Source organism: Triticum aestivum, chromosome 6D (assembly GCF_018294505.1).
Source record: "Triticum aestivum cultivar Chinese Spring chromosome 6D, IWGSC CS RefSeq v2.1, whole genome shotgun sequence".
NCBI classification, from domain to species: Eukaryota; Viridiplantae; Streptophyta; class Magnoliopsida; order Poales; family Poaceae; genus Triticum; species Triticum aestivum.
Genome location: NC_057811.1, coordinates 484073776 through 484145864, shown reverse-complemented (window position 1 = coordinate 484145864; position 72089 = coordinate 484073776). Strand labels below are relative to the sequence as shown.

Here is a 72089-nt window from a genome sequence, read left to right as displayed (position 1 = left end):
TTGCGAGCACGGTCACAAAACCTCCCAGGTTGGTCGCTGTGGTCTCATTGTGAACAATGGGACCAGGCATCGTGGCTTGGTTTTGGGGGGAAGAGGTTGTGATGTGCTGTGGCTGGCGTGCCCTTTTTATAGGAAAAGGGGACGGAGTCTTCCTCCACACGCTTGCGATAGAGACGGGTTGGGTGTCGGTCACTGGCGCGTGATCGACGGGCTAGGCTGATAGGTTGGGCACCGTCCGCCGAAAGGCGTCGGGTCACTGTGGGGCTATCTTACGCGGGATGCTAGACCGGGGTTAGGCTAAGGTCTGGTGGTTGGGTTAACCTAGGTTTATTGACCTGGCTAAGATAGGATTAGCCAATGGTCAGCCTGGCTCTGATACCAAGTCTGTCACGACCGGATTTTTGGGATAATAATTTCCCAGAAAAACGGCCTTTGTGCTCACCAGCCCCAGGATTACTGTTAGCTGATGAGGCACCAACTTGATACAAGAATTCCAAGCAAGGTACAAAAATATGTAGTACAAGACCATTGAGGCCTAGGAGTAAACCACTTGGTTTCTAATGGTTGAGTGCGGAAGCGGTTGGGTACAACTGCGTCTATGGGACTCCATTTCCCACAAGAACAGCTGACCAGCATAACTCCTATCTTCGCGAGGCTGCTATCGTCAACACATAGGCTCCGAGGTTGTCACCGCGATGCTTATCTCCATGCGCAAAAATCTGGCCAAGACAATAGCCAGGGACAAGCCAGTGAGTATGTTTGAATGTACTCGCAAACATTAAGAACACGGGTATAATATAATGAGGGACAATCCTGCTCCGAAATAATTATGATCACAACGTCTGCCACGAAAGTCTGCGTTGCTCGCATGCAGAGATAATATGAACATGCAGTACGTGGGTGAGTACTATGAAAGTACTCGCAAGATAGTTCGAACATAAGATATAACAAATGTAAACACGATGCATGAGAACAGATTAACAAGTGCAATCAGACATAAAGATAATGATGCATGGGAAACAAAAGAGAAGTCGGGCGGTAGTCCTCCCGAAATCCCAAAGTAAAATACTGAGGGCCAAGCGAGTGTCTGAATGACTCCTCAAGAGGAAAATGCAAGAGTAACCATGCCGCAGTCGGGCGTCTGAGCGACACCACATAAAGGGCTTATAAAAGATAAATAAACAACAAGCATGCCGCAGTCGGGCGTCTGAGCGACACCACATAAAGGGCTTATAAAAGAATAATCACAGTGAGTATCCAGGAGGTAGAACCATCCCAAGGATACTCAATAAAATACATAATGTAAATGGTTAGTCCACAATAATAACAAAATTAAAACACGATCCCCAGATGTCACAGGTCATAAACAAAAATCTCGTCCAGCCGTTTCTCCATCCGAAGACCGTCACTGAGTTCTAGCTGATTCGTTCTCCATCCGAATACCGTTACTATGATCCAGTTAGCCGTGTCTCCATCCGAAAACCGTAACTAAGTTCTAGTTAAATCGTTCTCCATCCGAATACCGTTACTAGATTCAACTCAGACTGTGGTCCTTACTCAAGGACATGGCTATCCAGCAGGATATATCCTCTGCAGAGGGAGCACTATTTTCCCACGAGTAACGGATTTACTTAGTCCATCAGGACTAATTCCGCCTACGGCCTTTTAATTGAAAACACGCCTGACCTGCACACACCAGCTTAACTCACCGATGTCTGGAATCACCCACGACACCTGCCAAGCAAAACTCTAAGTGGGGAGGCTACAACCTCGACGTAGCATGGGATCAAATTTCTATATGCGCGCTCTAAGGGGTGCCCCCCTCTCGGTCCCAACCGGAAACACCCATGCCCCCGGACCAAGTGGCATGCCTACCGGAGGCCTCCGGTATCTTCCACTATGGCCTCTCTGTACGGTGTGTGCTTTGGTAAGGGGTTGACAACTTACTGAACCATACCCCGTCTGCGACAGGGACAAGTGGTGGTACCAACAAATAGGGAAGCTACTGACCAAGACTCGACCTACGACCGACTCAGGTGGTCCAAGTATCCTCCAACAATATTACCATTAGTGGAATAAATCACCACTCATCAAGCCTCACCATGCCATACCGGACATACTCGTCTCGACGGGGGACTAGGGACAAGCTCGTGTCTACCCAAGACCACGACTTTCCCGGCTTCCTTCCAGTATGCATGAGGAGCTCACGGGGATGATCCAAATCCCTAGCGTATCCATTGCTGACCACAAAATATCTCCAAAAAGTACTCATGCATGAGACTTTATCGTTACATAAAGATAACGCATACTCCAAGTCAAATGGTGTTGTAATCGTATCAAAACACCACAACAAAATATTATGCCAGAGTTCAGAAATGCTTGCCTTCAAGAGTATGCAAGGGATGCACTTTTTTAAAAGCTTTCCCTTCTCTCCAAAATTCCTATTTGAGAAATATCCAAATAACAAATATTACAAACACAGTACAAAAAGTTGTCTCAAATATTTTTGAAGTAAATCTTAAAATAAACTATATGGAATTTGAGAGAGGTAGGAAAAAGAATCAACTCATTTGGAGTTTTATTTTAAAAGTTATAGCTGGTCAAAGTCTGGTCAAAACTCTGTTTTTAAATAAAACCAGAAAAGAAAACGTTTCGAGGGGAATACGCTTTCGGGGTAGGGGAGACGTACTCTGTGGTTATACGCTTTCACTTAAACAGAGGGGACGGCGCGCGGGTCACTGGCAGTGGGTCCAGAGGGCCCACTGGTCAGGTTTGACCGTTCTTCCCTCCCTCCTCTCTCTCTCTGTCCGAACGGTGGCGGCCTCCGGCGATCGCCGTCGACGAACGGCGGCTCCTCGAGGGCATCTGGGGGCGGGGATGGACCGGCCAGACCGAGGCGGTCCTCTTGGTGGTCGCTGGGTCGTCGGGGGTGGAGGAAATCACCGGCGGCGAGCTCCACGGCGGAGGGGGCTACGGTGGTGAAGTGGTTTTTGGGCTCCGGTGGTCTCCGATCGAGGTTGGGTAGTCGGGCAGCTCCGCAAGGACAAGGGGAAGCTACTGGTGGCGTCGGTTGGGCGAGAGAGTGGCTGGCTGCGATGTATCGCACCGGAACTTGGCGGCGGCCGAGCTGGCCGGAGTTGGGGAAGAGAGCCTCTCCGGGCCAATCCACTGCTAGGGGAGGACTAGGGGAACAGTCTGAGGTTGCCTGAGGTCTTGCACGAGCTCGGGGGTCCCTTAAATAGGCGCTCAGGGCTGGGCCGCGGCGGCTGAGGATAAGATCGCCGGCGACAGCCGTGCTGTAGCTGCAGGGCGACGTGGCGGCGACGAGCGCGTGCCGACGAGCTTCGGGATAAGACCGGGCTGTTCACGGGGGCAGCTGGCGCGCTGGGGTGGCTTGGGCGGCGCCGTCCATGTCAGAGGTTCGCTGCCGACGCCGGCGTGCCGCCAAACGCTCTGCCAGCGGCGCTGTAGGGCGCCAGGGGTGGCGTGGGGAGTGGGCGAGGCTAGTGCGCTGCTCAGCAGGTGAGCAGGGGCCAGGGATGGGTCGCGTCGAGTGCGGCAGTGCGGCGCGGCGGCTCAGTGCGCGCGCGTGCAAAACGTGCGCTCTGGGCGCGCCCAGAGCACGCACGGAACCTGCTCGACGAAATGCCAGGGCGGTCTAGAGCGCGAGGGTGGGGCTGGCAATTAACAGGACTAGGATAGAGGCAACTAGGAGTTCAGTGGATAAGGTTGCTGGGTCATTGGAGCAAGTTCACAGTGCAAACTAGAAAACATGCCCCAAGCTAACTGTGCACACCAAGTGCTCGACAGAATGCCAAATGCACTTAGGCAACTCTTGGAGTGGCCAAAGTCTCCAGATCAGGGTCTCTTTAGGTGCAGAAGATGGTGGCAAGATTACTTGGGCAAAACCAGAAACTTATTAGTGCAAGTTTTGCAAAACTTTAGTTTTGGATAGAAAGAAAAAGGGTTTATTGCATGCACTTCAAAACCTCCAATGAGTCCACTCTCCTGGACTTAAGGGTTTTGAAGGGAGGGCTACAAGTAGGAAAAAGGGTCATGGGCACCAGAGCAAAATAAAATAGGGTTGCAGTTCAAATCACCAAACTGGACCAGAATGAAAAAGAGGTTGATTCACTCAAATTTTTCAAAGAACATCACTTGGTTTTTGCATAGAGTTGAATTGTATGCATCCACTGACATCTCCAAACACTTGGAAGAATTTTTAAAGAAATAATTAAATGGGTTGTAGTGCAAAAGTGCCTACTGGACCAGATTGGAAAAGTTGGTGTAGAGCTCAAAATCTCCAATGGCCAAAAGGTATTTTTGCATAAAAGTGATGTGGAAACATCACATGACATCCCCAAATTTTTTGTGGAAATTTTAAATGCATTTGTCAAATGGTTGTAGTGCAAAACAGGCTCCAAATTCAAAAGAAATCATTTTTAAAAGAATAAGGCTCTGAGAAAACAAATCTAGCAAATTTAAATCCACTGATAAAGAATTGTTTTATCATAGAGAGTATTCAAGTCCAACAATACCTTGTGAAAGTTTTCCACTTGAAGTAAAAATCCATAATAGCAAAAGGGTAAATCTTGACAAATGGAAAAGTTTTATTTCCTGGAAAAAATTTAAATCAATAAAACAAGGCCAAAATTTTGGGGTGTCACAAACTGTAATAACAAAAGTGAGCAGCCCAAAGGATAACATGAAGTCATCAAGACACGTTCAGAGAAGGTTAAAGTCTGTCAGAAAAATGAGAAACTCCGGAGTTATTGCATTGGATTATATCCAAACGTCTAAAAATCTGGCAAATCCTTTCACTAAGGGTTTATCACGTAATGTGATAGATAATGCATCGAGGGAGATGGGTATGAGACCCACAATATGAGTTGTTCACAATGGTAACCTAGTCTATGTGATCGGAGATCCCGTGAATTAGATGTGGAAGACAAGCTGTTGGTCAACTGAGAGGAGAATATCCTTACTATTAATACCACTCCATGAAGATGCAATATTCTCCTAATCTGCATGGCAGGTTGATGTATATCTTAATGTGTTCTAAGTGGCTCATTGAAGCAGAGATGTTGTCCTGCAGAACATCTTTTGAAGAACGCACCTATATGAGTCTGATTGTTAAACGTCGCAATCTATGAGAGTAGGGTTCTCTCTAGTAAACTCATGAAAGTTCTCGGAGTATGACGCATAAGCTCCACCCGCGGGGAAGACCCACGGTATCCACGTATCGGTCAAGGCTTTATGTGAAGCTAGATTCGCAGAAAACTTGCAGTTCAAGGCCCAGTCCACTGTCCGAGTTGCTTACTAGTGTAGCATAGAGTTCTAGGTGGAAGTTCAACTTAACAGTCTCCACTGTAGTACCGGTATATAAAACAATGTTTTGGAACCAAAGGCAAATTTTGTGTGCCTCTGGGATCTGGTGGGGGGTTGCTGGAATTTTGTCTATTTTGGGCCTAGCCCAATAGCAGTTTCAGAAATTCCTAATAAATCCTAGAGGCCCACGCAGTCCATTCGTGCAAGGAAAGAGGTGGAACTAAAGTTTAGTCCCACATTGCTAGTTTAGAGCGCGCCGCGCCGCGGGTTGCGGGAATGAGCCAAGCCGATGTCTAAATTTTTGCCACGCACGACGGGTATACGAAAGGTCACGCGGAAGCTGAAACGTTTTTGTTGTAGTGGAGATTGAATACGGACGACACACCTCATTGCCTGCTGCCTGTTCGTTTCGTCTCCCTCGTTCTCTTCAGCTCCCGGCGCAGCCTCTCGCCTCCTTCTCTTGCGCCTATAAAAGGGAGGTCGCTTCTCTCATAGAGACGCACCAGAACCTCTTCTTCCTCTCGCCACAAGTTCCTGAGCATTGCGCTGCTGCTATGTTCTTCCCCATCCCGGCTTGCGGCGTGCACCGCAGGTCGGGACAGTAGGCCTCCGAAACCGCACCTCTTTGAGTCCTGTACGGGAGAAGGGTGATAAGGTTTTTGGGGAGCGCTTCGCGTGACTACTGACTTCTTCGTCACGGACGCCCCGGACTCCGATGACTACTTCCCCGACGACAACTTCTTCCCCAACGTCGACAACCTCCTCGACGACATGGCTGGCGAGGACACCGACCCCAAGTCCAGCGCTTCTGCTGCTGCTGTCCCGTATCTGTTCTTCCTCTTTCTATTAGAGGCCCTGCTACAGTTCCTTGTTCTAGTGTTTACCCTAGATATGTTAGAGTCTGTTTCATATATGCAACTTGCTATACTGTCTGCTCTAGATGTGTTTAGTTACAGTTCATATATGAACATGTTGTTTACCTTCTCTTTGTCAAATCGCATGACTTGTTTTATCACTGCTATACTAGTCGTGCTATAACTAGTATTTCTATTAATAAAATCATTCGGTAAATTGCTCATATTTCCAACAGGTACCTCCTCATGCATGGGGCCAAGCAATACTGGAAACAGGGAACATATGATGGTCAAGATCATTGGCAAATGGCAAGTGAAGTTCATCTGCGTCAACGAAAATGTGTAGATAGAGGTCTCACCATCCGTTGGCCGGGTGCGGTGAAAGTCTTGGTCATTTCACATATGCAGTACCTGATGGCGGGCTTTGCTGTACCAAAAAATTGCTCGAGTCGATCAAGCTCGCATGGTGATATTTTTAACTTCTTTGCATAGAAGCACATGCGTCCAAGGGCCATACCATACTGGACACACGGTCCTGTGTATCGAGTACAAGAGTTTAACCACAGAGAAACAAGAAACATGTGTTTGATGGGAAGAGATAAATTATAGGATAAATCGCTACACCTTATGAACTACCATTGTTCTCTTATTTATAATAAATTACCCTGCCACCCATGCTGTTGGACAAAATTCGAGCTATTATATCTTCAGATTATATGACCTTCTTTCATTTATTTTCTATGCATAGATTGTTCACTTCCTTATCTACATTTTTATATTGCCAACAACTGATCCAAATGGCAGAAACACGAAAATTAGACATGATATATACATACGTTTTTCTGATGGATACTGATAATAAGGGCTGATCACAACTACATGTTGCTATGATCCAAATGATGGTGCGTATTACTACTCCAGGACAGTGTGTTACCTCTTGTCTTGGTCCGCTCACAAAGGCTCGGTTCACTGCACAATGCACATAGTTTCAATCCTTGGCTTTTTGACATGGTGGCGCTTATGACAGCGCCTACCTAAATAACCGAACCGACCAGCACGTCAAACACAACATCATCGATGGAATTCAAAGATAATGACTCCTGCTACATTCGCCCCTTTCATAATGTACCTAGTACACGAGCCCTAGTAAAAGTGAAATTTAAACACAATATGATTGTTATTAGCATGGGCCTAGAAAGATTAATTTTAATTTTAATATCAAATAAACATATTGACAATCCAAACTGGAGTTAATAGAGTACACCAGAACTGAATCTATGCATGTTTACCAAATCTGATTCATCCATGTGATTGGTACAGTTTCTGTAAACATGTGTATATCAGTTAGCAGGAAAATAATATTGGCAAGCTGATTTCCTTCTATACCTAGCGCATCAGCATATAAAAATTCGTATTTGGATTGGTATCTATTTACTGCTTCTACAGTTCAGAAACTTCTGTTCATGGTCAATTAGACAGAGAATTCATGAGGGGGAGCTCTTGTACTATGTGTTTATAATGAATCTGTTTTCACTCTCAAGGCATGTGTTTTCCACTCATATAAAACACATCATGATAACATATTCACTACAGTATTTACTGTTTCATAAATAAGTACATGTGTTCTCGCTGATTCCGTTTTCGCTCAGTATATGTGTTCTCACTGAATCCGTTTTCGCTAAATACATGTGTTCTATATCAAGTAATAAAGGAAGGCAAGGGAAGGTCATAGACATGCCAAGCAAATGCCAATAATAATATATGAAATATCCATCTATCTATACCTTCAAATGGTGTACGGTCATTTACGGGCTTATGAAATCAGCAAACTTCAAATAATCTGCATAGAAAGAAGATAGATAAATTAAATCTGAACTTGAACATGGGTTTAATTCATAGAAGCAAGAAATGATAGTTCAATATATGACACATGATTATCATGGATCAATAGAGAGTAGTTAGTACTATATAGTATTCTACTTTGGAATGTATGAGTGAACAGACTGCAAAAAGAAAATCGCATATTAAGGGAGAGAAGCCTAAGACCAAATATAAGGAAAGAGATTGAAGGAATCACATTCATGGAGGCTTCTCTATAGGGAACACTGAAAAATGCAATGGCACAGGCATACATATACAAAAGTTTTGCCAGTGAAAATTTTCTGGCATGATACTAACTAAATACATGACATCTCAACTCAAAAAGCAAGCGATTCATCGGGCATGTAGCAAAACTAACCTACAACTTTAAATGTTAAACCTCTAAATAAAAAAGAACCACATACTGCCAACATGATAAATTCATAGTTTTCTCCAAAGTAGATTTGTTCTACATCAAGACATTAGGAAAATAAACACTCATCAGGACCACCAATAAACAAGGTGAAATGATTTTGTCGAATCATACTTTCCATAGGGTTCAAATTTGACAAAGAATCTCCTCATACCATCTTTCAGAATTGTAGTCACTCTTACAGACAATAGTAAATCACAAGACCTCACAGCCTCATGAGTTCAAAACCATGGGGTGGGTTAGACATAATTATTAGTACCAGAACCGCATTCTCAAACAATGGGCTTATTAAGTCAATGGCCAGGTTAGGCACATAGGATGAGTCCAAAACAAACACACCTGTGGTATTAGAATAGTAACCAGAAAAGGACCAATCAAAACCAACATGGGACAAGTGAAGGCACATATACCTATGAATCAAACTTAATAGTTCATCCAATGACCAGTAACAATGTAATTAAAACAACACAGGTTTGTATCAGATGGTAAAACACCTGTTACAATGCCAGACATAGCTTAAATGTTAAACCCATTGTTGTACTGCATACACAATATATCTCTACTCTGCCATAGTGTATAGCAAAACAACATGAAGATTAGCTCTACATGATAAGTGAACTCATGGATACAGGGGATTGATCTTACCTTGAATGTCTTGCAGCAAGACATCTTGCTATGAAGGCAAAATCTCAAACACACGTCATCTATCTTAGAACACCAATGTTGCCCATTGTCCACCCTTCCTGCAATATCCAGGGAAACAAAAGAAATCTCCAGTTAGTTTATACAGTATGCAATTTGCTCTCAAACTGAAACCAGAAAAACATTTGTCAGTTTTGTCAGTAATATTTGGTTAATATGATTTGATCTTGGAGGCGGGCTGGGGCTCTTTGCTGCCAGCTTTTCCAGTTTAAGATAAAGTTAGTTGTTCTTCTCTAGGTTTCCTGCCAAAAACGTAGATGGCCTTTCTAGAAAACAATTATACAGAGGGATTAAGCATACAGAAATAGCTGCATCAGCAGCATACAAATCTACAAATAACCAAACCTACAACAACAGCAGCGTGTAAAGCAGCAGCACACTCTTTGTGGAGGGAGGAATAGCAACATCAAGCAACGCAGGGAGCAATTGGTAGGGAGGAGTGAAGGAAATATGCCCTAGAGGCAATAATAAAGTTATTATTTATTTTCTTATATCATGATAAATGTTTATTATTCATGCTAGAATTGTATTAACCGGAAACATAATACTTGTGTGAATACATAGACAAACAGAGTGTCACTAGTATGCCTCTAATTGACTAGCTCGTTGATCAAAGATGGTTATGTTTCCTAGCCATTGACATGAGTTGTCATTTGATTAACGGGATCACATCATTAGGAGAATGATGTGATTGACTTGACCCATTCCGTTAGCTTAGCACTCGATCGTTTAGTATGTTGCTATTGCTTTCTTCATGACTTATACATGTTCCTATGACTATGAGATTATGCAACTCCCGTTTACCGGAGGAACACTTTGTATGCTACCAAACGTCACAATGTAACTGGGTGATTATAAAGGTGCTCTACAGGTGTCTCCGAAGGTACTTGTTGGGTTGGCGTATTTCGAGATTAGGATTTGTCACTCCGATTGTCGGAGAGGTATCTCTGGGCCCACTCGGTAATGCACATTACTTAAGCCTTGCAAGCATTGCAACTAATGAGTTAGTTGCGGAATGATGTATTACGGAACGAGTAAAGAGACTTGCCGGTAACGAGATTGAACTAGGTATTGAGATAACGACGACCGAATCTCGGGCAAGTAACATACCGATGACAAAGGGAACAACGTATGTTGTTATGCGGTCTGACCGATAAAGATCTTCGTAGAATATGTGGGAGCCAATATGAGCATCCAGGTTCCGCTATTGGTTATTGACCGGAGACGTGTCTCGGTCATGTCTACATAGTTCTCGAACCCGTAGGGTCCGCACGCTTAAAGTTTCGATGACAGTTATATTATGAGTTTATATGTTTTGATGTACCGAAGGTTGTTCGGAGTCCCGGATGTGATCACGGACATGACGAGGACTCTCGAAATGGTCGAGACATGAAGATTGATATATTGGAAGCCTATATTTGGATATCGGAAGTGTTCCGGGTGAAATCGGGATTTTACCGGAGTACCGGAGGGGTTACCGGAACCCCCCGGGGGTTAATGGGCCATAGTGGGCCTTAGTGGAGAAGAGGAGAGGCGGCCAGGGCAGGGCCGCGCGCCCCTCCCCCCTAGTCCGAATAGGACAAGGAGAGGGGGGCAGCGCCCCCCCTTTCGTTCTTCTCCTCCACCTCTTTCCCCTCTTCTCCTAATCCAACAAGGAAAAGGGAGGGAGTCCTACTCCCGATGGGAGTAGGACTCCTCCTGGCGCGCCCCCTCCTGGCCGGCCGCACCTCCCCCCTTGCTCCTTTATATACGGAGGCAGGGGCACCATAGAGACACAACAATTGATTGTTTGATCTTTTAGCCGTATGCGGTGCCCCCCTCCACCATAGTCCACCTCGATAATACTGTAGCGGTGCTTAGGCGAAGCCCTGCGTCGGTAGAGCATCATCATCGTCACCACGCCATCGTGCTGATGAAACTCTCCCTCAACACTCGGCTGGATCGGAGTTCGAGGGACGTCATCGGGCTGAACGTGTGCTGAACTCGGAGGTGCCGTGCGTTCGGTACTTGATCGGTCGGATCGTGAAGACGTCGACTACATCAACCGCGTTGTGCTAACGCTTCCGCTTTCGGTCTACGAGGATACGTCGACAACACTCTCCCCTCTCGTTGCTATGCATCACCATGATCTTGCGTGTGCGTAGGAATTTTTTTAAAATTACTACGTTCCCCAACAGTGGCATCCGAGCCTGGTTTTATGCGCAGATGTCATATGCACAAGTAGAACACAAGTGAGTTGTGGGCGATATAAGTCATACTGCTTACCAGCATGTCATACTTTGGTTCGGCGGTATTGTTGGATGAAGCGGCCCGGACCGACATTACGCGTACGCTTACGCGAGACTGGTTCTACCGACGTGCTTTGCACATAGGTGGCCGACGGGTGTCAGTTTCTCCAACTTTAGTTGAACCGAGTGTGGCTACGCCCGGTCCTTGCGAAGGTTAAAACAGCACCAACTTGACAATCTATCGTTGTGGTTTTGATGCGTAGGTAAGAACGGTTCTTGCTAAGCCCGTAGCAGCCACGTAAAACTTGCAACAACAAAGTAGAGGACGTCTAACTGGCAGGAGCCATATGGTTGTCGCTTTATTGTATGCAATGCAATTGCCCTGTAATGCTTTACTTTATCACTAAGCGGTAGCGATAGTCGTAGAAGCATAAGATTGGCGAGATGACAACGATGCTACGATGAAGATCAAGGTGTCGCGCCGGTGACGATGGTGATCATGACGGTGCTTCGGAGATGGAGATCACAAGCACAAGATGATGATGGCCATATCATATCACTTATATTGATTGCATGTGATGTTTATCTTTTATGCATCTTATCTTGCTTTGATTAACGGTAGCATTATAAGATGATCTCTCACTAAATTTCAAGATAAAAGTGTTCTCCCTGAGTATGCACCGTTGCCAAAGTTCGTCGTGCCCAAACACCACGTGATGATCGGGTGTGATAAGCTCTATGTCCATCTACAACGGGTGCAAGCCAGTTTTGCACACGCGGAATACTCATGTTAAACTTGACGAGCCTAGCATATACAGATATGGCCTCGGAACACTGAGACCGAAAGGTCGAGCGTGAATCATATAGTAGATATGATCAACATAGTGATGTTCACCATTGAAAGCTACTCCATTTCACGTGATGATCGGTTATGGTTTAGTTGATTTGGATCACGTGATCACTTAGAGGATTAGAGAGATGTCTATCTAAGTGGGAGTTCTTAAGTAATATTATTAATTGAACTTAAATTTATCATGAACTTAGTACATGATAGTATCTTGCTTGTCTATGTTGATTGTAGATAGATGGCCCGTGCTGTTGTTCCGTTGAATTTTAATGTGTTCCTTGAGAAAGCAAAGTTGAAAGATGATGGTAGCAATTACACGGACTGGGTCCGTAACTTGAGGATTATCCTCATTGCTGCACAGAAGAATTACGTCCTCGAAGCACCGCTAGGTGCCAAACCTGCTGCAGGAGCAACACCAGATGTTATGAACGTCTGGCAGAGCAAAGGTGATGACTACTCGATAGTTCAGTGTGCCATGCTTTACGGCCTAGAACCGGGACTTCAACGACGTTTTGAACGTCATGGAGCATATGAGATGTTCCAGGAGTTGAAGTTAATATTTCAAGCAAATGCCCGGATTGAGAGATATGAAGTCTCCAATAAGTTCTACAGCTGTAAGATGGAGGAGAATAGTTCTGTCAGTGAGCATATACTCAAAATGTCTGGGTATAACAATCACTTGATTCAACTGGGAGTTAATCTTCCGGATGATAGCGTCATTGACAGAATTCTTCAATCACTGCCACCAAGCTACAAGAGCTTCGTGATGAACTATAACATGCAAGGGATGGATAAGACAATTCCCGAGCTCTTCGCAATGCTAAAGGTTGCGGAGGTAGAAATCAAGAAGGAGCATCAAGTGTTGATGGTCAATAAGACCACCAGTTTTAAGAAAAAGGGCAAAGGGAAGAAGAAGGGGAACTTCAAGAAGAACAGCAAGCAAGTTGCTGCTCAAGAGAAGAAACCCAAGTCTGGACCTAAGCCCGAGACTGAGTGCTTCTACTGCAAGCAGACTAGTCACTGGAAGCGGAACTGCCCCAAGTATTTGGCGGATAAGAAGGATGGCAAGGTGAACAAAGGTATATGTGATATACATGTTATTGATGTGTACCTTACCAGAGCTCGCAGTAGCACCTGGGTATTTGATACTGGTTCTGTTGCTAATATTTGCAACTCAAAACAGGGACTACGGATTAAGCGAACACTGGCCAAGGACGAGGTGACGATGCACGTGGGAAACGGTTTCAAAGTCGATGTGATCGCCATCGGCACGCTACCTCTACATCTACCTTCGGGATTAGTATTAGACCTAAATAATTGTTATTTGGTGCCAGCGTTGAGCATGAACATTATATCTGGATCTTGTTTGATGCGAGACGGTTATTCATTTAAATCCGAGAATAATGGTTGTTCTATTTATATGAGTAATATCTTTTATGGTCATGCACCCTTAAAGAGTGGTCTATTTTAGATGAATCTCGATAGTAGTGATACACATATTCATAATGTTGAAGCCAAAAGATGTAGAGTTGATAATGATAGTGCAACTTATTTGTGGCACTGCCGTTTAGGTCATATCAGTGTAAAGCGCATGAAGAAATTCCATACTGATGGACTTTTGGAACCACTTGATTATGAATCACTTGGTACTTGCGAACCGTGCCTCATGGGCAAGATGACTAAAACGCCGTTCTCCGGAACTATGGAGCGAACAACTGATTTGTTGGAAATCATACATACAGATGTATGTGGTCCGATGAATGTTGAGGCTCGCGGCGGGTATCGTTATTTTCTCACCTTCACAGATGATTTAAGTAGATATGGGTATATCTACTTAATGAAACATAAGTCTGAAACATTTGAAAAGTTCAAAGAATTTCAGAGTGAAGTTGAAAATCATCGTAACAAGGAAATAAAGTTTCTATGATCTGATCGTGGAGGAGAATATTTGAGTTACGAGTTTGGTCTACATTTGAAACAATGCGGAATAGTTTCGCAACTCACGCCACCCGGAACACCACTGCGTAATGGTGTGTCCGAACGTCGTAATCGTACTTTACTAGATATGGTGCGATCTATGATGTCTCTTACTGATTTACTACTATCGTTTTGGGGTTATTCTTTAGAGACGGCTGCATTCACGTTAAATAGGGCACCATCGAAATCCGTTGAGACGACGCCTTATGAACTGTGGTTTGGCAAGAAACCAAAGTTGTCGTTTCTTAAAGTTTGGGGCTGCGATGCTTATGTGAAAAAGTTTCAACCTGATAAGCTCGAACCCAAATCGAAGAAATGTGTCTTCATAGGATACCCAAAGGAGACTGTTGGGTACACCTTCTATCACAGATCCGAAGGCAAGACTTCGTTGCTAAGAATGGATCCTTTCTAGAGAAGGAGTTTCTCTCGAAAGAAGTGAGTGGGAGGAAAGTAGAACTTGATGAGGTAACTGTATCTGCTCCCTTATTGGAAACTAGTTCATCACAGAAACCGGTTCCTGTGACGCCTACACCAATTAGTGAGGAAGTTAATGATGATGATCATGGAACTTCAGATCAAGTTGTTACTGAACCTCGTAGGTCAACCAGAGTAAGATCCGCACCAGAGTGGTACGGTAATCCTGTTCTAGAGGTTATGTTACTAGACCATGACGAACCTACGAACTATGAAGAAGCGATGGTGAGCCCAGATTCCGCAAAATGGCTTGAGGCCATAAAATCCGAGATGGGATCCATGTATGAGAAGAAAGTGTGGACTTTGGTTGACTTGCCCGATGATCGGCAAGCCATTGAAAATAAATGGATCTTCAAGAAGAAGACTGACGCTGACGGTAATGTTACTGTCTATAAAGCTCGACTTGTTGCAAAAGGTTTTCGACAAGTTCAAGGGATTGACTACGATGAGACCTTCTCACCCGTAGCAATGCTTAAGTCTGTCCGAATCATGTTAGCAATTGCCGCATTTTATGATTATGAAATTTGGCAAATGGATGTCAAAACTGCATTCCTGAATGGATTTCTGGAAGAAGAGTTGTATATGATGCAACCGGAAGGTTTTGTCGATCCAAAGGGAGCTAACAAAGTGTGCAAGCTCCAGCGATCCATTTATGGACTGGTGCAAGCCTCTCGGAGTTGGAATAAACGCTTTGATAGTGTGATCAAAGCATTTGGTTTTGTACAGACTTTTGGAGAAGCCTGTATTTACAAGAAAGTGAGTGGGAGCTTTGTAGCATTTCTGATATTATATGTGGATGACATATTGCTGATTGGAAATGATATAGAATTTCTGGATAGCATAAAGGGATACTTGAATAAGAGTTTTTCAATGAAAGACCTCGGTGAAGCTGCTTATATATTGGGCATCAAGATCTATAGAGATAGATCAAGACGCTTAATTGGACTTTCACAAAGCACATACCTTGACAAAGTTTTGAAGAAGTTCAAAATGGATCAAGCAAAGAAAGGGTTCTTGCCTATACTACAAGGTGTGAGATTGAGTAAGACTCAATGCCCGACCACTGCAGAAGATAGAGAGAAGATGAAAGATGTTCCCTATGCTTCAGCCATAGGCTCTATCATGTATGCAATGCTGTGTACCAGACCTGATGTGTGCCTTGCTATAAGTCTAGCAGGGAGGTGCTGTCGTGGAATTGTCACGGCAGATGTCCTCGTGAAAGGACTTAGTCGTGGAGCCATCGCAACTAGGAAGCTTAAAGGGGTTAAAGCGGGACAAAGCACACGAGGGTTATACTGGTTCGGCCCCTTACGGTGAAGGTAAAAACCTAATCCAGTTGAGGTGGAATTGCTAGGGTTTCGATGACCAGGGAGCGAGTCCGCTATGTCCGGCTATCGATTTGATGTTTCTTGCCTTAAACCGCCGGCGGGTCGTCCCCTTATATACACGGGTTGACGCTCCGCGGCCTACAGAGTCCCGGCCGGCTCATAAACAGTGTCCGGCTCGGTGACTAGTTAATCTTGCCTTATAACACAAGTCATGCCATTACGGCGGTTTATCACTATAGGCCTTAAGTCGCCTACGGGCTTTAGGCCCTTTATTGAACCGCCATCTTCAAGCTTGATATTGGGCTTCATATGATGAATCGCCATAACGTAACCCGGCCCCTCCTGGGCAGGTTACACTACTAGTTATATCCCCAACATTAGGCCCCAGATTGATTTGAACAGGTTCATGTCAATCTTCAATACCTTAAGAAAAAGCCTTCTGGCTTCTGTCTGTGCAAAAGTTATAACCCGCATGACGTCATCTTCTGGATTCATGATAACACACCATGACATCATCCTCCATTAAATTCATTTTCGATTCTGTCATATCCCAACAGATCCTTATCTTAATGACCATCCCGAAAATCGAGGCATCGGAGTAGCTGGGTAACCACGTCTGGCCTCCACGTTTCTCGCGCCCTCTCTGTCAGACTTTTCCTTATTAATAAGCACGACCCTTAGGTCTTTCATCGTCTTCTTCCTCTCGCTACTCCACTGCCGCTCGAGCTCCGCTGCCGCCGCCACCGCAGAGCATCTCATCTCCGTCGATCTTGACCGCTGCATCAACCTCAATCGATCAGAGAACGGCGGCGACCCTCCGCAGTAGATCTGCAGCTGTAAGTCCCTGCCGTCCCGCACTCCAGATCCGCATTTAGGGTTTGCAAGATCCTCTTGTTTTTTCTGTTCATCATAGTTTCTTCAGAGTTTCTCCACCGCGGCCTCTTTTGATTTAAAAGGCAACATATACTCCTGCGGTAATCGTTTTATGCCCATTTTTGACACTAGCAGATCCCTTTTCTTCGTACAAAGGCCTCATTAGAACTCACTAACTCATCTGTACCAGGTTTTAGGTCTAGAATATTTTCTTTTCTGAACGACCATTTGATCCAAAATAACAGCTGCAACCTATGAAACTTGTTTGTGCGACACTTAGGCAAAAACCTGTATCTGTTAGCCATGGCGACTCTTATCGTCGGCTTAAAAAGGCAATGCTCAATCAATAATCCTGATCACTCATAGTGGCTTTAAATAACTTAACTGCTTATGATGCCCATGGCGGCTTAAATAATCTGACACAATTAGCCATATGTCATTAGGCCCCTTCATAAGCCGCCATCTTGAATATGAATTGAAATGTTTTCTCTGGCTTAAATTTGAGCCGGAAATTTTTACTTTGTCATAGGCTTCCATCTTCATAATGCCGCCCAAGGCTCCCAAAGTACCCGTCACATGCAACTGGGTTAGATCCATTGTCACCGATAGCACCTTAAACGATTTTGTGAAGACTGGTTATCTGCCGAAGAAGGAGGTCATGTCCTATCGTGCTCCTGATCCGACAGAGGAAAAACCTCAACCCAAGGACGGGGAAGTTGTCATTTTTACTGATCACATGAACTGGGGCTTTGCTCCACCCGGCTCAAAAAATTTCAGAGACGTCTTGCACTTTTTTGACCTGCGACCTCAAGACATCAGACCCAATTCCGTGTCAAATATCTGCAATTTTCAAGTGTTCTGTGAGGTGTACCTTGGAGAAGAACCCAGCTTACTACTCTTTAGAGAGTTGTTTTATCTGAACCGTCAAAACGAACGTGCCAATGGGCCTAGCTTGGAGCTTGGCGGAATCTCAATCCAGCGACGGAGAGACTGTCTCTTCCCGTATGCCGAACCGCCAAGTCACCCTAAAGATTGGAACCAGACATGGTTCTATTGTCAAGACACTTCTCCGGCTAATGAGAACCCTCCGCCCGGCTTTCGCGCCCTGCGCCTGGAGTCAACTCACCCCTTACCAGATAAACTGTCTCCGGTTGAACGTCAAACACTTGCCCCCACCATAAACAAGGTCAAAGCTCTTCTAGGGAACGGCCTAAACGGCATTGACCTGGTCCGGGTTTGGATTGCCTGGCGGGTTATTCCTTTGAGCCGCCGCCCCGGCTTGATGTGTGATTACACAGACCAGAAAAATGATCCTCTACGACACAGTCCTGACGACTTACCTGAAGATGTTGTTGATGATATCACCAAGTCTCTTCTGAACGAGAGCCTGGCAGATTGCGGGAAAGTGGGCTTAAGTCCTTTCTGCAAGGCTAACCCGGCTCCAGCGGTAAACCATTTACTTGAGCATTTTACCTTCCACTTTGACAATTTCATCTTTACTCAAAAACCTTTGTTGTAATTTCCAGGCTGATGATAAATTTTGGAAGGTTAAGTATGACCATGAGGCTGTAAAGAAAGCCAGAAAAGCTAAGAAAGCCGCCAGGAAAGCCGCTGCCCGTAAGAAGGGGAACAAACCTAGCGCCTCGGATATGCTTCATCTGGAGGATACCTCCGAGTCAGAGGTAGCTCTTGACTCTTTAGGCTCCTTTTTAACCATCTTATTGACACTGATTATCAGCAGGAGGATACAGGAGCGAGTCATGTAGCGATCGAAGAGGTAACTATAATTTCCTCTGACTCCGAGCCTTCGCTGAGATAGAAAGTCCGAAGAGTAACCCGGAAAGTAAGATTTTCACATACTTTAGCTTACCAAGATCCTCAATTTCTTTTGAAGCGACAGATTCACGAGAGCCGGAGGCAGACCCAGACCAGTAAAGATGCGGAACTCTCCTCCGGCTTACCCGATGTAACAAGAAAACGCCGGACTAAGGTTATCTCTGATTTATATCCTTTGTATCCTTTGGCCGGTTTCACTCGTCAACCACTCAATTCATCTGACTCAAACTATCAGGAAACTTCACCTTCCTCCGGTGAATCAATGCAGTCTAGCATGCCGGCTTTCAAAACCGCTCCAGGGTAATAATAATCTGTTTATCTTGCGCTTATCTTACTCATGTTTTTGTACTAACCCTTTGATTTTCACACAGTGTACAAGTAAAGCCCAGCAAGAGGGCGAAGAAAAATAAGCCGGCCGAAGAGCCGATCTTGACTGAACCGGAGCTCAGAACGGCTGCTCCTGATACCTCCGCTCATGAGCCGCCGCCTGAACCAACCCATGATATTCCAACGCCTACCACTGATCCGCCTGTCGAACAAGCCATTGAAGGTTCTGAGAACCTGGAGATCCCTAGCCCGGCCATGGCGGATGACCCGGACGTCGAAATCATCAAGACTGACTTTGTTGAACCGGGGAGACCCACCGTGCTGGCAAAGTGCTCCGCCAAGGAAGAACTTCTGGAACGCCGCAAAGCCAAGCTGGATGTCACTGATTATACTCATCTGAGTATTGGAGAAATCGTCTCTGGTTATGTAAATCAAGTGCACAACAGCCGTGACCTGGAAATTGACATGGTGAAACAGATACACCAAAAATCTGAGGTATAACTCTCGTTGCTATTCCTTATTTATCCTTACTATACCAGCCGAGCCAAGTCTATTGCTTATGATGAAATATGTTGTAGACTTAACACCAGCTTAGTAATACATGCAAGAAACCCGGCTTATCCTGTAGCGCCCAAGGGCCGGCTTAGACATCATGTTTGAACCGGTCCTCACCGTGTTATAATCAAGTACTTGAATAGCAATATGCATTAGCCCCCAAGTGCCAAGTACCTTTGCCTGCAAAGTGCTTGGGACTTATTTCCATGAACCGCCACTGTAAATAGAGTTCCTCAGCATACATTAGCCCCCAAGTGCCAAGTATCTTTGCTTGCAAAGTTCTTGGGACTTAATGTTGCATTATGATTATCCTGACTGTAACCCAACATTTATACAGGCTGCCATTAATCAATTTGAATCGGAGATCTCTGACTTGAAGAATCGCCTGAAGACTCAAGAGAGTGAGACCCAAAAGGCCAATTCCAAGTTTGAATTCAGTGTATCCGAACAAGAGAAACTGAAAAAGAAGTTTGAAGCAGAGAAAAAGACCTGGGCTGATGAAAAGATCGCCTTGCTCAACCGGGCTGAACAAGCGGAGGCTACTCTTGCAGAAACAACCGCCGAGTTATCCGGTTTAAAATGCCATGTATCTCAGATGGTCTCAGCAATCTTTGGTAAGTTACTCTACAAGTGTTAGCTATTTTAAATCTTTTTCAACAAGTATCTCAATTGTCATCAGCTCACCTGACTTTGTAATGCAGGCCCCAGGAGTTCCAATCTTAACCAAAGCATGCTGACAAAGCTGAAGGCCGTTTATGCACTGGTGGAACAACTCTACACCGGGTCACAACGTGCCTTAGCCGTCGTAGCTTTGTCGAATGAAGTTCCCACTCACCTGGCGGATGTACTAAAACGGCTTGCCGTGCTACCTCAGCGGTTCCAGGAATTAAGACGAGCTTCTGCAAGAGCCGGAGCCATAGCCGCATTAAGCCGGGCCAAGGCGTGGCTACCAGAGCTAGACCTGGCCGACATCGCCCTTGGGTATCCAAGCCTAAAGGAGGACGGCACCCCATTTGACCAGAAGAACTTCGCTGCTTGCGTGAAGGAAATACACCCTGTGGCTACTCTGATCGGTAATGACACGGATCTTACCAAGTACCAACCGGGTTATGACACCGAGAATCAGAGAATCCCAACACCACATTATGAAGCAATCAGCCTGATCCCTCTAATTCGTAAGCATACCTTCGCCCCTGAAGTTGATCCGGCCGGGTTAATTGATGATGAAGCTGAATTTGAAGCTTTGAGTGGCATTGACTGGAAATCATCAACCTTCCAGGACAGGGAAACAGACGGAGGAGCGGAAAGGGATGAACCGGAAGCTTCAGGCCAACAACACATTTAATCCATCTGGCGGCTTATATTTATGCCTTGATGAAAAACAATGCTTCCTTGTTTGGACTCGGGGAGTCATGTAATAGAGTAGAAAAACACTTAATTTTGTCGTGCCATCGCGCACTTGTGTGGCGCTCAACACTGTTTAAGCCGCCATCTTATATTCCCCCGTATTATGCTGATCCTCTGCTTTCCTTACGTTTAAAGAACTGCTTTAATTGTCCTGCATAGAGAACAAATCACAAGTCCCTTGGCGGCTTACCGCATGGAGGGTCATATATTTTACATATAACCCGGAGTATGAATCAAAAAGTCATAAAACCCGGTTCTCAATTATATCTTTGAGACATAATCATAACAGCATACCTGTGATCCTTCGATTATGCTGCTGGTTTATGTGATCCGAACAATGAGGGTGAGAACCCAACTCTGTAAAAATCGGCACATATGATGTTTATGATGTGCTATCAACTTTATCGATCAAGGTTAAGCCGGTGGAATAGAAACCACCCTTGAACACTTTTAGTTATAATCAAAAGAACTTCAAGTAAAATCCAAAAAATTGTTTGCAAAAAGAGACTTCAAAAATTTTGAGGCTTCTGATTCGAATACAACCAGAAAACCGTCCCAAAGGGGTTAAGCTAAGATTCGAATACGATCATATAGCCCCCAGTGGCTTTGGCGTTGCCGATCAAGTGGGTACCGATAGCTATGTTCTCTTCGGTTTGAATATGACCTATGTTTGAACAGGAAGCCCCCAAATGACCTTGAGATTGTTTAACGACGCTGATTCGAATACGATCCACGTCGGTTCCCAAAGGGAGTTGTGCTATGATTCGAATACGATCAAGAAGCCCCCCAGTGAGCTCGGCAGTGTGCCGATCAAGAGGGTACCGACAGCTATGTTCTCTTTGGTTCGAATACGACCTATGTTTGAATAGCAAGCCCCCAAATGATCATAATATTTAACGGCTAGATTCGAATACGATCATAAGCCGGATCAGCCCCCAAGCGATCATGTGAGATTACAATGAAAATAACAATGACACATTTACCTTTGAAGGGGAAAAAGGACAGAGGTCCTGCTTTATTATTTACCATACTATACACATTGTCAAAAATATGTACATTATGAGAGCCGGTGGCTCAAATGTAATAAGGCCGAAGATGAGCGATATTCCACGGCCAGCGGGTCTCCTGCTCCGACTTATATGAGGTTTTGTGCTCTCGAACATCGATAAGATAGTATGACCCATTGTGCAAGTTTTTGCTGACCACAAAGGGCCCTTCCCAAGGTGGGGATAACTTGTGTGTATCTGTTTGACCCTGGATGAGCCGGAGTGCCAAATCACCTTCCTGAAAGGTGCTGGACTTAACCCGGCGGCTGTGATAGCAGCGCAGGTCTTGTTGGTAAATCGCCTGCTACATCACGCTTGAGAATTCTGAAAATTGGGATTTGAGCCGCCGCCCTGGCCATGAAAGCCGCCGCCGCCTGAGCCGCCGCCCTGTCCATTATTACCGTCGAACATGCTGGAATTCTTGAAAGCCTTCATGATCGTGTAGTCTTTCCATAGATGAGTGGCCGGCTTCTCCCTAGTGCCATGCCTTGGACAGGGCTCATTCAACAATTGCTCAAGCGTTGGGCCTGACCCGCCAGACCGGGGAGGTGGTCTCCCCTTACGTTAGTGATTGTTACCCTGCGCGTTGGTGTTAGCCACAAACTCTGAACTATCATCAGCCTTACGTTTATTACCTCCTTGATTCGCCGGGTTATGCTGAGGGCCCTTGCCGTTGCCATTCTTCTTTCCCTTCCCTGTCTTTTCATCATCAGACGCGGGATCCTTGGTACTATCAGAGTCGGCGTACTTGACCAGAGCCGCCATCAGCGTACCCATATCATTGCAATCGCGCTTGAGCCGCCCGAGCTTCATCTTCAGGGGCGCAAAACGACAATTTTGCTCCAACATTAAGACCGCAGAGCCGGCATCCACCTTACCAGACGAATGTATTGTTTCCTTGACCCGGCGCACCCAATGGGTTGTAGATTCGCCTTCTTGCTGCTTGCAGCTAGTCAAATCCACAATTGACATAGGCTGCTTGCATGTATCTTTGAAGTTTTGGATGAACCGGGCTTTCAGCTCTGCCCATGACCCGATGGAATTAGGTGGCAGTCCCTTCAACCAAGTGCGGGTAGTCCCATCCAACATCATGGTGAAGTATTTGGCCATCGCTGCGTCACTGACCTCCAGCAACTCCATAGCCATCTCGTAGCTTTCAATCCATGCTCCGGGCTGTAAGTCAGCCGTGTAATTAGGTACATTCCTAGGTCCTTTGAAATCTTTGGGCAGACGCTCGTTACGGAGAGCCGGCACCAGACAAGGGACACCTCCGGTCCTCGTAGCTACGCCTGCCTCGATAGAAGCTATCGGGTAAGCTGTCAGCTGAGCCGCCTGTTCAGCCTCCTCATGTTCTCTGTCTTGATCTACCACGTTAAAGGCTCCGCTATGCGCCGGGCCATGCCCACCTGACAAGTCACGGCACCGGGCGTTGCTTGAGCCGGCCGCCGAAACCATGTGTCTGCTATAACTCGGACTCCGGTTTGGACAAGGGGTTGAATGAATCCTGTCCCGGCTATATGAATATGCCTCCTGCTGCGCCAAAGCCGTCTGAAGAAGTTCTCTGACCCTGCGGGTTTCGACAGCCGTTGGAGAATCGCCCTCGACCGGGAGAGCCGCCAGTCGTGCCGCTGCAGCGATCAGGTTTTCCAATGGGTTAGAATAATGACCCGGTGGTATTGGTACATATTGAGGTGGGGCAGTATTCACACGGGGAGGCCCCATCACTGGCTGAACCAGCGTTCCAACCCCGGGTGTCGTGATCCGATTCATCTCTGGCGGGTTACTAGGCCCTGCACCGGGCGTGTTGAAGAGGTTTTGAGGATCATAAACCGGAGGGAGCCGAGATTGAGCCTTCTGATACCTCCTTCTCATGACCTCATTGGATGCGTTCTGATCCATTGTGAGCCGGAAAGACTGCGCCTGAATCAGCTGAGTCTGGGCGTCCAGAGCCGCCCGCTCTGCAGCCATCCTGACTCCTTCCGCTGCCAGATCTTCCTTGGCTTGCACTATATCCAGCTTTAACTGTGCCACTTCTGCATCATGTTGAGCTTGATCCGCTGGGACGACTGAAGGAAATATGCCCTAGAGGCAGTAATAAAGTATTATTTATTTCCTTATATCATGATAAATGTTTATTATTCATGCTAGAATTGTATTAACCGGAAACATAATACATGTGTGAATACATAGACAAACAGAGTGTCACTAGTATGCCTCTACTTGACTAGCTCGTTAATCAAAGATGGTTATGTTTCCTAGCCATAGACATGAGCTGTCATTTGATTAACGGGATCACCTCATTAGGAGAATGACGTGATTGACTTGACCCATTCCGTTAGCTTAGCACTCGATCGTTTAGTATGTTGCTATTGCTTTCTTCATGACTTATACATGTTCCTATGACTATGAGATTATGCAACTCCCGTTTACCGGAGGAACACTTTGTGTGCTACCAAACGTCACAACGTAACTGGGTGATTATAAAGGTGCTCTACAGGTGTCTCCAAAGGTACTTGTTGGGTTGGTGTATTTCGAGATTAGGATTTGTCACTCCGATTGTCGGAGAGGTATCTCTGGGCCCACTCGGTAATGCACATCACTATAAGCCTTGCAAGCATTGTGACTAATGAGTTAGTTGCGGGATGATGTATTACAGAACGAGTAAAGAGACTTGCCGGTAACAAGATTGAACTAGGTATCGAGATACTGACGATCGAATCTCGGGCAAGTAACATACCGATGACAAAGGGAACAACGTATGTTGTTATGCGGTCTGACCGATAAAGATCTTCGTAGAATATGTAGGAACCAATATGACATCCAGGTTCCGCTATTGGTTATTGACCGGAGAGGTGTCTCGGTCATGTCTACATAGTTCTCGAACCCGTAGGGTCCGCACGCTTAAAGTTACGATGACAGTTATATTATGAGTTTATATGTTTTGATGTACCGAAGGTTGTTCGGAGTCCCGGATGTGATCACGGACATGATGAGGAGTCTCGAAATGGTCGAGACATAAAGATTGATATATTGGACGACTATATTCGGACACCGGAAGTGTTCCGGAGAAGTTTCGGATAAAACCGGAGTGCTGGAGGGGTTACCGGAACCCCCCGGGGAAGTATTGGGCCTTAGTGGGCCTGAGGGGAGAGAGAGGGCAGCAGCCAGGAGGTGGCGCGCCCCCTCCCATGAGGAGTCCGAATTGGACTAGGGGAGGGGGGCGCAGCCCCTCTTTCCCTCTCCCTCTCCCTCTCTTTCCTTCCCCCTCTCTCTTCCTAGTTGGACTAGGAAAGGGGAGTCCTACTCCTACTAGGAGGAGGACTCCCCCCTTCCTTGGCGCGCCCCAAGGGCAGCCGGCCTCCCCCCTTGCTCCTTTATATACGGGGGCAGGGGGCACCTCTGAACACACAATTGATATAAGATATTTTAGCCGTGTGCGGTGCCCCCCTCCACCATATTACACCTCGATAATATCGTTGCGGAGCTTAGGCGAAGCCCTGCGTCGGTAGAACATCATCATCGTCACCACGCCGTCGTGCTGACAAAACTCTCCCTCAACACTCGGCTGGATCGGAGTTCGAGGGACGTCATCGAGCTGAACATGTGCTGAACTCGGAGGTGCCGTGCGTTCGATACTTGATCGGTCGGATCGTGAAGACGTACGACTACATCAACCGTGTTGTGATAACGCTTCCGCTATCGGTCTACGAGGGTACGTAGACAACACTCTCCCCTCTCGTTGCTATGCATCATCATGATCTTGTGTGTGCATAGGAATTTTTTTGAAATTACTACGTTCCCCAACAACGACCGTGGCGGTTAACAGGGCAGTCATCTTATCCGTGAGATCTATCAGCACCTGAGCCGGCGAATGCACAGGGCCTCCTGCCACAGCGGCGGAGTCTCGAACAGGTTGCGTGCCGGCCATGATGATTCCAACCCGGCTTGGCAGCTCAAAGGGGTCCGGAATACTGTTACCATCGGAACAACTCCCGAGCCTACCGTCTTGAAGTTGATACAACGATTCTGTCTCTCCTGTAGACGTCTCACCATCAGAACAGATGGTCGTCTCATCGCCGGATGTAGATCCTTCAGAGAGTCCTCCGTGGATGCATCCCACGAAGGCACGCTTCAAGGCAGGCAGAGTCCGGGCAGGTCTCGCACGCTGAGCCGTCTCGACGAGGTCGGTGCGGATGTCCGGCTCAGGGCCCGGCTCGCCGATCTTGCCAATGAAAACGTGGATTCCGCCGAAGGGGACCCGGTACCCGTACTCGATTGAGTCGGTGTCGGGGCCCCAGCCTGTGTCATCGATGTAGAGCTTGCCGTGACGACTCTTGGTCATCCGGCCCACAGCGTATCCCTTGAGCCCTTCGAAGCTGCCCTTCAAGAACTCAAATCCACCATGCGCTGGCCCCACGGTGGACGCCAACTGTCGTGGAATTGTCACGGCAGATGTCCTCGTGAAAGGACTTAGTTGTGGAGCCATCACAACTAGGAAGTTTAAAGGGGTTAAAGCGGGACAAAGGACACGAGGGTTATACTGGTTCGGCCCCTTACGGTGAAGGTAAAAGCCTAATCCAGTTGAGGTGGAATTGCTAGGGTTTCGATGACCAGGGAGCGAGTCCGCTATGCCCGGCTATCGATTTGATGTTTCTTGCCTTAAACCGCCGGCGGGTCGTCCCCTTATATACACGGGTTGACGCTCCGCGGCCTACAAAGTCCCGGCCGGCTCATAAACAGTGTCCGGCTCGATGACTAGTTAATCTTGCCTTATAACACAAGTCATGCCATTACGGCGGTTTATCACTATAGGCCTTAAGTCGCCTACGGGCTTTAGGCCCTTTATTGAACCGCCATCTTCAAGCTTGATATTGGGCTTCATATGATGAATCGCCATAACGTAACCCGGCCCCTCCTGGGCGGGTTACACTAGTAGTTATATCCCCAACAGGTACCAAAGTAATCCAGGAGTGGATCACCGGACAGCGGTCAAGAACATCCTGAAATACCTGAAAAGGACTAAGGATATGTTTCTCGTTTATGGAGGTGAGAAAGAGCTCATCGTAAATGGTTACGTTGATGCAAGCTTTGACACTAATCCGGACGATTCTAAATCGCAAACCAGATATGTGGTGGAGCTGTCAGTTGGTGCAATTCTAAACAAAGCGTCGTGGCGGGATCTACGTGTGAAGCGGAGTACATAGCTGCTTCAGAAGCAGCAAATGAAGGATCTGGATGAAGGAGTTCATATCCGATCTAGGTGTCATACCTAGTGCATCGGGTCCAATGAAAATATTTTGTGACAATACTGGTGCAATTGCCTTGGCGAAGGAATCCAGATTTCACAAGAGAACCAAACACATCAAGAGACGCTTCAATTCCATCCGGGATCTAGTCCAGGTGGGAGACATAGAAGTTTGCAAGATACATACGGATCTGAATGTTGCAGACCTGTTGACTAAGCCTCTTCCACGAGCAAAACATGATCAACACCAAGGCTCCATGGGTGTTAGAATCATTACTGTGTAATCTAGATTATTGACTCTAGTGCAAGTGGGAGACTGAAGGAAATATGCCCTAGAGGCAATAATAAAGTTATTATTTATTTCCTTATATCATGATAAATGTTTATTATTCATGCTAGAACTGTATTAACCGGAAACATAATACTTGTGTGAATACATAGACAAACAGAGGTCACTAGTATGCCTCTACTTGACTAGCTCGTTGATCAAAGATGGTTATGTTTCCTAGCCATTGACATGAGTTCTCATTTGATTAACGGTATCACATCATTAGGAGAATGATGTGATTGACTTGACCCATTCCGTTAGCTTAGCACTCGATCGTTTAGTATGTCGCTATTGCTTTCTTCATGACTTATACATGTTCCTATGACTATGAGATTATGCAACTCCCGTTTACCGGAGGAACACTTTGTGTGCTACCAAACGTCACAACGTAACTGGGTGATTATAAAGGTGCTCTACATGTTTCTCTGAAGGTACTTGTTGGGTTGGCGTATTTCGAGATTAGGATTTGTCACTCCGATTGTCGGAGAGGTATCTCTGGGCCCACTCGGTAATGCACATCACTTAAGCCTTGAAAGCATTGCAACTAATGAGTTAGTTGCGGAATGATGTATTACGGAACGAGTAAAGAGACTTGCCGGTAACGAGATTGAACTAGGTATTGAGATACGGACAATCGAATCTCGGGCAAGTAACATACCGATGACAAAGGGAACAACGTATGTTGTTAGGCGGTCCGACCGATAAAGATCTTCGTAGATATGTGGGAACCAATATGAGCATCCAGGTTCTGCTATTGGTTATTGAGCGGAGACGTGTCTCGGTCATGTCTACATAGTTCTCGAACCCGTAGGGTCCGCACGCTTAAAGTTTCGATGACAGTTATATTATGAGTTTATATGTTTTGATGTACCGATGGTTGTTCGGAGTCCCGGATGTGATCACGGACATGACGAGGAGTCTCAAAATGGTCGAGACATGAAGATTGATATATTGGAAGCCTATATTTGGATATCGGAAGTGTTCCGGGTGAAATCAGGATTTTACCGGAGTACCGGAGGGGTTACCGGAACCCCCCGGGGGTTAATGGGCCATAGTGGGCCTTAGTGGAGAAGAGGAGAGGCGGCCAGGGCAGGGCCGCGCGCCCCTCCCCCCCTAGTCCGAATAGGACAAGGAGAGGGGGGCGGCGCCCCCCCTTTCCTTCTTCTCCTCCACCTCTTTCCCCTCTTCTCCTAATCCAACAAGGAAAAGGGAGGGAGTCCTACTCCCGGTGGGAGTAGGACTCCTCCTGGCGCGCCCCCTCCTGGCCGGCGCACCTCCCCCTTGCTCCTTTATATACGGAGGCAGGGGCAACCTAGAGACACAACAATTGATCGTTTGATCTTTTAGCCGTGTGCGGTGCCCCCCTCCACCATAGCCCACCTCGATAATACTGTAGCGGTGCTTAGGCGAAGCCCTGCGTCGGTAGAACATCATCATCGTCACCACGCCGTCGTGCTGACGAAACTCTCCCTCAACACTCGGCTGGATCGGAGTTCGAGGGACGTCATCGGGCTGAACGTGTGCTGAACTCGAAGGTGCCGTGCGTTCGGTACTTGATCGGTCGGATCGTGAAGACGTACGACTACATCAACCGTGTTGTGCTAACGCTTCCGCTTTCGGTCTACAAGGGTACGTGGACAACACTCTCCCCTCTCGTTGCTATGCATCACCATGATCTTGCGTGTGCGTAGGAATTTTTTTGAAATTACTACGTTCCCCAACAAGGAGCAGCAACGCACCTTGCTGCTTGGGGACGCCATGGACCGAGGAGGAGCAGGCGACCTTCATTTGCTTCGAGAGGTAGCAACATCACCACAACGGACACAACAACGTTGATACGAGTGGAGGCGACGCACGTCGGCTAGGGAAGGCGGCATGGATGGCGCAGGTCAGCACGGTAGGAGGATGGCCAGCGGGAGATGGTCGTGGATCTCCTCGTCCACCACTGCATGTTGTCCCAACTTGAGCACGAGGGCCGACCGGTGGCGACCCCATGGGGAGGAGGAGGGAGGCACATAGGGGAGGGGCTAGGGTTAAAGGGGATGTGGTAGGAGGAGGACAGGCGGCGGCGGCGTACAACGCGGCGACGTGAGGTGGAGGACGGGGACCGAGGCAAGTGGTGGCGGCAGCGAGGCAGGCAGTGAGAGGACGGTGCCCTGATGCGGAAAGGAATCCAGGACGTCCGGCGACCGCGGCGCGAACCCCGCAGAGGCATGCGCACACCTCGTTGCGCCCGCATGGGTTCACGATGCCGGCGACGGTGCCCTCCTTTTCTGGCCGAGGTGGCCAACGGGGGGAAGGAGAAGGGCGAGGAAAGGGACGGCAGAGGCGTGCGAACGGCGCCGCCGGCGGGAGGGTGGCGAAGGAGGCTAGAGCGAGTCCGAGGGGATGCGGGGATGGGGCGGCGGCTATGGTTGAGCAGCGGGAGGAGCGGGAGGAAGAGATGGTGAGGACTGAGAAGTGGGGAAAGGAGAGATGCGGCTAGGGTTCCACCACGGACAAGCTTCCTTTTATACGTGTGCGTGTGAAAAGACGAGAATGCCCTCAGTGGAGCACGGGAATTACAGGCGGTGGCACGAACCTGAGCACACTATTCGTTATAGCAGTGTCAGCTTTGATCCGACGGCCAGGCCCTCTCCATCACACGATCCGACGGCCAGGCTCTCTCCATCACACGATCCAACGGCCAGATCTCGTTTGGACACGCAGTCAGACGGTCCAAAATCACATGGCCCGAGAAGGCTTCATTTTATCCCAGACTCTAACAATGGGATTTGTTCACTACATATTTTGTTTAAAATATACGAGGGGCCATGGGGCTCTTGCCTACCAGTAAGCAGTAAATCAAAACCTTCTTTTGTGCAATTTTAGGCTATGATCGCGATCGACTGATAAAAAAAATTATCGTGAGGTTGAAGGATGGCAGATCCTAATTAACCTTTTATTTTTGCGAGAATCCTAATTAACCTTGTTTCTCAACTAAATCGTCACCACTGTAGTAACCTTCAAGGATGACAGCGGCAGCAAAGCCAGTGAATGGCCGAGAAGTGCTTGCAGAGGCCGAGCTCCACTGAGCTATTTATTTTTTTCAGTCAAAATACTTTTCCACGCCTAAAAAAAAAATCTGAAAAAATATACATGTTGACATATAATTGTAGTATACATGTACAAACTTTCATGAAACATATATATATTCATATGTGATGCATACAAAAAAGACAAATACACATATTAAAATGGATTTTTTTGTTGTATTTGGGTCAAATATTTGACTTTTTTGTGAAGCATGCAAATAATGAAATTAGTTGATCAAATTTTATACATACTTGAAGAATATGCATATGTATTTGTAGAAAAGTTTCTGACATTTTGTTGAATTGTTTTTTTTATTTTTTGCAAAACGAGCTCGATGGAGCTCAGTCTTTGCAACGCCCCACTCGTGAATGGCTCCAAGACATGCGACAGTTCCAGCATGCATGCAGGGCATCGGCCAAATTATGAAGATTGCCCATGCCTGCACCTACTGATCAGCAGGCGAAATATTACGAGGGTTTACAGAGTGACACTGACTTACTCCCTCTGTCTCAAAATGTAAGACGTTATTACATCCAATATACTCCATTCTATAATATTATAAAACGTTATCACATCCAATATACTCCGTCCTATAATATTACAAGACGTTATTACATCTAATACATGAGTATATTAAATATAATAACTGAAAATACACATGAGCTCCTGGGCTATTAAATTTTAAAAATATCAGGAAAATTCAAAAAAAAACCTAGAATTTCGGGATATCAAATCTGGGTGCCCAATCTACTCCCGTGTGAAGTTTCGTGAAAAAATACCAGAAAACATATCCGTGGCGAAGAAAATACAGTCTGACCTACAATCCATCCAAACAGTTTTTCCCTATACATAGGATTTTTTGTCTTTTTTACTGAGAATATGTTTCCTCGTATTTTTACACCAAACTGCACACGGGAGTAGATTGGAGACCCAGGTTTGATATCCCAAAAGTTCAGTTTTTTTTTTGAATTTTTCTGGTTTGTTATTTGAATTTAATACTCATATAGGGGGTGAGTGCTACAAATCCTCTTTCATATAATAACATTTTATATTATGAGACGGAGGGAGTAGCATTTTTGGGACGGCCTGAATCCGGTCATACACTGCATGGAATCTTTGTGGTGGAGGACATGCAGGGTCACGACTCGAGAGAAAGAGACATAATTCGCGTCACTTCCATGATCCTCTACCTGCCTGCTCGCCTTTCTGATGGGTGACATGAGGCATATGCCTCTCTGACAAAGCTTCAGTCGGTTCGTCCATTCCGTCAACCTCCTGCGCCGCATGCAGCGGATGCGTCGCGTACGACGACCTCCCGCGTCTCGCCCGCCCTCGCTGCTTTCCGCCATGCCCGATCCACGCACTGTGCTGCTGCAGCTGCTAGCTACCATCGATCGCACCCAAAAACCCACTTCGATACCTCACCTCACCTCGTGCTCACCTACCTCGGCCGCGTATATATGTCGACAGCTCCGGCCCTGGACAATGGCGGCCAGACCGATCGATCTCGTACGTCTCGACCCGACCCGACTAGTAGCTGAGGTGACGGCCGGGGAGCTAGCTACCTAGCTGCTCGTCTCAGTTCAGTCGTACGTCGTCGGAGTCGAGCAGAGTCGGTCGGTCGGTCATGGTCCTCATGGAGGCGCCGCTGCTGGCGAAGAGGCCGGCCGTGGTCGCGGAGGAGGACGCGGCGGCGCCGAGGAGCTACAAGAAGGCGCGGGAGGCGTTCGTGCGGGAGGCGGAGCGGCTGTGGGCCATCGCGGCGCCCATCACCTTCAACATCCTCTGCCTCTACGGCGTCAACTCCGCCACGCAGCTCTTCGCCGGCCGCCTCGGCAACCTGCAGCTCTCCGCCGCCGCCGTCGGCCTCTCCGTCGTCTCCAACTTCTCCTTCGGGTTCCTCCTCGGCATGGGCAGCGCGCTGGAGACGCTGTGCGGGCAGGCGTACGGGGCCGGGCAGCTGGGCGCGCTCGGCGTCTACATGCAGCGGTCCTGGATCATCCTCGCCGTCTCGGCCGTCCTCCTCTCCCCGCTCTACGTCTTCGCCACGCCGATCCTGCGCGCGCTCGGCCAGGACGACGCCATCGCCGGCGCCGCGGGGGACTTCACGCTGCGCATCCTCCCGCAGATGTTCTCGCTGGCGCTCACCTTCCCGACGCAGAAGTTCCTGCAGGCGCAGAGCAAGGTGATGGTGCTGGCGTGGATCAGCCTCGCCGCGCTCGCCGCGCACGTCGCCATGCTGTACCTCTTCGTGTCGCGCCTCGGGTGGGGGCTCGCCGGAGCCGCCGCGGCGTACGACGTCACCTCGTGGGGCATCGCCGTGGCGCAGGTGGTGTACGTGGTGCGGTGGTGCGGGGACGGCGGCGGCTGGGACGGCCTGTCGTGGAAGGCGTTCGAGGGGCTGTGGGCGTTCGCCAAGCTCTCGCTGGCCTCCGCCGTGATGCTCTGCCTGGAGGTGTGGTACATGATGGTGCTCGTGGTCCTCACGGGCCACCTCGACGACGCGGAGATCGCCGTGGGCTCCGTGTCCATCTGCATGAACCTCAACGGGTGGGAGGCGATGCTGTTCATCGGGCTGAACGCGGCCATCAGCGTGCGCGTGTCCAACGAGCTGGGCTCCGGCCGTCCGCGGGCGGCGAAGCACGCCGTGGCGTCGGTCATCGCCCAGTCCCTGCTCATCGGCCTGCTCGCCATGGCGCTCATCCTGGCCTACCGCAACAGCTTCGCGGCGCTCTTCACGGGCGACCGGGCCATGCAGGCCGCCGTGGGGAGGGTGGCGTACCTGCTGGCGGTCACCATGGTGCTCAACAGCGTGCAGCCGGTGATCTCCGGGGTGGCCATCGGCGGCGGGTGGCAGGCGCTGGTGGCGTACATCAACCTGGGCTGCTACTACGCCTTCGGGCTCCCCCTCGGGTTCTGCCTCGGCTACCTCCTCCGGCTCGGCCCCCAGGGCATCTGGGCGGGGATGCTGTGCGGGACGGCGCTGCAGACGGCGGTCCTGCTCGCCGTCATCTGGAACACGGACTGGGAGGACGAGGCCGCGCAGGCGAACGAACGGATCAGCGCGTGGGCCGGCGAGAGCAAGCAGCTGGTTCATGGGGACGCCGGCGCCGGCGACGACGGTGACCTCAAGGAAGCGTTCCGAGTGTGAACCGTCGGTGTGCGCAGATCGTCAAAGGACTGACAACCATTGATTCTGGTGCGGAATTCATAGAGTGCGACGATCTCTCAGTCGACTGGTGCGGATGGGAAAGAATATAGCGCCATGAACAAAACTAGATGGAACTTTGTGTGTTTACCCCTCTGAGTTGAGAATTGCAGAAAAGGATTAACAGAGGAAATAAGGTGATTCATGGCTCTGTTTAGATAAGGTATCTCATCGGAAATCATACGGCATGCATGCATGCATGGATTAAATCTTGCTCTTTGCAACTCAATTTTTTTGGGTCTTAAAACATGGGGCATTCCACGTGTCGGCCGGCGGATTTTTTTAAAGGGTGTGGCTAGGTCTAAGTCGACTGAGACTTAACCAAGTCTAAGTCAAATGATATAACATGTAAAAAGGAAAAAAAGAAAAACTAAAAAAATTGCACAAATCTCCACGTAAGATCCTATAGCATCGTAAGTCCCAGTTGACTGAGATTTATCAATCCCCTTCTTTAAAATATATGTCGCCTTGCGAGCCGTCCCGCTATCTGTATCGTTCTTTATGTTTTTCAACAAGACTCTTGTTGCAAAACCTTCTTTTCTCTAATTTTCTGTAACAAGATCCTTGTTACAAAACCTTCTCTTCTCAACAAGACTCATATTGCAAAACCTCTTCTTCTCTTATTTTCTACAACAAGACCCTTGTTACAAAAATTGTAACAACATCGCGTGCCACGTCTAATTTTCTGCAACAAGACTCTTGTTGCAAAAGTTATAACATCTCCGGTCACGTCGCGCACTAGCACTGTCTTCATTCGATGTTGCCGTTCCGCAACAACTCCTTTGTTGCATAAACTTGCCTCCGAGGTGATGTTGCGAACAAAGATACAGGGCTGAGCCTGGGAGGGGAACTTTTGGTCTATGGGGACATATGCACCCTATATGGGAAAAAAAATTAGTAATTCAACAAAAAGTCAAAAATTCCTGAAAATATTTTTGAAATAAACTTGACCTTCTATTGTACTCGTGAGAAATAAAATCCACAAAAAATATATCCTTTAGACTTCTTTTCAAAAAAGACAAATTTTTGGCTATAATAGTGTGAATAGTGACCTATAATAGCAAATAAATTTTGTCTTTTTTGCTGTGAGGTCAACTATTTTTCGTCGACATTTTATATATCAGTGCAAAAGTAAGTAAGGTGTTTTGTCAAAATAGTTCTTACCTATTTTGACTTTTTATAAATATCAAAAAAATTCCCATATAAGGTGCATATACAACCAGAAACCAAAGTGTATTTCCCGCTGAGCGTGAAGTGGATGTAGACGTACCATGCGGTGATGTGGTTGCTGCCAGCATCGGTGGTGACAGGACGGAGACGAGATCGATGGCGCTCCACGCCGGCGTGGCGGATCTCGCCAGATCCATCAATCGGTCGATGGGGAGGCGTTTGGCGATGGAGATCCGGCATGGATGCGCTCGGCGACGATGACCTACAGACGGCGGCGCTTGGCTTGGCCGCTGGTTGCGAGCGTCCGGGCACATGGATGTGGGAAGAGGAATAGTTGAAGAGGAAAAGGAGGAAATGAGAAGAGGCATCCTCCAGCGATTGTCGCCGGTGGCCTCTCTCGCACGTGCTCGGTCTGCAACAGACCATTTGTTTCCGTCAAGACAACTGAAACAAGGGGTCAGTTGCAAGACCTATACTAGGATAGAGATTGCTTGTGAGTCGTTCGATCCAAATCAAATCTGACAGCCACGGAGGAGGTCAGAGCGCGCACAATGATCCGCCAGTTGAGCGATAGCATTGCCCTTTAAAAAAATACTGAAATAAAGCCACTACACTTTTTTTTTGGTGAGCAATTTGTTCTGCTGGAGATCTATATGGTATTCACATTGTTTTGATTTCTAACACATTGCTCTTCCCTTGCTCTTTGTGAGCTAATTCAAACAAAGCAGACTGTTCATGTGTTAGAAAAGGTGGGCAGAAATAAAATAAGAAGTCCAAGAAAAATCACGAGATCGAAGAAATGGTAAAGGAGATTGCACAATCTTGCCAGTGACTATATCAGAATATGTGATTTTAAAATTTCTGAGTTAAATCTATCTAAAAACATCAGGAACGACGAAAATAAAAGGCAAGGGACAAAATAAAAACGAAAAAAACCGTGCATGCATCCGTGCCAAAGCAGTTGGCAACCTTAGTAAATATATAAAGGCCACTACAGGTATGTAAAGCCAGGCAGTCGATTGGTGAGGTAAAGGTTCAGAAAAGAACTCCAGATTGCTATCAGTTTATATATGTTTGTAGCACAAAGCAATGTACACCGAGCTCTACGATTTAATCCTCCACAATTGAATATCTGTTCAAAATGACCACACGGTTTCATAAACACAACCAAACACCGGAGAAATCGACCTGCGCCCACGCCCAGGTATGGAAATGCCGGCATTATTATCGGTTTATTCATAAGGCCACAAAATCAAGAGTGAACGCTCGACGTTGGTGGTGGCACTAACAAGACTGGCATGCCGCCATCATTGGCGGAAAGGGTGTGTGTGCCTTCGCCTAGTTCTGAGCTGCTGCCATGTTGCGGATTACATAGGGCAGGATGCCTCCATGGTTGTAGTAGGCCAACTCCACCTGCGACCGCAAAGAATGTGTCAACAACCCAACCGAGAAACTCCTAACTGACACAATTCATACAAAATTGTAGGAGTGATAGTAAGATCCAACAAGCTTTTGATATCTACTCCCTCCGTTCCATATTGCTCGTCGCTGATTTAGTACAACTTTGTACTAAACCAGCGACGAGTAATATGGAACGGAGGGAGTATATATATACCTCTGTGTCAAAGCGAAGTATGCAAGTGAAGGATTTGTCGTTGTCCGTGGTGATGGTCACATCCTGGCCAGGACGGATCTCGCTGACATCGGTGGGAAGGTTGATGGTGTAGCGCTCATGTCCAGTAAGGCCGAGTGAGTCGGCATCCTCGCCGGCTTTGAAGCACAGAGGGATGATCCCCATCCCGACCAAGTTGCTTCGGTGGATCCGCTCAAAGCTCTTGGAAATCACCGCTTTCACACCCTGAAAATAATAGCACATACACACTGTTGTTTAGATGCTGTTGTTTTCAAAATATATGTACGAGGACTGAAATATAAGCCACTAAATCTGCAACTTACGAGAAGCATCGGCCCCTTGGCAGCCCAATCACGAGAGCTGCCGCTCCCATACTCGGCGCCAGCAAGAATGATAGTATCATGACCTTCAGACTTGTATTTCTGCAATATTACACCAACATACATATAAAACTAAGGTACAGATAGATGTCCAATATTAATCTATTCACATACAACTAGCAGCGACGTACCGTGGCCGCATCGAAAACAGAGAGCTTCTCCCCTGTGGGCACATGAATAGTCTTGGGCCCAACCTCTCCACCCAAAAACTTGTTCACAATCCTGATGTTTGCAAATGTTCCTCTTGCCATCACCTCATCGTTACCGCGCCGGCTACCATATGAGTTAAAGTCTTTCCGGTCCACACCACGCTCAAGCAAATACTTGGCAGCAGGACTGTCTCTGTGAATGCTGCCTGCGGGTGAAATATGATCCGTGGTAATGCTGTCTCCAAAGTTGAGTAAGCAGTAGGCATTCTTCACCGCGTGTGGGCCAGGCGGGGACATGGTCATGTCCTTGAAGTAGGGAGGTTCGTGGATGTAAGTGGAGTTTGAATCCCACGAGTAGAGCGATGCTTCTGGGACAGGAAGCTCGTTCCACATTGGGTTGCCTTTTGTGATGGCCTCGTATGTGCTCTTGAACATGTCAGGCAGCACACTGGATTGTACAACCTGTTTGTTGAGTAGTACCATTTAAGTTCATTTACAAAAGAGATGTGTAAGGTAGAAACGACATCCGATGTAGTGCAGCAGGCAGCATGATAGCAACAGGTCATGATTTTACACACAAAAGGATGAAGGTATACTGAAGTATATATATACCTCTGCGATTTCTTCAGTTGTGGGCCATATATCCCTGAAGAAAACTTCCTTGCCATCCTTTCCAACTCCAATGGGTTCCTTCTCAAAATCAATGTCAACCTGAAAAGTACAAATTGTAACATGCACAAAAAGAATACAAATAATTGACCATGCTAGCCCTTTGATCAAAGTTATGTGATCGCCAAATTCATGGACTTACAGTGCCAGCAAGTGCATATGCAACAACCAGAGGTGGTGAAGCAAGGTAATTAGCCCGAGTCAAAGGGTGCACACGCCCCTCAAAGTTACGGTTGCCCGACAACACAGCAGCAGCAACAACATCTATGCAGCAAAAAGCAAACGGTAAATTGACGACACAAATTCCTTGCAGCTAGCTAAAAATATCCAATGCGATGCATCCTAGACATACCATTTTCTGTAATGGCAGCTGATACAGATTCATGGAGTTCACCAGAATTGCCGATGCAAGTGGTACACCCATACCCAACAAGATGGAATCCTTGCTTGTTGAAGTATTCTTGAAGGCCACTGCGTGATAAAAATCACCAAAATTTATTCAAACATGCCACTGGATATGACATTAAAATTAGTCAAGGACAACAAGATACCTCTTTAGCAAGTATTTAGTGACAACCCCAGATCCAGGGGCAAGGCTTGTCTTTACCCATGGTTTGACCTGAAGATTAGTATTACTCCACAGTCAGCAGAAAGCAGAGAAACGCAGGAAGTACAGCAAAATCTGAGCACATTGGGGAAGAAAAGGACCTCGAGACCCAATTCGCAAGCTTTCTTTGCGACAAGGGCAGCACCAAGCATAACACTGGGGTTTGATGTGTTTGTGCAACTAGTAATTGCTGCTATAACAACACTGCCATGCTTCAGTTCAGCAGGTTGTCCATTAAAGTCAAATTTCACAACCTTATCCTGTTGTTCCTTCGGCACCGCAAAGCCCTGACATTTTGTGTGTGTATTATGAACAATGTCAACATTGCAAATTCCAATGCAAAAGGTATAAGATACATAGATAACAGCTTACCTTGAAACCAACTTTGTTGTCCAGGCAAGCATGCCAATCTGATTTCATGTCCTTCAAAGTGACACGGTCATGCGGCCTACAGTAGTAAACCAAACAATACTTCATAAATCGTAATGCACACATCCCAATCAGCAGAACACTTATTCGACTACAAAACTAAGTCATACCTCTTCGGGCCAGAAATGCAAGGCTCTACCTCATCAAGGTCCAGCGCAAGATACGAAGAGTAAACTCTTTCTAATTGAGGCTGTCATCATGAATGCAAATATGTCTATATTGTGAAAAACAAATAACTTAAATTCAAACACAGTAACTTAAGAAAAGGCATACCTCATTATAGTCCACAAACATATTATTAGCTCGTAGATATGCTTCGATCATTGACACCTAAATAAAAAATGTAAGATTCAGTCTAGAGAAAGATGCAGCTCATTAGATTATGTCATCCAGTTCAACGAATATCACAAACAACGGCAATGGTAGCAATAAGAAAATAATGGCCAGGATAGCAATAGCACTATAACTTTCAGAAACTTGGAAGCTACTGCGTGAGCAATATTCCACCTCAATAGCCCTAGCATGAGCAATATACCTCACCCCTGTGGGGCATAGAAAGGCAGCTGTAATATGCTTGACTGCTTATTACAACAGTTAAGAGTAAAACATAAAGCTTTTAGGTATAGGTTTTCTCAAATTATAGCTCTTTAAGAGTACAGAGTTCTTATATGTAGCTAAAGTTTCATGTTCAAACAAAGGAATTGCACATGGAACACACTGAATTCATATCACCCACACACAACTTCTATATTGTGGTGGTGTGGTGGGGAATAAATAAAAAACATCAACGCCCCATTTAGGAAAACACGGGGATTATTTGCCACCACAAAACATCACCAATGCGATGAAGAACTGTCACTATTTGCTTACTGTTTTAACATAACACATAGTTCATGCTTATTTTGGCTATCAAAGAGTACTTGATAATCATTATCAAAATATCGAAGTTATGGAATGGGTAAAAGAGTTTGTCGATAGTGGAACCTACAGTTTCATCGCTTCGGCCAGTCAATCTGAGATAATCTAATGTCACATGGTCTACAGGGAAGAAGCCCATGGTAGCTCCATATTCTGGTGACATGTTAGCAATTGTGGCCCTGTCAGCCAAAGACAGTTTGCCCATACCTTCACCTGAATAGAAACAAACGAAAGGAAAAAATCAATAAGAAACAAACAAACAAATTATATCAAGACATCATGCATCATATAGTGCAAAATGGATACTTACCATGGAATTCGACAAATTTGCCAACAACACCATGCTTCCTTAGCATTTGGGTAACAGTCAGAACAAGGTCGGTAGCAGTGACACCATTCCTTAGCTTTCCAGTCAACTTGAACCCAACCACACCAGGCAACACCATGCTCATCGGCTGTAGAAGGAAATAACATATTGGTTAACTGGAGGTACATCAAAAGGTGATAAAAAAAACAGTGAGCATTTATCAGGTTATGCTGCTGAACTTATAGGATTTTTGGCTTCAGGGACCACCATATCATAGAGGATGGATTGGTCTATCATGTGATAATCCCATTTTGGTGGGATGCCTCGATCCCTCACTTTCCACTAATTTTATGCTTATGAGGGGTGAGGTCGTGACGAACCAACCCAGTTCATTCCATAAATGTGCAAACAGAACAAGTGGGCTAGATGTGTTTTGTACTTGACCATTACCATCCGATTCCACAAGCCAAACATTCAATAAGTTCCAAGTGAAGACAAGTTGCACAAACAAGTTACCATATTATAGTGAAGTAGACTGTTTTAAGGAAAAGCAGGGCACTGTGATATAGGTACGAGAAAAGGATGTTAGGACATAGTTGCGTTGCAAAGAGATCGTCATTAGTGCATTTTTCCCTCTCATCACAAGATCTTAATAACTATTATTGAGGTTGGCAGAGCTCCACTGCAGATTTACCTGCCCAAGCATTGTAGCCTCTGCTTCAATACCACCAACTCCCCAGCCAGCAACACCCAAACCATCAATCATAGTGGTGTGTGAATCAGTGCCAACAACGCTGTCAGGGTACATGATGCCATCTGTGTTGAAAACAACTCTGCCAAGATACTCGAGATTGACCTGGAATATGGACACAAATATGAAAAAATGAAGATAAAGAGTTTGTTCAGGTACATGTTGGCAATGGAAAAATTCCTTTGACCCAGCACGTTTACCTACCTGGTGAACAATACCAGAACCTGGGGGGACAACCAGCATGTTCTGGAAAGCAGTTGAGCCCCATTTAAGAAAACCAAATCTTTCTCTGTTGCGGGTAAATTCCAGCTCCATGTTCGACTGCAATGCATTGGACGACCTTGCTACATCCACCTGCACCGAGTGGTCAATAACAAGATCCACTGGAACCTGCAATCCAAATGAAAATATGTATATCAGAAAAAAAAAAATAGATGGGTTGTTACTCAAAATATTTTTTCTATAAAAAAATAAAGATGGCCCAGAACAAGCTGATCAAGTTTTTCAGTTGACAAGGAGATAAGGTGTACCAATGGATTGATCTTGTTCGCATCACTGCCCAACTTAGCCAACGCATCACGCATAGCTGCAAGATCTACAACTGCTGGGACTCCAGTGAAGTCCTAGAGAGTAAATTAAAACCAATCATAAGCACAAGGCACATCGAAACCGTGAGATTTCCTGTCAATGTTTCAGTTCAAAACCTGGAGCAGAACTCGTGCTGGTTTGAAAGGTATCTCAGCCAGCTTCGGAGATGTGTTCTCCCAGTCAATGATTTTCTCGACATCATTCTTGGTAACTTGGAAGCCATCGCAGTTACGGATAGCTGACTCCAGAAGAATACGGATAGAGTAGGGCAGCTTATCTGATATACAACGGAAAAAAAGTCTGTCAGTCTGATAACAACACTGACAAATTTTAATATGCGTGAGTAATGTTGCAACTATAGATTTGCAACTGCTCACAATCAATGTAGGTTTAGGGGGGCACATAGCAATTGGCATGTTATCATGCATAATATATTCTGTGTGCAAGTGAATTATATAACTTTCTAAATAAGAGTATGATATGAAGCAAATCATTTTCAAACAGCAATGCTAACTAGTCAAAGGCAAGTGACTGAATGCAGAGTTGACTTGCACATGTTACAGTTTTCCCAAGTCTAGGATGATGCAAGAATTAGACTCAACAGAACAGGCGCAACCCAAACAAGATTGTAAACTGCAAAGAAGAAAGTGAAAGCACAGAAAGTTCCAAAAGCAAGCAGAACAATTACCGATCCTTGGATCATTTAGTGCAGGAAGGCTGTAGAATTTCCCGTATTCACCACCCTCGGGCTTAGGGAGGCTGGTCAAAATATTGCTGTAGGCATGCTCAGTACCTGCACGGAAAGACAGGCAACAAGATGAGTAATTGGCATAAATGAAGTGTAATGCATTAATGAAACGGTACTACCGCATTAGTTGCTTGGTCGAACAAGACACGTCATAAATTGCTAAAGGTGTGTTTCCATTTTCCTTGTACAAGCCGCTTAGGGGGGGGGGGGGGGGGGGGGGGGATATGAACAAATGACTCCCAAGTCAATTGAGTAGGTCCTCAAGTTGGTGGATTGTTTAAAATTACTCGCATTTTCGTAACTCTAACATATCCCTACAAGACCAGGATTGAGATTCATGTAGAGTGCATAAGCACATAAACATAAGATCATTGTTTTTTAAGGTGTCCCTGAGGCACCCTCTGACAGCAGAGGTTTGAGGCGTCTGCAGGCGCCACCGTGGGCCATATCAGACGCCATGGACGTCAGTGGGGAGCAGAGCTCTTAAGCAGGAAAGGGGAAAGGGAACACAGTCAACGATTAACATGGAGAGCTCTCCCTCTCCGGTCGCTGCTCCACATCCTCTGCTCTGGGCAGGCAGGCACGCGCCCCCCGCAGCAGCAGGCAGGGTGTGGCTCCTCCTCTCCCTTGTTTTCATCCCCTCCCAATACTCTGTTTCTACGCGTGCCTGGCTGCTCTTTTTCTCCTCCGCCTCTGCTTCTCCTCACCATCCGAATCTGCTTCCTCCCAACATTCTCCACAAGTCCACCCGCAAGGCCGTAGCCCTGCCACGGCATCTCTCCACCCCCATGCTTGATCTGGCTTCTCTAGTAATTGACCCTTCTCTTAGTGTTTCTGCAGTATCCAAGTGCACCTGCACTGGCAGACATCTTCCAGGGCAAAATGGTGGCAGATAACCAGTAGCTAGCACTAGCAGGTGGTGTGCTTCACTACTTCAAACCAAAGAAAGCACACAGGCAGGGAAAAGGGGAGAACACATCTGTCCTGAATAAAGTACCCGAATCTATACCCACTGATAGAGCACGTACGATTTTCTCCAATGAAGAGAATCGCGCTACTCCAGCAGCAGCACGAGGCCACCTGCCTGAACAAACTGAATCCATTCGAATCTGCTGACCTGGCTGACGGATCAAATCCACTCGACAGCACGCCACAGGCCTAACAACTAATCCTTAAAAACCCACTAAATCTACTCATCAACAGCCCCAGATCGACGCGAAACCAACGACGCATCTCTATCCGTCCCCAGAATCCAAAATCTCCGTGGGGCAGAAGACGCCTACGCAACTAACTATGCAGGCCTCCGGAATTCCGACTTCAAACAAGTGAGACGCCAGTGGACGGCACCGGCGAGCGCGACGCGAACACGAGCCGCTCCGGATCACCGTGGTTGACGCACGCACGCACCTGAGACGGCCATCCTGCGCTGGAACCGCGCGACGGCAGGCGCGACGCTGCCCCTGCCCCTGCCCGCGGCGGACGACGACGAGCAGCGCACTCGGGCGGCGCGGAGCAGTCCGGCGAACGGGCGCGAGGCGGCTGGGGGGAAGGAGGCGCGGCGGAGCTGGGGCGGCGGAGGGAGACGGTGGTGGGAGTAGGGATCTGAGGAGGCGGGCGGAGTAGGCAGCAGCTTCATACATATACGGGGAGGGCCGGTGCGATTCACCGGGAGGCGGGTGGGGTTGGTGCGAGCGAGCGAGCTGCGGGGCGGGGTGGGTCGTGACCCTGGGCAGTGGGGCTCGGGTTCGGGGTTAACCGCGGTTGGGTTTGGGGGAAGGGCCGTGGCCCGTGGCCGGCACACGGGTCGGGGGCTTCGGTGGCTGGCTGGTCCCGACCTTCGCTACCAGGAAAGGTCAGGTGCGGTTTCAACTTAATTCTGAGATAGACACTGCTATTAAAGTGTTGATGAAGGATTTAGACTTGATTGAATCCTAGAGGCCTCGTGCTCATCCACCCACAGGCTAATTCGCTTATACCACAACATTCCAAGTGGTATGTATGGAAAAGAAAATGCAATTCATCTTCCATGGAGGAAGCCAGATGGTCAGGGCATCTCCTGCGCTGGCCCTCGTATCTGTCCGCGGACCAGTGGGGATCAGCCCGCGGACAATGGTGTGGGAGCCGGCCATCCAACCATGCCCGCATATATTTCAAACCAGATTTAGACAAATCAGACGAATTTCATTCATCAAAAACCATGGAGTTCAACAGAGTACGGATAATTTTACAGAAAACAGACGATATTTCCTCCGACTTAAATAAACCGAAATGAAGCAAACCCGCAGAACTTAAAGTAACTATAGAAAATAGCACAATTCATCTATAAAATGCGTGCAAATATCTCTGGTACACCGATATTTCAAATTCAACGAAATAATCAGATATTTAACAAGTTTTTTCAAAATCACCCATTCCAAATCAATGATACTAGCGCCAGACCTGGCACATGTCGTCCCACACAAAGCTACGCCTTGTGCTTCACCCAACAATATATGTGCGTGAATGGCCTGCCCTCAGTCTTGTACTACGTGCTGACAACACGTGCATGCTATACAATGCATATAACAACATTGAGTGAATGAATCAATTAACCAACATGTAAAGTAACGGAAAGCTGTGACGGAGGCAGGAACTTCGAAAAATTGGGGTTGGAGGGGGGCGACTAAAGGAAAAATGTCAAAAAAAACTATTGTTCATTGTAATTGTACAAGCAAAAGCAAGGATCATGGGTGGGCCAAGGCCCCTGCTGGTCTCCCCCCGGCTCCGCCATGTTTGTTAGAACTTCATGACAAAGTTGCACATGTTGTACATGCATGGGCGACTTCACATGCATGCATGGATAAACATGCATGTTTGTAGGGCACGGAGTTCTTTTGTCCATAAAACACAACACGCAAGCTTTGCCAAAAGGCCGGAGCCTTGTTCATGCCTACAAAGTCCGCATAAACGACCAGCCACACATCACACAACAACTCATTCTTGATCAGTGAGTACCCCGTCATCGTACTTCTCTAGAAAACAAGAAGAGGTTCAAAAAAAAACTCAATGACATTGGGGCGAACACCTGCCTGACACCGAGTCCGCCACCTATTTGAAAGTCTTGTGGCTCTCTAACAAACATGGAAAACAAACCTATCATCGGCGCATCGGCAGGGGATTTTCTGGCTGGACAACGGCATAGTCCAAGGAAGGCAGGCGTGTTGGTGGGGTCTACGGACGACCAAGGATGCTTGGCAGCGGCCGGAGAGGTACATCGACGGTGGCGACGGACGACGAGGGTGCGGATAAAAGCAATTTGGGAGCACGAACGAGTGGAAGAAAAAAAAACCGTGAGGGGAATTTTAGTGGGCGGAGGTGCCGGAGTCCTACTTGGCTAATGTCCAGGCTCTCATAAAGCCTCCTGAGATTGGCTTAAGTTTGCGAGAAATCAGACGTCCGGACCAGTCTGCAAATGGATGAGGTATTGCGTTAGATGACATGAAATGCCCTTAGCGTGCAGGAGGGCGATGATTTTACGGGTAACAAACGGGCGCCGTCGAGCGTGACAAGGGATGCGGGGAAGCTTCCCGACGGCGAGCACCTCCCGTCGAGACAAGATAAGTAGTAGCACCGTTGGCGCGTGCGTGGCAACTGGCAAAGCCGCTGCTGCTGGCCTCATCCGGCCGAAGGAGAAGCCGGAAACGGAAAGCTACGTGCCTACGTGGTTGGTTCTTCCAGTTGCAGGTGATCCAGACGTGCAAGCGCAAGCCGGCTCTTGCTTGGGTCGTGTAGCTAGCTAGGAGCCCGTTGGAGTTATCCCCGACCCCCACACCGCAACGGAACGAAGCCCCCACGTGGTGCTCATCATGCGCGCGGCCAACGGAAATAAATTAAATTTGCGATCGACAACGAGGGTTGGTTGGGTTGGGTTGGACCACGTGGTAGACCGCACAAGTTGAACATCTTGGACGGTAAAAATAGAAACAACATGTTCAAACCGATTGCTGTTTTCGGTGGTAAAAGGAGTTCTATCCCGTGCTTGTACTGATATCATCAGCTACCTTGAATGTGTTCTAGAACCATCACGTCATTCTTATCAGAGAAAGGTGCACGCCTCTTGGGCCATGCTGCGGCCGGTACAAGACATGCTGAGTGGTTTGGAGACGGGTCTAGAAAGAGAACGAGAGATAAGAAAACAAAAACAAACATTTAATGAATGTAGATCCCATTGGTTATCTCTCTTTGTTTTTTACAACTTTTGTCATCAATCTACAGGGATTACACTTTTTTTTTCTTTTTTACAACAGTAATATTTCCTTTTGCATTCACACATACCATATTATTTTGCATTTCTTTCCGCGGCGTAGCCTAATGCTTTTCCCCTTTTAACAACACTTATGTTGAAGTGCATTGCACATGCATACACACTAGTTATAAAGATATGGGACTTTTTTGAAAATGTAATTTTTTTCAAATTTATGAATAAATTTTAAGACATGATTTATAAAAATATATTTTTATTTTTTTGGAAATAAAAAAGAGAAAATAAAAACAATAAACAATAAAGGAAAATAAACGGCCCATGAAACTTATGGAAAAGTTTCCCAAACCAGTTGGGTCGCACTGCGATCCCATCTCTTGGCGCTCAGGTCGTTTGCTTGCGCAACGCCTCGACAATCTACCGCACTGAGCGGCAAATAGGAATCACCGAGCGTGTGAGGAAAGGGCAAATATCTGATGCACCGATGCTTGTGGTGCTACCGGTGCACTGGACCTACGTAGCATATTTTAAATTGTTCGCAAAAATATGAAAAATTGAGCACATTCACACAACATCCATGTTTGTTGTCACAAAGTTCAAATCAAAATTCAAAACATTACTTGAGATCAATTTTGAGGATATCGCTTATCGTTAGCATCTCGGTCAGCTGGGGATTAGAGATTAATCAGAAATCGGTCGATTAATCGATTTTATCGGTCGACTATTAATCGGCCTTTTTTTTAATCTCAGGTTCCCAACACTAAAGTATGCTATATTCAACACCAAAGCAATTTTTTGACATGAAAACCAAAACAATATTGGATAGAAGTGTTACCTTGATTCTTAGCCTTTGAATCCTTGTATAATGACAAACAAAATAGGACAATAGTACATACTATTGCATAACAAGGTTCACAAAACACAAATAAACATAGTTTTTGCAAACATAATGTTAGGAATAGGCTCAATTTATCGGTAGGTTCTTGATAAATCACTTGTCAGAGTGATAAATCGGCTGAAACGATAAACAGTGAAGATAAGGCATAATCTTATTGGTCACCCTATGAGTAGCGATAAATCGCTGAATCGGAAGATTCTTTGAACAATGCTCGAGATAGAAAAATGACAAATTTAACATTGAATAGTATGTCATATAAGTTGGGCTTTAGATTTGGCCCATTGTCACATTGATGTCAAATTTGCCATTCTTGTATCTCGAGCAATATTTCAATTTTTATTTAAAATTTTGCGATAACAAACATTGATGTTGTGTGAATGTTCATATTTTTTCACATTTTTTGAAACATTTCAAAATGTGCTAGGAGGTGCGGTGCACTGGTGCACCAGATACATTCCCGATGAGAAAAATACAGGATGGCAAGTTCACTAGTCTAGTAATTTAAAAAGGGCCGGAACATGGGGCGCCTCTATGTCTCGCTTATAGCGAGATGTAGGAAAGCCTCGCGGCAAGCCGGTTGCTAGATGGGCCCCACCACCTCGTTTTTAATCCAAGCATTTAAAAAATGTTAAAAAGTGTTTAAAAAATGTTACTCAAGCATTTGAAAAATGTTAAATATGTATAGAAAATATTGACCATGTATTAAAGAAATGTTGAACTTGTATTGGAATTTTTTTAATGAAGCATTTAAAAATGTTAAATGTGTATATGAAAGTGTTGACCATGTATTAAAAATTTTTAATATTATATTTCAAAAATATTAAATGTGTATTACAATAATTTATTGGATATATACCAAAAATGTGTATAAAAACAGTGAAAATCAATAGGAAACAAAGAAAACCAATGGAAAACAAGGAAGAAAGAAAACCAAAGAAAAACAAAGAATAAGAAAAGAAAAAATCTAGTGAAACCAAGAAAGAAACAAATAAAATTAAAGAAATAAAAAGAAAAAGAAAGAAAAATAGTGACACAGTGAAAGAAACGGATAAAACCGGTGAGAAAATAAAGAAAAAACAATTTTTTTTTCCCAAAATACCATTGGAAAACCCAGCTCTTTTCCCTCAAGTTGGTCGCCCCCTACTATTTGACCACAGATCCGACTGTGACTCAATGGCTTGCAGTGCTACGCAGCATCCTGGAGACCTGAGATCGATTACGCTTCAGCTGAGAACTCCTTCCATCTCGCTATAAGCGTAATATGCCTTCTCACGGGGATCATGTTTCGCCTTGTGCGGGACCGAACAGCCACTTGCCTCAAGGAACCACTCTATTGGGCCGTCCAAGTTTGCTTTGCTTCTATTGTTTCGTTTGCTTTTTTGTGCATTTTATTTATTTAACTTTTAACTAGTGTTCATTGCATGTTTAAAAAAATGGTAGTATAAACAAATTGTTCACACAACTTTTGGAAAATGTTAGTACAATTAATAAAACATTGTTCGTCACATTTAACAATTGGTCACATATTTTTTAAACATGTTTCATGTCATTTTAAATAATGTTTATAAATGTAACAAAGTATTTGCATAATACAATGAACCAGTATCATGCCATTCAAAATATTTTCATGGTTTTTTTAAAAAAATGAGCGTCCAAAAAAATATCATAACATTTTTTAAAATGTTTATACAACGAAAAAAAATGTCTGTGTAGTATAAAAAATGTTTTGCAGATTTAAACAATGTTCAGTGTGTATTTAAGAAATACCTAACATGTATGCTAAAAAATGTTCAAAACATGTATTTGAAAAAACTGTACATCATGTATTTAAAAAAACGTTCAACATGTATCAAAAATATGTTTCACTTGTATACTAAAAAGTACAACGTGTATTGAAAAAATAGGCATGTGTTGAGAAAAGGCAAAAAATGAAAAGGGAAAAGACAAAAAGCAAAGAAAACCGCTGAATAAACATTGAAAACTCAGGGCCGAACCTTTTTTCCTCTGTTCATGCAATGACTCTCTCGACCATGAAAAGACGGTAAAGGACGCCACCCCTCCCTCTCATTCTCTGAAGACTTCTTCACTCCCAGTGACCAACTACTTTCAGGAGCAGCTAAGAAAAGAACGACAGTTAGGTGAGAACAGTGACTAGCTCCTATGAATGTAATTGATCTAAAAAAGCAATAGACAGATCGTGTGCCCCCTAATTACACCCATATACTTGTATAGAAATTACATGACAAATTGTGCATTCACAAGGTGCCATGTACCACAATGTGTAGCCTCATTGATCAACTTATTAAGCAAACGACATGTATCATCCATAGCGTTGTATGTTTGAGAAATCTAGTAAGCATTGATGAGTTTAGAAAATCTTTTGGTTGTAATTTTGATGGATCACAAGCACAACAATATGCACACTCCAAGTAAGTATTGATTAATTTTAAAAAATTGTGTTGGATTAAATACATATTAATGTGTTATTATCATGTTACTCCGTGCTATCCATTTTGACTTTTGTAGTACTACCGGTTGATCCTAAAGCGTCTGGACCACGTTTGCCGTCCATCTATGTCTCATCCATGTATTTTGTTTTCGCAACACTCCTGATAAATATGAGTATTTAACAAAAAAAACTACCACATTTCATGGAAACGTTCCTACAAACTACTACTTTATAAATTTGTGCCGAAAACTATCATTTTCTCACTAATCCTTGACTAAAAACTACCATGTCTGAAAAGAGCCTGATTTGCCTCCTTTAAACGTGTTTCTGACTGGTTGGGCCCACACATAAGCGTTGACGTGGCACATTAGCCAAATCCGTTAGATTGGCCGTTATGACATGTGGGGCCCACATGCATGCCAGTCTCCATAAAGAAACAAATGTATCTTTTCCCCAAAAGAAGATTCTGAATCAAGATCTGGTTAGAGCCGCCTGAGCTCATGAGCGGCCTCCCATGGCGCATCTCTCACGGGGCAGGCAGTTGGTGGTCGCTGCCGGCCCATGGGGCGGTGATGCACGACGTCTCCTCCCAGTCGAGCGGAGGCAGCGGCGCAACGGGGTGACGGGGGCGAAGATTTTGGCCGGATCCGGCGAGGAGGCAGGGCAGCGGAGGTTGGGAAGGCAGATCCAGTGGCGGAGATGCATCGGCATTGAGCAGGTGCGGTGGCGCGACGGAGGCATCTCTGTGTAGAACGGAGGAGAGAGAGAGGGAGGTTAGGCGAGGGAGGGCCAGAACGATGGGAGAGAGATGGAGCGGTGGAGACGTTCCTAGCGAGGCGGCGGTCTCCTAAGGGTGGCGGCGAGGGGAGGGGGGGGGGGGGTTGTGTGGAGGAGGCGAGGAGCTAGTCATGGCCGCCGCCGCGCCCGGGCTCGAGCTCAGACATGGTCGCGCCTCCATGTTCGATTTTTTTTCTGAGTTGAATGGGCCACTGTCAACAGGTAGTCTAACTCCTAATTAGTTTAGGTTTAAGTCAATGACTAATTTTATAAAAAGTTTAAAACTAAAAGATTTATTGAGACTGACATGTGGACCCCACATGTCATAACGGTCAATCTAACGGAGTTAGGCTATTGTGCCACGTCAGCGCTTACGTGTGGGCCCAACCAGTCAGAAACACGTTTAAAAGAGGCAAATCGGGCTCTTTTCAAACATGGTAGTTTTTAGTCAAAGATTAATTAGAAAATGATAGTTTTTGGCATAAATTTGTAAAATGGTAGTTTGTAGGAATGTTTCCACGAAATGTGGTAGTTTTTTGTTAAATACTCGATAAATATAATGGCATTAATACCCAGGAAAATGCCAACGGTGATATAGTCAAAACCATCTGTTGCCGTGTCCAGGACGTTCACTCTTGTCCGTGGGGTGCTACCTTTCTTCACACAGTCAAGGGATATGTTTACTTTACACAGATGAACCAAACAGAATATGGTTTATCCAGTCCGGAGTTGTTACACTATGTTATCAATTCCATTTACGTTTACGTTAACACTCAAAACAAACACCTTCTTTGTGTCAAAGTTCTCAGCCACTGTGATTGGGACTTCGATTTCTTTCAGCACTCTACACCAACCCACTCAGGGCGGCCTTACTTTTCCAACAACACTACATAATAAATAACCAAGTCCGGTTTCTTTAATCAATCCACTCGACTAGATAAGATCAAGGATAATATTGGCTATATCTAATAGCCAACATATGTATAGTAGTTACCTATATAAATGTAGTACTCCCTCTCTTCTAAATTAAGTGTTGTGGTTTTAGTTTAAATTTGAACTAAAACCACGATACTTATTTTGAAACGGAGGAAACATTTACTAATACACGATTTATCTTACACTCTCAAAAAGTTTTTTTGGAGCCGTGATGCACGCGACTATTAATCTGTATCCCGCTTCTTTCGTCTCTCCTCCAACTCAGCAAAATATAATACCTAAACTCTTATAACTTGCTTACATCATCTTATTATAATTTCTCTAAGCGATTAGTTTTTTTGCTTCCTTGCATTCTCGATTGGTGCGTGATGGGCGAGGCGGCGGGGTGACCACGTCGTTATTTTTTGCTTCCTTGCTTCTCTGCTACGTTTAACATGCGAGCTACACAAAGAATAAATTTATGGATTTTAAAAGTGAGTGGTGGATGTACTAAAAGCCACGAATTTGTTGACCTACACAAAAAAACAAACTCATGGGTTTTAATGGCGAACAATGCAAGCGCTACAAATCAACAGATATGTTGTGTTTTTCTTTTGTGTAGCTCAAATGTTATAATATCTCCAATAAATAAATTTATACGCATGTAGAATTCGTTCATACGTTCATGTGGAGTTTTTTACGAATACTTTTAAGCTCACACTTTTGTTTTTTTACAAACGACCCAATGGAGCCCAAGCTCTAAAACGAATTTCTTGGAGTGTACTTACTGCTCTCAATAAAAGAGGAGCCGGTAAAATATTCAGAGGTATTGATCGATATGCGTGGTACATAGTATGTGTGTATGTCAATTTCTTACACCAGTCAACCAATCACTATGGTTTCTGTGATAGTAACACATGACTGCAGTTCAAGTGGAATTGCTAACCAATCACTTTCAGTCTTTCACCAGTAGCAATAGCACGCCATGTTGTTATCTCTCTCTCTCCCTCTGTCTCTTTTTCTCAACCAATCCCTTTCACCAGGAGCAATAGCATGACCGCTCATGCGGGGTTGCAAGATCTATTTAGTCCCCCCCCCCCCCCTCCCACACACACACACACGAAACACGAAGAAACAATCCAAGATGGAGATGGTTGTCACTGCGATTGCAGGTGACCTAGTTAACCGGTTCATATCCTTCTTGATAAAGAAGCACGAGAGCCATGCAAATCTAGAGAAGAAAGTGGAAAGGCTACAACAGCTGCTTCTTCGAATTCACATGGTCGTCGAGGAGGCTGAGGGGCGATACATCACCAACTCCAGAATGTTGCTTGAGCTCAAGAGGCTTTCAGAGGCCATGTACCAAGGTTACCATGTCCTGGACACCATCAAGTACAAGGCCCTTTGCAGCACAAGGGACGAAAAGAAGGTTAGCAGCAGCTCCAATGCCTTGTCGCTCACGAATTCTATCAAGTGCTTTCATACCAATTCTACCAACTGCTTTCATACCACAAGGAGCACTACTACAATTTTTCATGACCTTGATAGTGTATTGGAGAACTTAGAAACCATGGTTTCTAACATGACAGAGTTTGTCGTGCTTGTTGGAGGATGTGAGCGCATGCCTCGTAGCCCTTACGACACGTACCTCTACATCGACAACTTCATGTTTGGTCGTCAAGTAGAAAAACAGCAAATCATGAATGTTTTGCTGCAAGAAAATATTCCTCCTTTCGCTCCAACTGTTCTTCCGATCATCAGCACCAATAGAGTGGGCAAGAAAACTCTAGTCGCGCATGTTTGTAACAATGATAGAGTTAGATCACACTTCTCTTTGATCTTGCGTCTGAAAGGGGAAAGCATTCACAAAACTGAGCATGGAGCTTTCGTTCCAACTGGGAGGACTTTGGTTGTGCTTGAATTTACTTCAGACATAGATGATGTTAGTTGGCAAAAGTTTTATTCCACAACTAGACGTATGGGAAAAGGAAGCAAGATCATCATCATAAGTAGGATCGAGAGTGTATCGAGACTCGGAACCATAAGGCCGATGCACTTAAACAGCTTGTCGCTGGAGGAGTACAGTTACCTCTTCAAGGTCCTTGCATTCGGAAGCACAAATCCAGATGATCACCCCCGGCTATCATTGGTAGCGAGTGAGCTAGCTGTGTTGATGGGAGGTTCGCTCGTGGTAGCAAATGTGTGCGCCGATATCTTCAGAAAGAACCAGAATCTTCAGTTCTGGCAACATATCCTCAACAAGTACAGAAACTTTCTGGCGAACAATTTCTCGGTGTTTTGTGAACATCCAAAGCTTCTCATCGAGAGAGATCGCCCAGTGGATATATCAAAACTCGTGTCATCGACCTCTGCTCCGCTTCGCCTCATGCCACCGCACTGCGAAGACGACGATTCTACGAGGGATTTGCCCAAGGTGAGGTATGGGGACCTGATCGCCGGCTCCGTTGTTCCGCCGAGGGAGAAGTTTGAGCTAGTAGGTTGGGAGTCGCGGATACCGCCATATAAGAAGTATGTCAATGTTGCTATGTTCTCTGGTGAGGTGAATGTTTCGGAACATGTGGTCTCACCTTGCAAGAAGCGCATACGATTTAGTTAAAGAATGTGGTTTTCTTCATTAGATGAAGTTGAGATGACAATGAGCTATTGTAATTTTGTACAGATCAATCTAAGAGTGTAGCCTATATGGCATGACCAACTCGCCAAGCTTTGATGGCCAATGGTAGGCCCGAATTTGTTAGCCATGCAAAGAAGATTAATTTCTTCAACCTGTATGAGCACACCATGTACCATGATTTGCAAGCTCTTATTGGCACTTGGCAGTCTACACAATAGAAAGTATCTCATATGTTTTTAGCAAAGTGAAAAAATAAATATCAAAGTAACGGTTTTGGTAAATATATTTCACCCGTGTCACTCTAGGGGAAAACGGTCAATTCTTACCCCTGTTGCTAGGTACTGCATAGTAGTTTCATGCACAACCACACCTCAATGCTAATTTAAAAAGAGGGTTTTATCATGGCGTTAAAGTAACGATATCATGGCAATGACAACAAATACGAAGTGTTGAACCCGCTCGCACAAAAGCAGGACCAAATCAAGAAACTAGAACCTAGGGGAGAATGGAGCTCTCACAGCGATTAGCGACTAGTGGCCGTTGGATAGTTTTGCTTGATGCGATCCGGGCCGTCGGATCAAGCCACCGGATGACCTCGGCTGTCGGATCGAAGAGGAGGCACTATTGCAATGAATAGTTTCACTCTTCACTGAAAAAATCTCGTGCCACCGTCATTATTTTCATGCCACGCCGAGGGTGTTTTCGTCTTTTCACATGTAGGTATATATAGCAACATCTCCCGTAGAGACCTAGCCGCCTCCTCCTCCCTCTCCTCGCGCGGTCGCGCCTCCCTCCGAACCCTCGATCCGCGCCCGCCTCCCTGCCCCACGCCGCCATCATCTCCGCCGGCGCCCGCCTCCTCTGCCGCCTCTATTGTATTTAATTGGAGAAGAGAGATAGAGAGAAAATTGAAAAAAGTTATGAACTTATAGACAATCTTATAGCCAGCTCATTGTATAAGTAGTTAATGGCTAATTTTGGATGACATGCCATGTCCATATAGCCAGCAGCTGGCTATACTATTAACCATGCTCTTACTAGTATTTTCCCCCTCTCCTCTCTATCTCTTTCTTCACATTTATTGCATTTACCTAAAAATGAGAATATAACTAGGCTCTTGTATTAGAGCCCACTCCCCTTACTTTTTCACATCTCTCTTCTTCACATAGACAAAAGTGCTATGTACGTGGCTATAAGCCCACTATTGTACTTACTTTAATCTAAAGAAAAGCAACCTAAGCTTAGTGATGAAGTGTAACTCACTTGGATGGCTCCCTCCCCCTCCTTTTCAGGGAGCAGCCAACCCCTACCGCCACCATCACACCTGAATCCACAACAACTCCATCGTCCCCATCACCTTTCTATATGAATCAGACTACTTCCGCTCATCTCAGGTTGCTCTCGAGACCACACTCGCGATCGGCAACGCCATTAATGGACTTCGAAGAACATATACACTACCGCCATGGCGTCCTGATCCACTTCCCTGAATCAAGCGCTGATGCCTGTAGGTTGTGTGTCTCCTTGTCGTTCAGCCATGTGTGGCTGAATGAGACCTTGGTCGCTGCCTTGCTTCACGCGGTCCTCGGTGACTCAGCCCCTCCTTTTGCCGTCGTAAAAATCAACCAGATCAATTTCACGTTCTTAGTTCTGCCACGAAGGCTCAAACACCATACAAGGGCATCCACTTTCCTTTCATCTGTGGCATGCCTTCATGCAGATCCATCCTACATGTCATCCACTTTCCTTTCATCCTGACCACATATATAAGTCGTCGCCCCCATGCTAGTTGCTCCCTTCGAGACGGGGAGGGGGCATTGACTATTTCGCCGTTCAGTAGACCGCCGACGAGATCCTTAGCTTCATTGCTCACAACAACCATGTTGTAGTTGCGATTGGTATGCTTGGTGATTTCAAGCAGCTGGGTGTGCTACTACGCTTTCCAGAGAGCTTTGGGGCGCCTATCCCTGCCATGCATTTGGTGCATGCAAAGTCACCTACGGCTTCCACAAAGGACGCACCCACAAATCCAGATGCCCGACTCCAACTCGGACACAATTTGACGACGAGCTCTACCACGCTAACTAAGGTTAGTCTCTTATGCCTAGGTTTTTAATTCCAATCTCTTATGTTAGCTGCATACAAATTGCATGTTACTCCCACCCCCAGCTTCAAAAACCAACCCCAAAAATGTTTGAACTTTGGATTAGCTTATCTTCTTCTAAGATAAAACCTACTAACCTAGTGTATTTTTGGTTAAATTAGCCCTTGATCGTTTCGTTCCTGGGTTCAGTGCTTTTTTTGTCTCACACTACCAAGCAATGTGTTTCGGTCCTATGTGTCTTTTTATTTGAGGAGAAGACAAACCATGGCCAAATCACCTCTCGTTCAAACTGGCTTAACTTTGCTCCTCGACACATCGCTCCCGTCTACCCAATTTGAAAAACTGTTGGACGTTTTGACCTGGCCCTGTGTGCGACCACTCGACACGTCTCTGTGGCGCTGCAACTCAAGAACGAGCGGTGTCTTAGAGCATCTCCAGCCGCGCGTTCGGCCCCCCAGAGTGCCTAAAAAAGCGGTCTGGGGACGAACCGGCGCTAGATTGGCTCCTGGGGGCGACCTAGCTCCCAGTCACGCCCCCAGGCGCCGGCCCGAGGACGCGGCAATTTCAAACTTGGTCGTTCCCGCTCATCACAAAAGACACCACAAGTCCGGCGATCACATGCCACAGTTCGGCGATCGGATAAATAGTCCGGCGTACAAAAAAAAAGAGCGCCACAAGTCTGTACGAGTGCGCAACGCATCACTCGGCGGGGTCGGCCTCCGGCGTCGGCGGAGTCGGCGTGCGCGGGCTTGGCGATGTCGGAGCTGCTTCTGTGCTAGGCGGCGTCGGCGCGGCTTCGGTGCTGCTGGGCGTCGTGGAGGCATCATCACTCGGGCTTGGCGACGACGTCGGCGTGGGCGCGGGAGTTGGCAGCGCCGTCGTCGGCAGTTGGTTCAGGATGAGGCCGCGCTCGGCCATGTACTACGCCTTGAGCTTCTCGTCGTGGCTCTGGAGCATGTCCGCCCCGCCCATCAGAAAAGCCAGGTCGGTGTTCCTCTTCTTCGCGTCGACGTTGGTCCGGAGCAGGTCGAGCTTGACGGCGCTGTTCGTCATCAACGCCGACCACCGCACCTCGGTCTTCTCTTCACGCAGGGCGGCCCGGGCCTGTGCGTCGGCGAGGCAATGCTCAATGGACTCCTACACTCACGCGGTAGCCGCGTCGGCGTGTTTCCCCTTCTTGGCCCCTTTGTTGCCATCCGGCCGCCCTTCTGACGCGCCCGGCGTCGGCGCATCCGGCTTGTAGGTCTCCTTGGCCTTGTCGAGGGTGCGCCGGACTTCTGCCCACTTCTCGCATTTGTCGATCCGCTTGTAGACGTGGAGGTACTTGAATTCTTGGTCGCTGTTGCCCTGGCGATACATGGCGAACATGCGCAGCAGCTGCGCCGAGGAACAAACAATTGGCGGGCGCACACGGCGAAGAGAAGCGGGAGACCGGCATGCCATACCTGATCCTCAACGTTGGCGCCGCTCTCCGGGCGAGCCGCAATCTCCTTGACGATCCCATGCCATTTCTTGCATGCCGCCTGGATGAGCCCCAAGTGGTTCGCCATTGCCTTCGACCCGCACTGCATGTAGACGCCTTTAAAGTAGGGGTCGACGAGCTTGCGCTCGTCGAACTCGGCCTTGATACGCTCCCAGTACGTCTCGATGCTCTGGTTCGTGCCGGTGGTCGGGTCGAGGCAGACGATTTTCCACGCTTCGGCGAGACATTCCTGCTCCTTGGACGCCCACTTGATGCACGGCGCGCCGGTCCTGGCCGCCCCCTTCTTCTTCTTGCGCCTCCTCGCCGGAACAGTCGCCGGCTCCTCCTCCTCCTCCTCGTCCTCCTCGTCCTGCTCCTCCGGCTCCTCCTCACCGTACTCGAGCTCGCCGTCCATGCCGCCGCTGAGGTCCACCGTGTCATCCTGGGTAGCGAACCCGGGGGCCGCGGCGGCCGCGGCCGAGCCTGCCGCGATGATGTCGTCCATGTCGGCGTCGGTCTTGTCGGTGTCGCCGAGGTGCGACGTGGAAGCTTGTGAGAAGGGCAGCGCGCAACGGCGGAGAGGGGGCGTCGGGGAGGACGCGTAAGCCAGCGGCGAGTAGTTGTATGGATGGTACTGCACGCCGGCGAAGGCGTGCGCTGGGCTGGGTGTCCATGGGGGAAGGTGACGTTGGGGTTGAACCCACCGTGCGCGTCCCCGTCGGCGTAGCCCGGCGACGGCGTGCATCCCCATGGTTGTGGCGACGACGAGAAGCCGACCGGAGAGCCGATGCTTTGCTGGCTCTAGGACGCGTACTGGGCGTGGCCGCCGGGTGGACTCATCATCCCCACGCGAGCCGCCTCGGTCTCGGCTTGATCCGCCGCAGCCGCACGCGCCGCGTTGTCCCGGGCCTTCTTGGCGATGGCCCTGTTCTGCCGGTCGGCGGTGACAGCCTCCCTTTGCTGAACTTCCGCCCTCCAGTCGGCGTTTGATATGCCCGGTGGCTTGGACGGCGGCGCCCTCGGCTTCCTCTGCTTCAGCTGGGCGACGGTGGCGGTTGCAGTTGTCGTGGCGCGGGAGATCACGTACTTCTTCGGCGGCATGGCGGCCGGCTGGGAGGCGAGCGGGAGGAATGGAAACGGCGGGAGGCGAGCAGGAGGAATGAGAGGGAAGTGGGGGGCGAGGGCGGGAAGAAACGGCGGGAAGAGGCTCTTGACTCGCCGACAGAGTGGCCCCACGCCCCTTTCGCTTGTGCCGGCGCCCCCCAGCGCGCCGGGTTCGGCTCGGGTCCGCCAGCGCCAGTTTCGGCCCAAACCGGTGAAAAACGGGCTACTGGGGGCGCGACTGGGCCGATTTTTGGGCGCCGGCGCGGCAAAAACGCCTGGGGAGGGCCTGTTGAGGGCGCGGCTGGAGATGCTCTTAGTGCTCCCGTTTGCTCCTCTTGCGCCACCATTCCATGCAATTAACACAAATGAATCAAATCAAAAATTGTCTCCCAGTAACTCAACACTGCATCAAACTATGAGGCATGCGTGCGTGCTACTACGCCGACCTCCACTTCCCACCTAAGTTGTGTTCACCACCCAAACCACAGTTCACAACAAAACCGGCTCTGCAAGCTCCCAACCACCCTCTCCCACCGCAACCTAATAATCGGCTCATGCATCTTTCTCACAGCCCTCATATAACACAGCCCTTTGGTCCACACCACCTATGCTACCCCTACGCCTCAACCTACATCGTGGGTACTTGAGGGCTCGGCTCCCCTTTGCTTCTCATCTTCCCTAGACGTTCCACACCATCACATCCGTCCTAAGCCTACCACCCCTTATCTTGTCCCTCTTCTCTTGGTGCCAAGAAATCTCTCTCCAATTGTCGTCCCGACTGGCCTGCTTCCTTGTCGCCCATATATTTCCCTTTCCTCCTAAGGCCAAAACCCGACCTCGGTATACATTGCCTCTCTAGAGACCACCTTGTTGAGCACTACCATGACCCCGTCCGCTGCACTCGTTGCGACAGATCCAGCCACTGTAGCTTTGACTGCACCCAGCCGCACCTGCTAGCCTTCCACTACCCACCATTCTCGATCCACCCCATCATCATGGCTACCTCTAGTAAATGCCGATGGGGGGCGGACCTAGCCAGCTCTGGATCGGCGACCAAAATGTTTCTCAATCACGTAACTGTAAAAAATATGTTAATACTATAAAAAAATTGTTTTGTGATAATCTACAATATGTTTATACAATGTAAAAGAATTTTCACATAATTCATAAAAAATATTCCGTGCCATTAAAAGAATGTTCGAGTGTTTCGAAAAATATATTCTTAACATGTTTAAAAAAATGTTTATACGATGTAAAAAATGTTCATGTAGTATAAAAATATTTCACACATTTAATAAATGTTAAATGTGTATTTAAAAATATTTAACATTTTCTGCAAAAAATGTATTCAAAAGAATGTTCAAAACATCTATTTGAAAAAATGTTCAACGTGTATTAAAAAAGTAGACATGTGTTGAGAAAAAAAAACAAAAAAGAAAAAATAAATCGGTGAAAAAATATAGAAAAATGGAATAGAGAAAAAATAAACCGCATAGATGCTTCTAAAACCATTTCAAAACCGGTCATTGAAGCTTTCCAAAACTGCTTCCCTGGAACCTATATTGGGTCAGCCCAACTAGCGATCACAACTCCCGTGATTAGAACGGCCGATGAAGCCTTATGTATCCAGTGGGCCAAGATATATAATGGTTTGATAGGCTAAATGCCTTGTCAAAATCGAAATTTATCTTGGAAAGACCAGGGGCATGGCCCGGCATGGTCCTCAAGACTCTCTGCTGGTGCGTGTGAGGCGAGGCATGACGCCAGAGGAGGAGCGCCCATGTATGTGTCATCTTCTTGTGCTCTTAATGGTGTGTGTAAGGCCCAGCATTATGTAAGAAAATAGGTAGAGATTGCACATGCGGAGGAAGGGGAAGGGCGCTGCAGTTGCGGTGTATGCAAATGGTTTTCCATAACAATGAACCGTTTTTGTCGTGCCGGGGACCGCTTTCGTAATCAAGGCGATGAACGATGGAACACCTCTATTTTTTACCATGCAAATAAGTTTCCAGCAGTATTTGCAGGTTTTTCATATCAGTTGAGCCCCCAAAACATAAACTGCAAGATGTGGATTTTTTCTTTCTTTTTGAGAAATGGAATGGTCATTTTTTTCTCAACTCTAGAATGTCGTTTTGTCGTGACAGGGGACACTTATGTAATCGAGGCGATGAACGGTCGAACGCCTCTATTTTTCACCATGCAAATAAGCTTCCAGCAGCAACCTTTTCATATCAGTAGAGACCCCCGAAACATAAACTTTGCATTTAAGTACCAGTTTCTAGTGTTCTACACTTCAGCGTGGTTGGGTTATTTTCTCAACCAAAATGCATTTTGGATGTCATCTAATGCAAAATAATATAGCTTCGACAAGGCAATTAGATGTGTGTATGTTAACTTGTTTCCAAATATTGTTTTTATTTTCAGGTCCAGAGAAATTACAAGATAAAGTTGATCTACAGCTAACAGAATGGGGTTCAACAAGGTACACCAAGTTCCTGTGACCATTCATCCTACCCACAACATAATCAAATTTGAACCATGCATTGATGCACCAAACAACACTCTGAATAATAAAGTAGCTCCTAATCCCATCTGAAGCAGCAACACACGGCACAGACATACATACTAATACTAGGTAGTTGTTTAACAGCTACAAGTCACCTAAATGAACTCAACATCAAGTTGGTCAACAAGTCAGCTCTCATAGGAGGGCATAAGAGAGTTATTAGAGCCATACTAAATATAGACGATTGATAAGAAACCACAAGTCAACATGCTTGAGCTACAGCTCCTTTTCCGACGACTTGCGAATCAGATAAACAGTCATCGAAAGGCCCTGAGTGTTGTTGCTCTTGTCTGGCTGGAAGAGGCAGGCATCTCCTTTCTTCAGGCCATTGTCCGTGACAAATTTGTTCCACCCCGTGGTAAGCCACCTCTGGTTGCTGTTATGCTCACTGCGGATTAACGTGACAGGCCATGGCCCCTTCGTTTTGTCCTCCAGCTGAAGATGTATGGTTGTTTTCTTTGTGTGCGGGAGGCCACATGCCGAAGCAAATTCCTTGCAAAAGACCTACTCCATCATAAACGCACAAGTTCACAGATTCAGATAAATGTTTAATTAAGACGAAATAATGTCTAGCTGGCTGTGTAAGTTTTTAGATGAAAATAATCGAAGATGTGCCATTTCCACAATGTAATGCTGAAATTTCATTGCAAAATCAAAAGCAAACTACAAATAATAGGCCAAGAGTGTAGCTACGGGTGAAGAGTACGTAATCTCACCAGAGCACATCCTCCTTGGCCTGTGCCAACAACAGAGTATGTTTTCAACTCTCTCACGAAGATGGGAAGTTTAGATTGAATAGTCTTGACTTTCTCCTTTACTTTTTTCTCCAATTCACTAGGTAGAGTTGTCTTCTTGGGTAGAATATAGGGACGCTGAGAAGGTCCCATGAGATTGTTGGAACAGACTTCAATACCACACTGTTCAACCCCCATTTGCTGCACTGCTGAAATCTGAAGGCACTGTTGGCCTGTGGTCATCACAACAGAAGATTTCTTCCTTTTAGGATTCTCAGATGGGAGCTCCATTGGCGCACATCCCTCCTTGTCACTGTGCGGTCCTCGACCATGTTCAGTCACCACCGCAACCTCTGATCTGCTCCTCTTCTTAACAGTATTGCCACCGGCAGCTTCATGGATATCAGTCATAACATCAGGCACTGCAGTAGAGTTCAAAACACGTGCAGATACTGCAGTATCAGACACTGCAGCAGTAGCCATAATACCATCAGACACTGCAGTATTAGATACTACAGCAGCAGCCATCACACCTTCAGACACTGTAGCAAATTCCGGCATAGCAGCATCAAACATAGAAGTGTCAGACACTGCAACATCGGCCAACACACTTGAAGACACTGCAACATCAACCAACACACATACAGATTCAGGTGGTAAAGTACAAGCAGAATTATTCAAGCCCATAGCATTGGAATGTTCAGGCCGAAGAAAAGAGTCAAGCATAGTTATGAGCATGCTCTGAAGCCCAACAGAAATTTCAGCCCATGCACTTTCAGGAATAGTGATCACAGTGCTTCCTGGCCCAAATGGTCCAAAGGGGAAATAAGAGTAGCATCCAACTCCAATGAGCTCATTCATAAACCTGGCAGAAAGGCCTTTGGTTCGCTCTATGTGATGGTATCCAGAGACCCATTGCATATACTCATCATCCTGCCAAGTCAAACCACGCATGTGGACATTCTCATAAAAGCGGCAAAAGAATTGAATAGCCAAGGTGCTCAAGGTCACTTCAAGTTGCATATCAGTATCGCTCGCTGAACCCCCATTTGCTTCACATTGATTAGAGTCAGAAATAGGTTCGTCGTGAGCTACAAGTTTGACAAGATCAGACTCAGGGGTTATATTCATCAAGTGGCTTCCAAACTCCCCGGGCATACGCTGTTTAAGGACAAAGAAGATACATATTGATTAGAGTCGAGACATAAGTTCCGTCGTTTGTGCACACAGTTTGCAAGAAATCCAGACATAGTTCAGAATGCATGACTGCCAGCAGACACGGAAGACAAAGCCAAAAAAAAAAATCATATTTCCATGTAGGAGAATAAGATCAGGAACACACATTACGGGTCGAACGGTTAAATCTCACGCTTACACGACTAAAGTTAACTACCAAATTATATCATTCTTGATGAACACATAAAAAACATAGCACATCATGGTACACCAGCAGTATACAGTACCAACGCTTATCTCCATAAGAGCTCCACGCACAGGCAGTGTACACTACTAATTATATATCTCGATGGGAGCTTGATTTTAGTATCACACAACATACGGTACTGTAGCTAAGAATGAAATTAAAACTTTTCTATTCCAGTGGGTTTCTGAAATCGGAGTTCCTTTTTTTTTCGAATCTGAAATCGAAGTTCCTTGAAACCCTGGTTCAGTAATTGGAACTAACGGTACAGATTCACAGAAACTGAATGGAGCAATGGGAGGAAATTAAGTAAGTGGGCCTCATGCATCTGAAACAACAAAATGCATCTGAAGCAACACAATCTGTCGCTGTGTCTTTATCGAGTGAGATCTCCAACACCCTCAAGGCCTTCTCCGAAGATGCCATTTGGATAATTCTACAACAGCTAACCAGATGGTGCCAAGAAAGGTGCTGGGATCTCCAATCCAGCCAGAATAGATGAGGCAACAGTCAAGAACTGACTGAGATCTACTTATTCGTACGAATACTACTTATTGGTATGACAGACAGTATTGAGCCTGGATTTACATCACTATACTCGCTACTTAACAAGAGAGAAATAATGTGCGCCACAAGTTTCAGTCATGGACTGTTTTAGCAAAAAGTATCAGTTTCAGTCATGGACATTGGCACCCTGAAATACATGTTGAGCAGCGGAGGCAGTGATGTTTCTCGCACGCTGAAATCTAGCAGGAGGTGCGCACTGACTTTCTTTCATGCTACAAGCAACAACGGAGGGGAGGGGGGGGGGGGGGGGGGGGGGGGGGGGGGGGGCGTCGAAGGGGAGCTAGGTTCTCACCGTGTCGTGGCTGAAATCGGCGGAGGCCACGAGATGGAACTGCTTATTGCCGTCGCCCGCGTCGTCCGAGTTGTCGTGCATCCCCCACATCCAGCACCACACCGCAAGCTTGGCGGCGGCGGCGCCGCCTGACCCAACCACCACACACAGCAGTGAGAAATCGAGGAAAAAAGAAACATTTTTGCCCCGTAATCGAGAAGGATCTAGGTCGTGGGCGTCACCTGGATCCATCGATAGCCGCCGGCGCCGCTCCTCGCCTCCTCCGCCTGGGAACCCCGCGTGCTGAGTTGATCGTTTTGGGCAATGAAGGTGGTGGCTACTGCACAGTACGCGGTTGGGCAATGAAGTCGTGAGCCGGAAAGGGAAAAGCTCTAGCTTTGACGCGTGGGACTAGTATCTTCTCTCCTCAATTATTCACCAACCCATGGAGTGGAGTGTGGGAGGTATAACACACTCTACTCTCACACTGGTAACTTCTCTTATCAATTATTCACCCAACCATGGAAGGCTGCGAGGTAGATAGGCAATCTATATCACTTGGTCCAAATGTAATTGAAATTAATTTTAAATTTGCCAACTAGTAAAAACTGTAACTTACATTTGTTTTTGTAAAAGTGCGCTGTAGGTGACACTTTTGCTAATCTGATAATACTTCTTGAAAAATGAATTGAGACTTAAGAAAGTTTGAATCGTCTTAGACAAAGACGGACTCTTTCGGTTTACATTATTGTTCATGTGTTCACGGGGAAACTCTACCATTCTAGGGGTGGAGTCCGCTACGGTAATCTAGCCAAGGGTGCGCGTTTGAAAATGGTTCGAGCGCGCACATCTGTTTCGAACCGTCAGCTTGTCTTTGACTAGCTTGGTCCGAATAAGAGGGAAGAAAATGACTAGTGAGGGTTGCACGCCTCATTCCCCCTTAACCCCCTTTGTCTCTCTCGTTGTAGCGGGTCCATCCCTTCTTGCGTCCCACTCGTCGATGTAAGGGTTGGCTTTGACTGGGTTGTTTATGAACATACAACGATTGGGTCACTGTTTCTATCAGCAAAGGTGTGGTCCTCCTCCTCTCATGTTCTCTATACCAGGGGCGTGCATCCGTACGTGGGCCCTCTTTCTTGTTTCATTGGACCTCACGACGTCTATGGCCGGGCTCCCCAAACTAGCTGGTTACCGCCAATGCTGACGAGCTAGGTGGCCGAGTCGCTCATCTTCGGGTCCGGGTCTGCGTAGAATAGACCGTCCGCATCCACGAGTTTCCAGGTCGGCTGCCACGGTGTGTCGCCGCTGCAGCGCTCATTATTGAGAGGCATCGGGACATCGCATCGGGACATCGAGGCATTGGGACATCGAGTGCCCATTAAGCCGACACTATTGATTCGCACTCGCACCGGACAGATCCTGCCGTCGGCCAGGCGTTGTCCTCCCAGGAGCGGCGGAGTGCAATGCGGACCGTCATTGCCTCCTCCAACCAGCACGGGATGACACCCCAGTCGACGGATCCATACTGGCCGGAGTCAGATCCGCTGCCCGCCATGTCGGAGATGGCCGGAAATCGTGGAGATGAGTTTGGGGTGGCGGAGGGAGTGGAGGGGAGTGGAGTGTGAAGTGGCTAGGGTTTGGTTCATCTAGCTGATGGGGAAGAATATATGTGGGGTCAGGTGGGCTAGTGTGGGCCGGGTCCGACGTGGCAGACGCCCCCAGGCGCCCCATATCCGCCCATATTTGGGTTGTATATGAGGTGATAGAGGCAAAGGTGTCCCGTCTTTCGATAAGATGATGGCTATCGTTTTTTATGGAGTAGACTTTGACGATCCGACTACGAACGTGTGAGGACGTCGCGCCTTAGCAATCTCTAAACCAAGTCCGAGAGGTTATTGACCACGCCGGAGCACGATCAACCTGACCACGAGGGTCTGTTTCCCGCTCACAAACGAAAAACAAGCAAGAAACTGAAATTGCAATCTGGATATTGTGAATATAAGAGAAAAAGGTTTATTAATGAAGGTGGGGTTCTGTGACGTCTTGGTCTGGTCGTTGAACACAAACAAAGTACGGGAAGTTGCAGCTATGGCGAACTTTAATCTAAACAAAACCCGAAGTCTAAACGGTGCCTTAAGGGCTGTATTTGTAGGGGAAAAGAGAGGCGATTTTGTCCCCGTTGGCAAGCTGGGACTAAAACACCTCCTGAGTCATTTCCTCTATAATACGGACTCTAAAAAAATAGCCTATATGTAGTATTTCGAAATTACATGGGCCTGGCCCAAAAATAAGGTGGCGCATCACCTATATTAAGTTATAGACGAAATTTATGAAAGGGCATCTTGTGTATTTCGTCCATGCACTTGTACGTCGTCATGTTGGCTCCTTTCGCGTGCGCCTTCATCTCCATGCGTGTTTCTGCTCCAGTGTTCATCCCTTTTGTCCATGCTAGGCTCTTCATTAATAATCAACACAAATGTATCCAATTTAGCTAGCATCATATTCTCATGAATAGTAGAATTGTTACCAAGAAACCAAAGTACCTGGTAATTCAATTGGCGTGCGCGAGCTTAGTAATTGGTCCAATATGTATAGCAGCAGGGGGATGTGGGTGTAACAATGGTATTGATGTCCTCATCATGAGGGGTGTCGGTCAGCCCGACGTTTGAGGCCCGTTTGAGGCACCCGTCTGGGTCGAAATTTCGTGACCGGTCAGTACCGGGCGTGTGAGGCGGGTTTAGGGCGTCGGGCTGTAGATGCTCTTAAAGTGTTGAGCGAGTTAGACTTTCTTTCGACAGAGAGTGGATTTTATTAATTCAAAATGGAGCATCAAGAGGATAGGACACTAGCAAATATGGCTTTGGTCCAAGTAGGGTAAGCCCATTAATCCCGGTTCAGTCACGAACCGGGACCCATGGGGGCATAGGTCCCGATTCGTGAGGCTAGGGGGCCGGCCGGGCCTCGTGGGGCATTGGTCCTGGTTCGTCTGGCCCCTTTAGTCCTGGTTCCTGACACGAAACGGGACCAATGTGCCTCGCTCCTGGCCCACAACCATTGGTCCCGGTTCGTGGCTGGAACCGGGACCAAAGGACCCCCTTTGGTCCCGGTTCCAGCCACGAACCGGGACCAATGAGATGCCTATATAAACCCCCTCGCCCGCGAGCAGAGTAGTGGAGTGCTCTGTTTTTTGGCCGGCCGTGCGTGGGAGAGCTTTGTGGTGCTCTAGCTCACCTCCTATGCACATGAGGTTTTTGATGAATTGCCCGATGTAGGATCGAAAGTATGTCTAGAGGGGGGAGGGGTGATTAGACTACTTGACCAAATAAAAATCTAGCCTTTTCCCAATTTTAAGTCTTGGTAGATTTTAGCAACTTAGCACTAGTCAAGCAACCAACCTACACATGCAAGTCTCAGAGTATAGCAGCGGAATGTAAAACATTGCACATGAAGGTAAAGGGAGGAGTTTGGAGGGAGCAAACGCAATGTAGACACGGGGTTTTTTGGCGTGGTTCCGATAGGTGGTGCTATCGTACATCCACGTTGAGGGAGACTTCAACCCACGAAGGGTAACGATTGCGCGAGTCCACGAAGGGCTCCACCCACGAAGGGCTCCACCCACGAAGGGTCCACGAAGAAGCAACCTTGTCTATCCCACCATGGCCATCGCCCACGAAGGACTTGCCTCACTAGGGTAGATCTTCACGAAGTAGGCAATCTCCTTGCCCGTACAAACTCCTTGGTTCAACTCCACAATCTTGACGGAGGCTCCCAAGTGACACCTAACCAATCTAGGAGACACCACTCTCCAAAAGGTAATAGATGGTGTGTTGATGATGGACTCCTTGATCTTGTGCTTCAAATGATAGTCTCCCCAACACTCAACTCTCTCTCACATATTTGGATTTGGTGGAAAGATGATTTGAGTGGAAAGCAACTTGGAGAAGGCCAGAGATCAAGATTCATATGGTTGGAATGGGATATCTTGACCTCAACACATGAGTAGGTGGTTCTCTCTCAGAAAATGTATGATGGAAGTGTAGGCATGTTTTGATGGCTCTCTCCACGACTGAAGAGTGGGTGGAGGGGTATATATAGCCTCCACACAAAATCTAACCGTTACACACAAATCACCAAACTCGGTGGGACCGAATAATGAAACTCGGTCAGACCGATTTGGTTCAAAATGTGAACGTTAGGCTTTTCGGTGGGACCGACATGTCAACTCGGTGGGACCGATTTCATTAGGGTTAGGGCATAACGTAATCTTGGTGAGACTGATTACACAAACTCGGTGGGACCAATTTTGGTAATAAGCTAACCAGAGAGTTGGTCAGGCAAACTCGATGGGACCGATTCGCTCATCTCGGTGAGACCGAAACGTTACGAAAGGGAAACCGAGAGTTTGCATTGCGAACTCGGTGGGACCGATCGCTCATCTCGGTTGGACCGAAACGTTACGAAGGGAAACAGAGAGTTTGCAATCCCATCTCGGTGAGACCGAGATCCCTATCGGTAAGACCGAAGTGACTAGGGTTTTGTGGCAGTGGCTATGTCAACTGAACTCGGTGGCGCCGGATAGAAAGTTTTGGTGGGGCCGAGTTTGACTTTTGGTTTGGGACATATGTGGATATGAGAAAGTGGTTGAGGGTTTTTGGAGCATATCACTAAGCACTTTGAGCAAGTGACCCACTAAGCAACACCTCATCCCCTTTTAATAGCATTGGCTTTTCCTATGGACTCAATGTGATCTTGGATCACTAAAAGTAAAGTGTAGATTCTTGAGCTTTGGAGCTTGAGCCAATCTTTTGTCCTTAGCATTTTGAGGGGTCCACATTCCTAATCCATGCCATGCCAATCATTGAGCTTTCCTGAAATATTTATCTTGAAGTAGCATTAGCTCAATGAGCTATATGTTGTTAATAATTACCAAAATCACCCAGAGATAGTTGCACTTTCAATCTCCCCCTTTTTGGTAATTGATGACAACATATAGATCAAAGCTTCAAAAAATAATAATAAAACTGAAATACATCGTCGCTTTGAGAAGTATGTGATAAGCAAGGGCTCCCCCTAAATTTGTGCACTATTTAATATTTGCTTTTGAATGCAAATGCACAATCGATTAGGATCATGGGTCACTCTTCCATGTCACATACATCTTGGTGGAGCGCTCAAAATGATGAAAAATTAAAAGCATGCACTCATCATCAAGCAAAGTGAATGATCATATAAGAGATGTAAGAGATAATATCATCCAAGCAAGCATTAAAGTAGCATACGATCAATCACATGATCAAGCATGTATCTCGCACAAACATAGAGTATCAACCAAGCACACAAAAATTTCAACCAAAAGCAAGAGAGACAAAGAAGCAAAACACTCGCTCTCGAAGCCTATGATCTATACACTTCTCCTTGGCAACAAGTTACCAAAAAGTTTGAAAATGCATAGTGCTATGCGTCTCTCAGGCTTGGTCTTCGGGAGGTGGTGTAGAGAGAACTCCAAGGACGAAGGCATCTGTTGATGTAGTTGGAGCTGGTGGAGTGGCTGCTGGAGGTGGCACTGAAGCTGTAGCTGTTGGTGCTAACGCTGTAGCTCTAGTATCTGGTACTGGCACTACAGCAGACCTCTGACCTCTAGGCACTCGCTGAAAAGTATCAGTTGTTGCCTTCCCTTTCCTCTCTTCTGCTTCCTTCTGGAGCTGCTCAACTACTGTTTGTACCTCGGTAACCTTCAGATCAAGATCATAAAATTTTGTCTCTATGATCCTCTCCAAGCTCTCCTGGTTTTGAGTTAGGGTGGCCAAGCCCTTCTCAATCCTCGAAGTATATTGGATCAGATATGCAAGCTGATCTTGCTTGCTCTTCAGGAAAACTTGAGATGGTTCCTCAACACTTGGCATCTTTCTCTGCTTTAGCTTTAGCTCTCTTCTCTTGTGCTTGAGCTGATGATGGTTCATCCTCATTCATCACAACCTTGTTGTCTACAAATTTAGGATATAGAGGTAGATGCTCCTTGTCCAACAAGTATGTTCCTGTGCCCATCTTAGCATTGATGAGCTCCTGAATATGTGGAGCATACCCACAACTTCTCTTTTGGTCAGCAGCTGTCCTCTTGATTGTCTCTACAATCAGGCTCATGACCTTAAACTTTTGAGGGACATCAAAGATCTGCAACAAGTTGATAGAATGTCCCCTAATCATCTTGTGATCTCCTGACTTGGGTAGCAAAGTGTGCCTTAGGATGGTGTTGATGGTAGGCAAACCAGACAACAAGTAATGTACAGACCCAAGCTTGTGTGTCTCCAAAGCTTTATCAGGGATCTCTTTGTACATATTTGCCATTGAGTTATGGTTTTTCTTCTTCTTTGCATACACGTCCAAGTCATCCTCATGTTCTTCTGGAGCATTGATCAATTCAGCCCATTCTTCAATAGTAGATTGGTACCTTGTACCTTCAAACATCCATACTATCTTCCCATCTGGATAGAAGTGGGCAGTGGAGTAAAACTGCATGATTAGCTCACCAATTCCACTTTGTGAGCTTCTGCCCAACAAACTTATCTACTCCACAGCTTTGAAGCTGTCATAAACTCCTGGGAAGTGGTCTTCTTTCTCCTTGATGTAATCCCAATCAACCCATCTCATGTCACAGACAATTGGTTTCTTGTCAAGCAAAATAGTCTATAATAGAAGTCTTGCTGTTCTTTTGTATGAAACCTATAGTCAACTACAGTCCTCCTCCTCACAACATAGGGATTAGACTGTCTCCATAATCTCAGTCCAGCATCTTTTCTGATGTGCATGTCCTCAGCCACTTGATGAGCATCATTGTGGTCTGGAATCTTGGGTTTCAGTTTTCTCAAAACAAGAGACTCATCATCCTCTTCTTCAGCTTGAGGCACCGGCGCCTTGTTCTTCTATTCTGCAGGAATGCTCCTGGTGTTCCTCTTGGGCTTTGGGGGTTTCTGAGCTTGAGCTTTGGGACCAGACTTGGGCTTAGATGGAGCAGCCCCTGACTTAATAGCATCTCCCATAAGCTTCTGAGCTTTGGGTGCTGGTGCAGCATCCTCTTCTTCTTCCTCTCCTTCAGAATCTCTTACCATAGTTGATTTTCCAAGAACTTTTGCAGTAGTGGTTCTTGCCCTCTTCTTTTTCTTATCATCTCCTGCTGCTTCACCATCATCTGATTCTATGGTGAATTTCATGGTTTCCCCTGTTGGAACTTTCCTTGGCTTTGACATTGGGATTCTTCTGGCAGGTGCCTTCTTGTTCAAGCCTGGCTTTGTTGCAGCAGCTGTGCCATAGTCCTTCTTCAAAACTTTCTTCCTTGAGGTGGCCTCATCCTCAACAGCCACATAGTCCTCATCCTCAGAGTCTGAGGTTCTCTTCTTCCTTGCTCTAGTGGTTGCCTTGGTAAAGTTACTAGGTGTGCTCCTCCTGCCCTCATCATAGCTACTTGAGGGATCTGAACCCTCACTCAATTGCACCTGTTCCTCAGATGTGTTCTGACTGTCACTCTGGTCAGACATCTTGGCAAACACACTGACAACAGTCCCTGTGAACAGATGTAGATGAGGTAGAGTGGATGAGCATCACAAAGTGCAGAGTTTTTGCAAAACAGATGACTTAAGAACTTAGTTTCAGTTCTTCACAGAAAGCATTTC

At 46.6% G+C, this 72089-nt stretch overlaps 3 protein-coding genes across 3 annotated transcripts; 1 reads left to right on the top strand and 2 right to left on the bottom strand.

Moving 5' to 3' along the window:
* Window positions 1-32105: 32105 nt before the first annotated feature.
* LOC123146226 (protein DETOXIFICATION 35-like) lies at window positions 32106-34171 on the top strand. The gene has a single exon (XM_044565835.1). It carries the CDS (start codon window positions 32351-32353, stop codon window positions 33872-33874), a length of 1524 nt encoding a protein of 507 aa, XP_044421770.1. The 5' UTR covers window positions 32106-32350; the 3' UTR covers window positions 33875-34171.
* A 1949-nt stretch (window positions 34172-36120) lies between these two features.
* On the bottom strand, window positions 36121-43990 carry LOC123146225 (putative aconitate hydratase, cytoplasmic). Its single transcript, XM_044565834.1, has 20 exons — window positions 43688-43990; window positions 42221-42325; window positions 41649-41809; window positions 41475-41567; window positions 41149-41334; window positions 40888-41049; window positions 40197-40341; window positions 39957-40099; window positions 39242-39298; window positions 39079-39158; window positions 38912-38987; window positions 38641-38826; window positions 38484-38551; window positions 38285-38403; window positions 38075-38196; window positions 37876-37974; window positions 37246-37725; window positions 37058-37156; window positions 36717-36959; window positions 36121-36514 (listed from the first exon to the last, which is right to left on the bottom strand). The coding sequence occupies exons 1-20, from the start codon at window positions 43914-43916 to the stop codon at window positions 36440-36442; spliced, it is 2928 nt and encodes a 975-aa protein (XP_044421769.1). The 5' UTR covers window positions 43917-43990; the 3' UTR covers window positions 36121-36439.
* A 17396-nt stretch (window positions 43991-61386) lies between these two features.
* Window positions 61387-64896, bottom strand: LOC123146224 (uncharacterized). The gene is made up of 4 exons (XM_044565833.1): window positions 64665-64896; window positions 64444-64571; window positions 62147-63325; window positions 61387-61934 (listed from the first exon to the last, which is right to left on the bottom strand). Exons 1-4 carry the CDS (start codon window positions 64672-64674, stop codon window positions 61647-61649), a joined length of 1605 nt encoding a protein of 534 aa, XP_044421768.1. The 5' UTR covers window positions 64675-64896; the 3' UTR covers window positions 61387-61646.
* Between the last annotated feature and the right edge of the window lie 7193 nt (window positions 64897-72089).

Excerpts from the sequence above, each read along its gene's own strand:
- LOC123146226 (XM_044565835.1), top strand. The coding sequence starts at position 32,351 with ATGGTCCTCATGGAGGCGCCGCTGCTGGCGAAGAGGCCGGCCGTGGTC.
- LOC123146225 (XM_044565834.1), bottom strand. The coding sequence starts at position 43,916 with ATGAAGCTGCTGCCTACTCCGCCCGCCTCCTCAGATCCCTACTCCCAC. Across the intron at positions 40,100-40,196 it reads CAAATTTGTCGAATTCCATG|GTGAAGGTATGGGCAAACTG; the intron begins GTAAGTATCCAT and ends GTTTCTATTCAG. Across the intron at positions 39,159-39,241 it reads TGTTTGTGGACTATAATGAG|CCTCAATTAGAAAGAGTTTA; the intron begins GTATGCCTTTTC and ends TCATGATGACAG.
- LOC123146224 (XM_044565833.1), bottom strand. Across the intron at positions 63,326-64,443 it reads CCGATTTCAGCCACGACACG|CGTATGCCCGGGGAGTTTGG; the intron begins GTGAGAACCTAG and ends GTCCTTAAACAG. Across the intron at positions 61,935-62,146 it reads GCCAAGGAGGATGTGCTCTG|GTCTTTTGCAAGGAATTTGC; the intron begins GTGAGATTACGT and ends ATGATGGAGTAG.